Here is a 70,803-nt window from a genome sequence, read left to right as displayed (position 1 = left end):
ATCAGTAAAAAATCCACCAAGATCTTAGGCACTGTTTTGCATGTATGAGGTGCTATCTGTAAAAGAATTCAATCAGAAAATTCATTACAAAATGTGAGAAATGGCCCAGAACCTTCAGTCTAGTGTATGCTGAAATTTATGAAGTGGTGTTAAGGGAAAATTGTTTCCAGAAGGCATCAGATAAGATAGCAAAGATAAAGACTTCCAAGTAAGGAATTGGAAAACAGACACACAGAGTGATGCCCAAAATATGCCTTTTTAATTCCAGGTACCAATGCTCTAGTTAACAGGTAGATCTGTATTTGCTCATGTGAAGTAAGGCCAGGGATTAAAAATGTTCCTGTCCCTGAAAACAGATATTATGAAGTATGTTAATAGTAATGGAATATGCTCAACTGAGGAGGTGAAGCTTTTCAGTGGAAGAAAAATACTTAATTTGAGGTTTTTTTGCTGACACACTTAGGTGTCTGTGTGCACACATGTACATACAGAGGCCGTGTGAGCTCATGGAGAATTGTAAAAACACAGGCCCTGAGTTTCTCAGTCTTTTTTATATTGAAAGGTGAAACAACTAAAGTGGCACTATTTTCCTGCTGTGAAACACCCTCAAATGTTTCCTTTCACATGAAATGTCTTTTGAGCTGGACCACTTAAGTCCCTGGGGCTACAGTAAGCACCACTAGGCAGTAAATGGTATAATTTACTGCAAAATTTGTGTACAAAATATCTTCCTTCACAGCACCCCAGAAGCCAGAAGGACACATGCACAATGAATATTTCAGGACTTAGAACTCATAAAGGAAGGAAAATTCAGAAACTGTAGGTCCCAAACCCAACCACATTGGGACATTCACTGCACAGAAACCGAGCTTGAATGAACAGTTTCCAACTAATAAAAACCTAACAACCATAACAATGCTTCCAGCTCTGCATGCTTCACTAAACATTTAATTTTTTCCACTAACTTTCACTTCATATATTTTAGCAATATTTGTGTCTCTTGATGCATTGCTGATTCTCAGATTCAGTTCAGTTTTCCCAAGTCTTTATTCCACACTAATTTCCTCAGGTGCCTGAGTCAACCTTTCAGAGATGACGTTCTTCAAAATCCAAGCCTGGTCCAGCAGTTTTGGGATATTCAACCAGGGCAGCAGTGTCCTCTGGGCTGAGTGGGAGCAGGGTAATGCCAGACTCCTCCTGGTGACGCCTGTAACTAACCAGGCTCTGGAAACAGCCCTGACCCTGCTGCCTCTCTCAACAGCAGTTTTCTGCTGGGGAGGGCAGGCTGGAAGGAGCTGCTGGCCTCTCCCTCAGCCAGGAGAAGCCTGCAGGAACAGCAGGGCAGCTGTTCAGACCCCACACACTCTGCCCTTACACAAACCTCATGTAAGAACCACAACCAAACCTGACCCATGGCAAAAGGCTCCTCCTCGTTCTGCTTTCAGCCACCCAAAGGCTGGGCACAGTTGTTCAGGAACATCACAGTATTTGCTTGTTTCCCCAAAATCTGTTCTTCAAATGTCTCGCAAGTACAGGGAAGCTCATCTTTCATTTAAAACAAGGCTTCCATGGAAACCCAGACATGTGAATCCTACATGCACACCAGGAACCAGACAGGCCCAAGACCTCCAAGCCTCTTACTGCTACTGCTTTCCATCTTCCAGCCTCTCAGGATCTGGGTTTAGCAACACTGCACAAAAGCTCAAGGCATAGGACTCACCATTTCTTCCTTCCAGCCTTGGGGCTGTTACCTGGCTCACTGTGGGGAGTGAGGAAAGAGGGAACATTTTGGCTGGTGTGCTGGGGAGAATCACTGCTGCCCAGCAGAGCTCATGCTCTTCCATTGTGGAAGCACTGCTGCCACCAACAGCAGGCTGCACACCACAAATGTTCAGGCAAAAAGCAAAACCTTTACAGCTTCTGAAAAACAGACAGCCCCTGTAGCTCCAGAAAGACAGACTTATGTTTTCTTTGAGTGGGTGCAGAAGGATTTAGTACATTTACTGACCAGCCTATACATTCTGTCATCTGGAGCCTTCTGCCTGCTCTTTATTTGCAATTTTTCAAAGAAACCCTGTCGTGAACGGCGGAAGAAATGCCTCACACAATATGCGTGCATGACAAATCCCCAAGTTTATTGAAAACTCACACATATTTATATTGGTGTTAATGAAGCTTATACATATTGCAAAAGCTGAGCTCATTATTGGTTAAAGCACACTTAGATCAACCACACCTACTTCTATCTTCTAATGATTATTTTGTTTCTATGTTTGCATTCTTCTAGCTTCTCTACCTAGGGTATCTACATTTTCTGGCAAGCAATTTTCTCCCCCATCTTCCCATTTCAGAGGTCACTATGACCTTTGTCAGTGATTGGACACTGGTTACATAATTCCCAGCTTGTTTCCCCTATCCTTATCCATCGGTATCACATCGAAATGGCCTTTCTCAGCTAACCAATTATCCAAAAAGCTCTCTACAAAACCCCTCTGAGAGGCAGGACATTCTGGTGACAGTCTGTCCCTCCCTCCACAATAACAGCCCTGCAGCAGCTCTCCTGCCTTTATCAGGAGAGATGAGATGGGAACGGGAATGCACCAAAGCACAAAGTGGCTTCAGTGGGATTATAATGAAGCACTGACCCTTAACAAACAATTGGGTAAATATAAACAGTGGATGCTCTGTGACCTACTCAAGTACCTCCAGGCAGCAGGCACAGCAAGCAGGTGACTCTCAAGGTGTGCTGCTGCTGCCTGGGGACGAGCAGAGCACAGGGCTCATGGCCCAGCCAAGCCTTCCAGTAGCAATGCCAACTTGCCACAACAGTTTCTAGATGGCTTCTAGTGAGAAAACTGAACAAATGGGTAACAAAAATTAAATTAACAAAGAGATTATGTCAGGTATTTTCAATGAGGCATTTTTAAATGAATTATTTCTCGCTAAACACTAGGAGGCTCCAGTCTGTTGGTAATGTGGCTGCAGACTCACTAGGACAAAAAGCATCATGTCAGGCCTCTGAGAAATGCCAGCAAATGTTGCAAACGACCTTGAAGAGTGCTTTCCTACAGGATGATCAGGAGATACAGAATCTGACTTCTTTGGTCGGTTTTTTCTTTTAATGCTGCTTGTTTCATTTCCATTAAAAATACCATCTGGCAGAAAACTTATCTCAGAAATCAACACCCAGGTCCAAGAGAGGAACTCTGCTCCATGAACTATTCTGTGTTATCAGCTTTCTTAACTGGCAACTTCAGTTCACTCAATAGTTGCTCACAGCAACTATTTCAAAGCGTAGGCTTGAGGAATAATCCCTTGCAACAGCTATTTGTGCAGAAGGTCAACACATCATTTTATATATCTCAGCAACATTTACCACTTCAAAATCTTAGAAAGTTTTAAAGTCTTTTTTAAAATAGGGGGAATTATTCGGCAGCACCTCCCACACAATGAATGACAGAGATGACACAAATTTTGACAAGACAGCTGCAGTTGTAGAGTGGTTCAGATAAACCCATCCCTGTGTCCAGGGACAGGCTTTGGGTCATGCCTGGAGTGGCACAGGGAGCATTAACTGTGCTCATGCAGAAGCGTTATTTTATTTTCAGATTACACCCATTCCCCTTTTCATCACTTTAAATTCCATTCTGAGGAAAACAGTCAGAGTATACTGGTTCTCATTCTTGTCTTATGATTTAAGTGTGCAAGTTGCACACTGGCTTTATTTTAGGCTTCAAGAGCAGCAGAAAAAAGAAAATCAGCTTCACCCAACTGTAGCAAGTATCACTGTTTTCTAAACATTTTTGTCCATATTTTGATTCTGTAATGGTGAATATGATTGTAGGGTATAAACATATAAATGCTCTGCACACAGATAATATATGTCAAGTGTACTACCTGTAGTACCTATAACATCTTGAAATCCCTATGCTTGCACTTAAGAATTTGTAAATTTGCAAACTTCTCCAAACTTCTAAGAATGATGCCTTTCTTGAAAATAAGTAAACATGCAATAACAAATAAAACTCATATCTATGTACCACGGCCTTTTTTTCCTTTAAGCATGGGAAAACAACAGCACTACATTTCAAGTTTAGTTGTGATTGATCAAATATTTATTCTTGCACAGAGGCATGGCTTCCCAAGGCTACTTGGAAAGTTGGCAAATCAAAGCAGAGAAAGAGCTTTGACTCTAACAGGAGTTATTTTAGTATTAATGCAAAGTAATTTACAGTTTACTACACAGCTTATATGCTAAATTACACTATTGGATTTATCTGAAGGAGACTTAAGTCATATACCTATGGTCCAAGGAACACAAATATTGGGTCGATTTCACTTCCAATTACTAAGGCGTTTTTCTTCGTAAGGAAATCTTTAGGTCCTTGCATTAGACCAAGCAGACAAGCTGAAATAGTTGAACCTCTGAAATATTTGCAAAATTGAACTGGGATAGGTGAGGACGTTACCATAAAAAAGGTAAAGCCTTCATTTATTTACAGAATTCTAAATGGAGTAGAGAGATTTCTGAAAGAGCAGAGAAGAACCAGGGCCTGTGCACTCCACTTCAATTAAAGTAGAGATGATCATTTCCTGGACTGCTTCCTAATCTCCCAGAAACTGTGCATAGCTAGCAAAAAAGGAAGCAGAAACAAAAATCAAGTATTGATTTCAGTACTCCATAGTGAGCAGGTTAAAACTCATTTTCTCTTACACATCTTTACCTCTTACACCAGAACTTTTATGGGTTTTTTTTATTTTTTCTTCCTATTTAAGAGATTTCAGAAGCATCACCAGCATCTTCACTCTCAGAGTTTATTTGATAAACTTTTTACTGAAAAATTATATAAGCTTTTTACTGAAAAAAAATATAACTTTTACTTAAAAATTATGTAAGTTGTAAAAAGTTCACAGAAACTGGGGTTGTTTGTGAGGACTGAATATAGATTTCAATTTGCATTTCCTACACCTGTGGACCTTGTATCTTAGAGAAGAAAATACCAGATCCCTGATTTTAGGGAATTTCAGACTCTTGGAGAATAGATGACTTCAGTTCCTTCCATCGGTGTAACAAGCATTGTACTGCCATCTAGTGAGCAATGTAAAAGCAACCGAAACATCAGGGTGCATAAATATTTCTCATTGCATCTCGGGTCCGGCTGTCTGTCTCTGCCCCGACACGGGTAGTGTGGTTCTTGGGTGGCACGCGTTTCAAAGGACGAGTCTGGACTCTTCAGCTTTTCGGTCTTCAGATTGTTTATTGTTTCTTATCTACAAAATTTTCTGTCTGCCCAACAGAGGTCTGACCTGCAAGGCAGCCAAGGGCACTCTGACCACCCACGGGGCGGTCGTGTCTTTTTATACTAAAATCTACGTACATGATATTTACCTTTATTTTCCAATACTTTTCACCCATGTTAGCAAGTGCACCTTCACCATAAACCAATCCCCAAGTGCCAACATCACCACAGGAGATGGAGGACAAGAAGAAGAAAGAAGAAGGACGAGACACGCCCTGATCCCTCCATCTTGTCTCCATGACCCCCCTGTACCAAAAACCTTAAAGTTTATATTTTCACCCTCTAAATGTGTCCCTTTTACACCCTTCACTCTAAAGTGATTCTCATGTCCTCAAACTGCTGTCACTTCTGTGGATGGATCAAAATCAAGCCACCAAACACTCTTGGCAACATTCCAGGATTTCCAAGACCCCCAAGGGTTCTCCTGGCATCTCTGAACATCGGGAACGATGTGCTGAGTTCCCACAATTGCAAGCCATTTTTCTCTTTTATAAGTACGAGTAGAAGAGAATAGCAAATTTAGGTATGGAACACTGCAAGAAAATAGATAATAGAAAAAGCTTTGCAAGATAAAAGTGAAGAGGCATAGGCAGGCCAGCATAACAAGAGGAGTTGGGAGTCTTATGACCATGTTATCCCACCATGCTGGGAATGCAGCCCTCTCTCCTACACAGACCAAGGGATCACCCATGCTTCAGACAGTTGGGTCAATTTTTTGACAATAGCTAAATATTCACTTTTTCCTCAGTGCCCAAATGCAAGGCATGTAGCACACCCATAAGCTTGAGCCAATAAACATCAGCAACATCTGTCCCCATTCTGGTTTAAGAAAATAGGAAAGCAGGTTGCCACAGGGCTTCTCTCCATCCATGAGGCTGTGGTTCAGACACCTGTGAGGACAAGACACAGCTTTGCTTTGTCTGAGCAGAGAGGGGACAAATTTTCCACCTTTTCCCGAAGGCTGACTGAGCTCAAGGCTTGGCCAGAGTGCTCTAGGATCAGTTCAGATGTGAGAAGGCAGAACCAAGGCTGGGACCCCGAGGGCAGGAATGTCACTGGTGGAGATCACTGCCCTTGAGGTGAAGGTCTGTCTTGCTCAGCACCACCAGACAAAGCCAGCAAGGTGCTCCTGGCTAGCAAGCTCCTGGCTGTCATGGCCTCAGGGCACAGCAGCAGCTCCAGACATCCAGCACTGGCTTTCCAGAGCAATTCCTCAAGTGTCCTTCACAGCTCACTGACTTGCAGAGAACAGCAGATGTCTGACAGGTGCTGTCAGCACTGAATTTCTCTGTCCTCATCAGTACAGCTGGCCAAAAATTGTGCTAGTGCACAGAGATGTTTTGGGCATTTCTTTGAACACAGACTTAATAAAGGAAGAAGAAATGAGAGCATAAACACACTTGTAACCCACCCCCAGGTGACAGCCAAAGGAAAACTGACGAGGTCCTGCAAGGACTACATGATTTGTCAACTCAAGAAGGTGGTTTCACAATGTTTGTTTTTATTCACAAACTTGCAGATTCTGTCAGCACTTACAGAGGCAGAAGGAACCTTGGAACAGAGGTGCTTTAGGAACCATACTCCCCCCTCTCCCAGGGACTAGCAGCACCAACCACCCTTTGTTGCCAGGCTCAGACACATCAGGCACCTGCTCTGCCCTGCTCCTATCCCACAGCCCTGCAGGGTTTTGACACCAATGACACAGGAAGCAGAGCTGCTGGAGGAGAAAGAAATGAAGCAGAACTTTTCTATGGCAGGTGTGTTTGCAGAGGAAAAACAAATTCATCTCTAAACACTAATGCATTCCCCAAAGGTAGGCTGCAGGAATAAACACATCGTTGATGCTTCTATAGTATAAAGTGGCAGATTTTACTAAGTCTATGTTTATGTTTACTCAGTCATCCTGCTTCCAGTAGCTGACAACACAAGCAGCAGTCAGAACTCAGGATGCAGCTCCTGTTAAAGCAAATGGCATCACCCAACACTTCTCAGCTTGATACACTTTTTCTTCAAGGCCCCTTTGCAGCCAGCACACACAGCTGACCCCACCAGTCTGGCCTTAGCAAGAGCCAAAGAGAAGAAGTCTTCTCTAATTGTTCATTTTAATTATGGTCACTCTGTTCCAATCCTTCTCACAAAACAGATGTTTTCTACCCTCCTTTCTCCAGCAAAGTTTCCTATGCTATAGATTTTTTTTGTCATGCATGATGAGCAATGCAATATATTTGTTAAAATATCCCTGTAAACCATGAGGAGATAAAACCAACTGCTAGTTTCACCAGCACAATATTGAACATCTGCTCCATCTGTCCCAGGAAATGGTGATGGGTATCTTGCTACAATATATTACACTAATTTTTCCAAGATATTTTTATGTTTGGTCATTTAAACTGCAGTGAGGTATTTTATTACCACACAGAACCTCCATAACCACTTCTAAACTGTTTCAGTACCTGAAATCACTCCCTTACATAACTTCAGTGCCACTGTGGCAATGACATCCTGCCACTGTCGAGCCCTTGGCCAAAACTGAACCTTCCTCATGGGCCTGGCATAGGGCATGACAGGAGGAACAGTGCCTGAGTGCAGTGGGGGAAAGGAAGGATTGAGGAGATTTCCCTTTACACATGCTGAGCCTTCCCAGCTTCAGCAGAGCTGTGTGACAGGGTGAAGGTAGCAGTGTTTCTCTTATCACATTTTACCAGCATCACTTAATATCACCAATTCAAATATAACAATCAGCATTCAGTCAAGAATTTAATCACTGGGAAAAGAAAGAATGCTGCCCATCTTCTCCATTCAGACTCTGAAGAGTGATATATATTTGGATTTCATCATGGATTCCATTTATGATTTTTTTTCATTTTTTAATCACTTGCAGAAGTCTTGAGAGTACAGCATCAGCCAGAAAGTCTTTCTTACTGCTCTTTTGAACTCCATTCCATGCCTATATACACTTAATCACATATGAAACTCAAATTAGTGCTATTAAACTAACATTATATTCTGCAGATAAAACCCATTTTTGTCCTTCAGCATTTTCTCAACTCATCATAGGCCTGTTTTTTTTCTATTTTTACTGCATTGATTTTACTGCTTTTCTCTCTCATTTACAGATAAATGGGAATATCTTTCAACTGAAGGATGTTAACATTATGCAAAGTGCATACCTTGCAACTGCTCTTTTTTTTAACAACCTCACTGTATGTCTACCTTTCTAATCACTGCTATTTCCTACAGCTCAAAACACCAGCACAAAGAAAAGAGTAGGGCCAACCAAAATAACTTTCTCTGTGAACTCTTGATATTAAATTCAGTGCTACTAGAGTTAGACTATGTAAGACAGTAGTCCATCAACACATTTTAGCGAGCTTAAATGCAAAGCTCGTGTGATTCTGAGATCAGTGGGAATACACAGATTGTTTAAGTGCTTTTTTCCACCACAGCCAGAGTGCTTAACATGAGCAAACAGGTTTTCTTCATCCTCTTTTTAATGACATGACCTTGATAGGGGAGGGTGTCAAACTCAAACAGTAGCACTGAAAATAACAGGTTTTATCCCGCTTTCAACACTTGGGGAGGTATAAACAAAGAATGGCCACCACCAACTCCCTGTGAAAGAAACAGGACAAAGGGATCTCGTGTGCCATCAAGTCCATTTCCCCTTTAGGCAGACATTTAATACAATTTTTTTATAATTCCATACATGCTGATCAAGCCTGGAAAATATGCAGGTGTTTTGCTTCTGTATTCATGAGGGGGCTGTCCCAGAGCGTTACACTTCTGATCCTCAGTAATCTTCAATCCCTTCCTTCAGGTGGGCAAGGAAGATTATTACTGTGGCAATATGGATTAAGTAAGGATATGAGTGGCATGACTAGAATTTGTAGAACCTAGACTGGAACTTAAAGGCAAATACCAGAAAGATGGGAAAGAAAAGGAGACCTTTCTGGAGAGAGGTCCAAGCTTTGGGAGAAAGGAACGCTAACATCATAGGTTAAGAAGTCCAAGCATGCCCACAAGATCTTGTTTCTCCCACTCCTGTGAATTTAATTCTGTGAAGTATCTTTCTGAAGAGTGAAATCTGTTACTGGAAACCAGAAAAATATTAGGATATTTTCAAGACACAACATATAATCACAGGTGCCTTGCTAATTCTTTTCTTCTTTTACAGAGCCTGTATTCTTTGAAAATGGCTCTCAGCATTTTCTTTTGCCTCTGTTCTTTACATGTCTGTTCTGTATCCTTTGAGGGGAAAAAAAAAAGAGAAATTGTACTGTCCATTCTGGCACAGGTACCACAGCATCCTGAAGCATTTATCACAGATCCTCTGCAGAGACAGGCTGCAATGCAGACATTCCTGGCATTGTCAGTCTGGAGAGCTGTTACTGGACCACCTGAGTTGTCCCAGAGGATGGATGGCACCCACACTGCTCAAAGTACAAAAGGTCAACACTTTCAATAAGGGACAGCTCCAGCTCTTCCACACTCTTATTTTTAAGGACCCTGGGTACAATTTAATGGATACACTTGACAGATGACTTGACCTGTCCAATGGGTATGCCTAGCTCAACCAGAAATGGTGCTGCAAAGCCTTACCAACTGTTTGTCAAAGCTTACTTACTGTCTTCAAAATCTTGTTATTAAATGCACTGTGGAATTACATTCTAGCTATGCTTATCTGTGACATATGTAATTGTTTTGTGAGATGAACCACAATTCACTCAGCACTGGGAAAAATGACCTCTCACTAGGCAAACTTGAACCAAGGCATCTGGGTCACAGAGATGATCACAGTGCTGGAGAATCTCTTCTGCAAACATTGAGGTTGTTCAGCCTGGAGAAGGCTCCAGGGAGACCTTAGAGCAGCCTTCCAGTACCTGAAGGGGGCTTATAAGAAAGACAGAGATAGACTTTTTAGCAAGGCCTACTGTGATAGAACAAGGAGTAATGGTTTTGAGTACAAAACACTGGCACAGATTGACCAGAGGTGGACGCCCCAACCCTGGAAACATTCAAGATCAGGCTGGACAGGGCTGTGAGCAGCCTGATCTAGCTGAAAATGACCCTGCCATTGGAGGGGCATTAGAATAGATTATCTTTAAAGGTCCCTTCTGTGAATTAAAGCACTTATTATTTCATTTCTGCCTAGCCACACTCTTACACAGTCACCACGTGCACTACATGGTGCCCATTCACGAGTTGCTGCCGAGCTGGCAACAATTCAAGGTTTTGGGTCTGAGGCAGTACCCGTTTCTGCATTTCCTGTATTCATGAGGCCAGAATGCACAATCTGCATTTGGCACAGCTGGCTATGACCGCGAGTGGTGCCGTGCCCCCACAGAAGCCACGCTGCCACAGATAAGCGATGATAGCAGATGGGGAGCCTCTCACAATCATTTTCCTTCTGCAATCACTCGGATACGTGCGCGCTCTCTCTCTGCACACACACGCGTTCTTTTCCCGTTTCTCTACACACGAACATCGTTCCCCGTTTCCCCCGAGGCGGGAGGATGAGCCCGCAGCCCCGCCGGCCCTGCCCGCGCTCAGCGCCCGCCCCACGGCCGGGGCAGGGCCCGGGGCGGCTGTGCCGGGATGGGGTTCCCGTGCCGGGATGGGGTTCCCGTGGCGAGATGGGGTTCCCGTGCCGGGATGGGGTTCCCGTGGCGAGATGGGGTTCCCGTGCAGGGATGGGGTTCCCGTGGCGAGATGGGGGTCCTGTGCGGGATCCGGGGTGGCCGTGCTGTGCCCCGGGGTGGCCGTGCTGTGCCCCGGGGTGGCCTGTGCCGTGCCCCGGGTGGCTGTGCAGAGCTCCGGGCTGCCACAGCCCCAGCCCCTCGGGGCCCCTCCCTGAGCCCCGGCCCGGCCCGGCCATGCGGCGGGAGTGTGGCCATGTGCGGGCCAAGCTCCTCCCCGCCGCCGCCGCCCCTCGCCGCGCCGCGGGGACGTGCAGTGGCTCGGCGGGCCATGGAGGCGGGCGGCGGGGCTGGGGCCCGGTGCCCCGCGCTGCTGCTGCTCCTGCTGGCGGCGGCGCTGGGAGGCGAGGCGGAGGCGGAGGCGGAGGAGCCGCGGCCGGCGCGGCAGCGCGGGGACGAGCAGTGCCATTACTACGCGGGCGGGCAGGTGTACCCCGGGGAGGCGGCCCGGCTGCCCGTCTCCGACCACTCGCTGCACCTCAGCCAGGCCAAGAGTAGGTGCTGGGCGCGGCCGGAGCTGCGGGGAGCGCCGGGGCCGGGGCCGGGGCCGGGGCCAGGGCGGGGATGTGCCCGCAGTGCGCTCGGGGCTGCGGAGCGGGGCGGCGGCGGCAGCGCCACGTCAGGCGGAGCGCGGGGGCTCCCGGGCCCTTCCCGTCCCCAGCCCGCTGTGCCTGCGGCCTCCGGGCGGCCTCGGCCGGCAGGGGAGAGGGGAGGAGGGGGAGCTGCATCCCCATCGTGGTCAGCGTCGCCGTCTCACGGGCGTCCGGAGAGGTCCGCGGTTCCAGAAATGGCGAACGAGTTCAGGGGAAGCGCTTCGAGGGGTCCACAGGAATGTTCTGTGCTCACACTGCGATGTGAAACAATGAACGGGCGCCCCTCGTAACGCGCTGCCTTCGGCGCTGCCTTTGTGCCTGTGCTCTGATGCGGTTTCAGTGCTTTACGTGACAGACCTGGGGACAAACACCGTAAATGGCATCGCTGGGAGATGTTCAGGGACACTGCTCAAAGTCCCGTCCTGCCGGACATAGAGTACAGAGACATCACACAGATATTATCTTCAATTTGAAATCCTTTTCCATTACTGAACCAGGGCATATGTTCTGTTTTAAACGTTTGCAAGCAGATGCTACCAAAAAAAAAAAAAAGGAAAAGCAGCCAAGATATTTGTAACTGATACTGTTTGGGTTGTTCTCCCTTTGCAATGTAAGTTATTACAGACAGATGTTTATAACTGCAAAAACAGCTACCCTAGTTTAGAAAGGGTTCAAGATATACAGTATTTCATTTAATATCTTTTCCTTCTCCCTCCTAATCTGAAGGTCGTTGTTATACATCCTTGCTAACTATATTCTGCAGCTGTGGGTCAGCCTAAGAAAGGAGAGCCAAGCAATTCAGGCACCGTCCAGATAATATTTAAGATTCCATATATTTTTCTCAGAAGCTTTTGCCTAATTTGCTGGAGATGTATGTCAATGTCCTTGACATGGCAAGTGTATTCAGACCACCCTGTAATCCAGCATACCCTATCCTTTGTGTCAGAATTCACAGTGGTATGAAAATAGAACCTGGCAGATTAATTTTTAATATTTTAAATTCAAGGTTAATCCCTTCTGATAGGAATAGTAAATATATTTCATGATTTTCAACTGGATATTTTTTCCAAAACACAGCTATCTTCAAGTTAAAATTTGCTTAGGAGTTGTAATTTAATAAACATATGCTGCATTTTTAGGTATCTGTCTTTAACTATATTGTGGCATGTATTTTTTGTGGACCAGAATTCCAGACAGGTTTCCATTGTTAAAAAGTAGCAAAGTGAGTTTGAACTATTTTGTGCTTGTGGTTCCTAACAGCTATTTTTAACAGAACAATGAGAGTACCTGCAGTATTAAGAGCTTTCCCCTTCAGTCTAGCAGGTGCCCTGAGCTGGCAGTGCACACAGGGTTTGTTCAGTCAGCCCAGATAAGGTTTGTGTGGCCTTGATTATCAGTGATCAGCAGCGCTCATGTGTGAGCACAAGTTGGTCAGATTATTTACTTTGTGTGTGTACTAAAGCCTTCATTTCTTCATCATTCTGTGCCCCCCTGTTTAGAAAGCAGTTTCATCTTGGAACTGTGCTGCAGGTTGTTTTTCAAGCAAAAGGAAGAACAGCTGTCCTTGGGCAGCTTGGTTTGAACACAGGTGTTATATTCTGACTTCTAATTCAACATTCTTTGTGTTTCAGTCTCCAAGCCAGCACCTTACTGGGAGGGAACAGCAGTCATTAATGGAGAGTTTAAAGAGCTGAAGCTAACAGATTACGAAGGAAAATATCTTGTCTTCTTCTTCTATCCTCTTGACTTGTAAGTAAGAGCACTGTAGGCATACCACTGAGTGCAGCTACACTAGATTCATAATTTATTAATTCTTCTCTTTTTTTGAGGTCTTGTATTTTTTGTTTGGTAAGAATTTAGGAGAGAAGAAAGGAGTGACAGAAGAAGATATATTCTTTGCATTTGTTTTCTCATCTTGCATTGGTAAAATTGCAACACAGTCTTTGTCCTAGTAACTGTGTCCACTAATTTGTGTCTCCACACAAAACAAAAAACTTTGTAGTTACCCAGTTAGGCAGACTCTATGTTCTGTTTCATGCTGTAAACCAGTGCTGCAAATAGAAGAGAGCATCCTTTCTAGAGGATATAATATATAATATATTCAAGAGGGCATTTTCCCTTTAAGCTTATCTCATAACATCCTAAGAGCACTTGGCATTAACCTCCTTTATTTAGAATGCAGTAACTTCACTGACTGAGTGAAAACATCTCTGCTTTTTAAAGGACAATCCCATTCTTTTCCACAAAATGAAGATAAGAGGACAGAGATGCATAACTACTTTTAATATTATATCATCATTAGCTTTACTACTTTAGTTCTTCTGTAATAGAAAAAAGTTGAAGACAAATTAGTTAAAAGTTGCAGATTTGCACAGTAACAACAAATTATAGTATGATCCTCTGAAAAAATTGGCTTACAGGCTATCAGCCACATTTGTAAAGTCTAAAAGAAAGTAACAGTAACAGCTCTGTAAAAGTAAAAGTAAAGTAAAGTAACAGCTCTGAATCCAGATAGTAAAATAACCATAGATTTGTAGTCTTCAGAAATAATCCATTTGTAACAAAGCTGGAGTCTGAGGGTGGAGGATTTGTCAGGCAGCATTTTGGTTAAAGACTTGAAAGAGCAATAGAAATAAGCAAAAGCTGAAATAATTTATGATAAATACACCATTTTAAGTTAGGCAGAGAATTTACTGGCTTTCTCATGAAATTCTGACTTCATCTTGTCTTCAATCTTCTAGTACGTTTGTCTGTCCAACTGAGATAATTGCCTTCAGTGACCGAATTGAAGAATTCAGAGCAATAAATACTGAAGTGGTAGCATGTTCTGTGGACTCAAAGTTCACTCACTTAGCCTGGTATGTATCTTTCCCTTGTCTTTCACTATGTTGGAATTATTATTCATAGTTCCAACATAGCAAAAGAACAGCACTCCCCAGATTTTTAGCCTGTGGAGATAAATCATCATGTGTGAAAGTGCAATGCTATTGACACAAATGTTTAAAGTAAGTTTTTACCCTAGTGTGTGAAAGTACCTTTATTTTTTAAGTTTGTTTAATGTGTATTGCAATATGTTATGTCTCAGTCCAAAAAATACTACTAATACAAAAAGAAAGTATTAAGGAAACTGTCAGTAAATGCTTCACTTGTCCCAGGTCACGAGCACGTTGGCATAAAGCAAATGCAACTGATAAGAAAAAGGTCATCATTAACAGATATGGCCATAACTGCAAAAGATCTACTGAACATTTTGTTCAAGCCACAAATTCATTTCCTTTGTGTGCAGAACAGAAAAAATGTCACTTGCACTAAATCCTTCTGTCCATACTGATGTAGTTTGTGATTTCTGACTTGTGTAGGGAATATAAATCTGTATGAGAAATACATCTATATTTCCTTTCCTTCAAAGGATTAATACTCCTCGTAAACAAGGAGGACTTGGACCAATGAAGATTCCCCTTCTTTCTGATCTGACACACCAGATTTCAAAGGATTATGGAGTGTATCTGGAAGATCAAGGACATACACTTAGGTATTTCACTGGGTTGCAGTTTGGTTGGGTTTTTGCTGGGGTAATACTTCCTGCTTTATATTTAAAGAAGCATTTGAAATTTTTCTTTTAGAGCAGCTTTTACTTGGGGATTCACGGAGAGTAGCAAATATTGAAGAACACAAAAAATGTAGTCATAATGAGTCAGAAGAGGGATCAAGGTTAATATCCTGTGTAACAGCAGGCATCAGTAGATACCTAGGGCAGGGCAAATGTGCAGGATTCCCCAGAACTGCAGCTGCTCAGGGACCTCTCAAGTCCAGGTGGAGTCAAGACTAAGGTTACCTGAAGAGATACATCTGCCTAAAACTGAATAGTTTCTTTGGGGATCCCTGTAATGCCATAGCATCTGCAGCATGCCCTGGCAGGGCCTGTCAGAGCTTAGTTCTGTGTTAGTTCTGCAAAGAAGTATATGTTTTTTGTTTTAACTGGAGCTCAGCTCAAGTCCTCTGATACCCAGGTAAAGAATAGTAGGTTACTGGTGGTGAGTATTACATGGTGTTTGCAAAGATCAAATTCCTCCCATCCAGCAGACATAAAATAATGCATGAAAACACCACTATTATTAATTCTGTTTCCTAACACCCAATTTTTTTACCCACAGAGGCCTTTTCATTATTGACAATAAGAGAATCCTTCGACAGATCACAATGAATGACCTTCCTGTTGGGAGATCAGTGGATGAAACACTTCGTTTAGTGCAAGCATTCCAGTACACAGACAAACATGGAGAAGGTGCTCTTTTAACTCTTGCCATATTGAAAATTGGTTTACCTAGCCTGGAAGCTGTATTAGCTTTTTGGAGAAAAGATGCTCAGTAGCATTAAGGACTGGCCTCATACAGTGACTGAAGTGCTTTGATTGCCCTGCTTGATTCTGTGGTCCCAGGTCCTTAGGTTGTTTCTAGAATAGTCATTTACATTTTGATTGACATCATGAAATGTGAGCATAAAGCATTCCTCTAGTCTGAATTTTGGCATGATGTACCATATGTCACAAGCATAAATTTGTACAAAATATGAGGCTGTGAAGAATGAGGCCCAATATTTCAGTACATTTTTGCATACTAAAATAATGGAGATGCAGGCCATCCTTGTCCTGGGCCATTCACTGAGGACCTGTGACAATGAGTGTTTCATGTCAATATACATAGTGATACTGTGGAAATTATAGCACCATTACTTGTGTTTTCTGTATAAGTGCTGTGTGATCATCTTTCCCCAACAAAGAAATTTTACTGTCTTCATATCATTACTTTGTATCAAGAATTCTTATTCCTCCTGTTCAAGCATGGGGTGAACTTTTTGACATTTCATTAAATAACTTATTTGAAGATTTGAAGAATACACATTTAGCAACTTAACTTCCAGTTCAATTCAATGTCTCCAAGCATTTGAAAGTACCTTTATATGAAGGTACAAATCATTATTCTGCTGTGCTGTACAGACTTCAAAAGATAGATGTTGATACTTAGGCTATGCACATCTGACTAAGGAAATTTCCCCACATTTAGTGCAAAGCCAGCTTACAGAATGTTGATTTGATTACTTTTTTTCCAGCTTTTACATGAATGTTGAGGAAAGTTTCTGTAGACACCTCATTGGTTTCTTTGCACGGAACAAAAGTTCTCCACAATTCCTACTAGCATGTGGGGCATTTTGTCTGCCAGCCTGTCTTAAAGCAGTGTAATATGATATAACTGCTTGGGCTGTAGCCTCAGAGGGAGAGTTCTGAATAGATGAGAGCTTTACTCCAGAATGTGCAGCTGTTCAGGTGTTCCCAGGGCTCCCAGCCACACTGTGGTAAGCACATGCTGCCAATCCCTTTGTTCCTAAGCAAGGTTACAAATAAAATTAGTGTCTTGTGAAATCTTTGAACTGATCTCTTTGCTAAAAAATGCTCCTAGTTTTGGTTTTAAAGAAAGAAAGGTAGGTCTCTATGCAGTCACCTGAATTTTATTGCAAAACTTCTGTTTTACTAGAATAGGTGTTCATCTCAGATACTGCTTTGCCAGTACTTTGTGTAGAGGGACACAAGAATTAAACTAAAGCATAGGCATCCATGCAGAGATCTGCAGCTTTCAGGTGACTGAAGTGGTGGGTGGTGTCAGGTGTAAACTGCTAGGTCACCATCCTATGTGTAAAGAAAACTGCACATTTAATAGTTTGAGATACTGACATGTGACACTTGATGGTGTTTTACTTTAAGGTCAGAAAGAGAATATTAAGCACACAAAAGTCTGTGTATGTAAAAATACTTGAGCTAACTTTGTCCTTTTTTTTTTCAGTTTGCCCTGCTGGTTGGAAACCTGGCAGTGAAACAGTAAGTCACTGTTTATATTAACATGTATGTAGTACTAACAAGCACTCAGTTACCATTTCTACTAGAGCCAAATCCAAAATCTCAGCAACTTCCAGTGAGAAAGTATGAGTAATGTCACATTATTAAACTTAGACCATTTGGATTACTACTGATTTCATTAGGGGATTGTTTCCCTCACACTAGACATCTCCCAGTTGTTTCAAACTCCTGGTATGGAAACAAAATTCACTTGACCAGCAGTGAGTTTGGGATCAAGAACTTTTTCCTGTTAACACCTTGTGAGGGAAAGTTCAAAACTCTTGAGATTGTTGTATCTTCTTGGTTATTTGTCCATATAAATTCTTGGTGGTTCTTACTGCACATCCTGGGCACTACCTAAAAAAAGACAGAAGTTCCCAGGCTGCTGTGGTATGTGCCAGAGCCAGTGCCACTGTCAGCACTCTAGCAGGGAGCAGAGCTTTCCTGTGCAATTCCCCTCCCTTCTTTGCTACTCCTGGGCTCCATGTGACTGGAGGCAGAGAAGCCAGAGTTCACATAAACACTCACTGAACTTGTTTGTGTTCCCTGGCCCAGAGCAAGCCTCAGCAGAATAATGAAACTTTCATCAGAGGTCTGAGCTGCCTCACTCAGATGAGATCACTGTCACTTACTTGAGCATGTGGCTTCCTTCTGAACCATCTGGTGATGACAGAGCACTGTTGTTAAAGAGCTGGCTCAACAAAAACCAGGTCCCAGCAGCTGCTAAGCAGAGTTAATGAGCACTGTACTTGATAACTTGATGTTAAACCATGTTTCTTTGCTGGATGGGAAAGTTTCCTAGGATGACTTGAGGCTGGGAGTCAGTTTTTTCAAGCTAGCAGAGGAGTGTCGTAATGGGAGAAGCTGGATATTAAGACTGTAAAATGAAAGGGGGCGGGCTGGCCCAACATTTGTATTTTGGCACTGAAAAGTTCTGCCCTCCATAACTAGGATCACCTAGATAACATGACATGGATATCTTTTCTAACAAACAGTCTGACAATGCTGATGCTAACAGCTCCAACACTGCCAATTTAGTAATGTAAAGCAGTACTGAAGCATTCTCCACCTCCTCTGTGCAAAAGATGCAAACAATAGCAGAGTGGTTGAAAAAGCCTTTCTCAAAGATGTAGTCATGCCTTCTAAATGTGTTTGATTTAATTAGATCAAACCAGAGGAAGCCATGAGAGTGTGGTGGCCAAGGGAAGAACTGTAAGTAAATTCTGAGCCTCTAGATTACAGATATTAATTTACCAAAATATCTTGCTTTTGGGGCAAGCTGTCAAAATTCTTCCTTTGGTAGGCTGCACTCTCTCATGCCTCAATTGGTTGAATCTCTCTGCTACTGCTGTTAGGTACTTTTAGAGATTAATAGTAATCTAGTACCAAATCAACTGATAAATTACTCTTCAGTGTTGCAAGTGAGTTGGCAGTAGCATCTTACTGTGAAATACTGTGCTTTTCTGGCTTTATAGTTTGTATTGTTTTTGTGGCTTTGGTTTTTGACTAACATTTTCATTTTCTTTCTTGCACAGATAATTCCAGATCCAGCTGGAAAACTGAAGTATTTTGATAAACTAAACTGAGGCTCACTTCTGTTGAATTCAATAGGTTACATTCAACTTGATTTTTGCCAATAAAATTTCATTAATTTTGGTACTTTTGTGAGTTTGATTAATATGTAACAGTAAAACATTAAAGGGCTCATTGATTAAATAGAAGTCTAACCTATGTGAGGCACAGGTACCTCATTAGTTATCAGAGAATATTCTTATGAAATGCATGTTTTCTCTTTAAGTGGTATTTAAATGCTCAGTCTTCCCAAATCCATTTAGCATCTTGGGCATAGATTCATGACTTTTGCTATTAATAGATTTCTTAATTTCTGCAAAAATCTTGTGTGTTTGGTCACATTCTATAAACTACAGCTAGAAAAGAGCCACTTGGTTATGGTACATTTGTCTGTAGTCCAGTGGCAATAGCAGCTAACTTAAAAGCCAGGAATAAGTTACAGTTGCTGAATTAAATGTCCAGTCTGTGTAAAGCTTGAAAACATTCTTCAACTTCTAAGAACATACCCTACACTATATAAATCAGTACATCTGCACTGAAAAAACCACACCTCTACCAGTTCACGTGATTCAAGGGCTGAACCAGTAAATTTTTCTGTGCTTAAATTTTGTAGTGTATTTGCTGATAAGATCAATTCTGTTTCACATTTTCTGAGTTTTGGCCCTGTCCCTATACTGTTAACAGATGGATGTGGGGGATAGTGTCCTGTGCCAATCCACTCCCTAATTGTGGCTCCTAGTTTTAAGGACATAGTTGTTGTTACTGTGGTCACAAGGGTTTTGAGGATGAAGAAGAGACGAGAATGTTGACTCCATGATCAGAAGGCTTGATATTTTATGATATATGTTACATTAAGACTATACTAAAAAGAAATAGAAAGGAAAAGGTTTCTTCAGAAGCTAGCTAAGCTAAGAATAGAAAATAATTAATAACAAAGATCTGTGTCTCAGACAGAGAGCAAGAACCAACTCTGCCATGAGTCAGGAAATCCAAACATCCACATGAGACCAATCACGGGTCTACCTGTTGCATTCCACAGCAGCAGATAACCATTGTTTACTTTTGGTTGCTGAAACTGCAGCTTCTCACAAGGAAAAATCCTAAGAAAGGATTTTTCATGAAAGATGTCTGCGACAAGTTGTAGTCTTTCCTGAGAGAAGTACTGACATGTGATCATCAGCAACTCTTGTGGCTGATGGACAAGAATTTCTTCTTTGAAGTGAGAAGAACATCTCCATGTAAGACATACTTGTGTGCACTGGAGAACCCTTTACTGAGGATGTCATCTTGCTTCTTCTCACCTCTTCCTGTTTTTGACACAGTATTCTAAATTCTGTGAAACTGGAAAAACAGCAACTGAAATGTGTGACCCTTTTGCACCAGGGTCATCCTTGAAAAGTCAACAGGCACCTTCTGTCTCCAATCTGCACCACTACTTTATTACTCTTGATTGGATCCCAACTGCCTGAGAACTCACTTCCCTTCCCTCACCAGACCATACAATTCCCTGCCCTATACACAGACTCTTCGCTACAGTTCTGCAGAACCAGGCCAGGACTTGCATTTGCCCTGTGAAGTTACGTGATTTTGTGGACTTGGGTGAGTACTGAGCAGCTCTCCCTGTTGGTTGCTGCAGACACAGAGCAGGAACAGCTCCTTCCTTCACTTCAGCTCTGATACAAGTAACACCCATGCAATGGCACGGGCAGAGGGAACCACAGCCAGGGCAAGCAGAGCTTCACTGAGCCTCAGCCTCCCTGTTCCTGTGAGGTCTGGGGAAGGAAGTGCCTCATCCCATCCAGAGGGTAACAGGCAGAATGGGATCAATGCCAAACCCCAAAGGCTCCTGCTGTGCTGCTCCAGCCTGTGATAGCAAAGACCAGAGGGCAGCATGTAGAGAGATGTGCTTTCTCACATGACTAGGATGTAAATCACCTTGAATTTTGCTCTGGATTCTGTTTACATCAGCCCTGAAGCACCAAGAACATCACACAGAATGTTCAAATGACCCAAGCCGCTGCAGTGTGAGAAATGCAGGCCCAGCTATCACATGGACATTCAGCAGCAGCCCAAGGCACAAAATAAACAGGTGCTTGTGCCCCCTTTAGAACTGGTGCCCTGGTGCTGAGAGTCTTTGCCCCTCTCCAGCCAGCTGGCTCAGTCACACCTAATGCTCTCCCAGCTGCAGGAACCTCTGGCACTGAGCCAGCCAGTGACACTGATAAAGACAGAGATGAGTTATCTGCCGTGTGCTGAACATGCTCCACCTAGCTCATGGCTCCTGGCAGAGCCCAGTGAGCAGTGAGTTACAGCAACACAGCCACAGGGTGTATCTCTGTAGCAGTCAGCACCAGCACATGTCAAAAGCTTACACAGCCTGAGTGAAGAACAGAAAATTGTGCTGAGAACACTTAGTGACTGAAGAAAACTGGGGCCATCTGCCTGCTCTGACCATTGCAAGTTTAAGTCACAGCAGCGTAGCTGAGTAAACTTTCAAGGTTTTTATAATCGCACATTTACATTTTAAACATGTGGTAAGGGATGGCATAGGGTTGCTGGGGTTTTTTTAATGCAATTCAATGGGGATAAAAAGTATTAGGGAAATAGGGAAGTAGTCCTTAAGCAAAGACTTGAGTTGCCATGTGATTGTACATATTTGAAATGAACAAATGACAAAGCACTCTGTTCTTCCAGTACTCCAACTGAGGTTTGAAATAATGGGAAACTTAAATTTCATACATCTCTGCTTTCCCAAACCCCAGTATATATTCAGGGGCCTCTCTTGGAAGTGCATAAAATGCAGATGCCATTGTGAGCTTGTCTTCTACAGAAAAAGCAAAAAATGCTCCTGCAAGGCAAGTAATGACTAATAATGAGATGCAGTCTTCAACTTCCTCTGCTATTTTGGGCAAACATCCCACACCCCTCTAGTGCCCCCTCAGCTGTTAAGCTACATATGGATGTAACTTCCTGGATGTAACTTCCAGAAGTATCGAAGAAGCATCAATTCAGATAATAATAAAGGCACAGATTTTTGATGTTTTAGCTGATGTAGCCCTCTGCAGCTTTCCTGGGTTATGCTCGCTCCTTGCCCACAGAAACCTCTTCCTCTGCAAACTCAAGTATATCCAAAAAATAACCACCACGTTGCTGGGAGCCTGTACTGGTATTAGGTTTACAGTGGGACTTAATATTTATCTTACAGGTATTTTCCAACCTGCCAATGCCCAGCAGTGCCTCCTGCCTCATGGACAGGAGCCCTGCAGGGCTGAGGATCTCTGCTGGCAGAGAAGTGCTCCAGTGTATTTTCTGTGCAGCTCTGGTCATCCAACTACACCTTCCACAAAAGGAGTCCCCAGTTTCTCTTCATGAAAGCTGAGTATTTGCCCTTTTATTTTCCTGTTGGCTTGTGCCTAGCCCATGAAGAAATTATCTCTCCCATGCCTAGTTAGGAATGCATTCAGAGCAGGATCAGCAATCAAACCACTGTCACCAAAGGCTGGACTGGATGTGCAGTAAAACCAATTGAGCATGCAGTGAGTTTAGAGCAGGTTTCTGAACTTAAACTGTTGCTCAATATCCCACATTGCACCTGCAAACTTTTTCCAGAGTGCTGTACAATGTGACATGGCTACAAAATCTGACAGGAATGGGCCCTATTTGAAAAAGGGCTACCAGAAGCTGTTACATGAAGTTTGAGTAATTTTAGTACTTTTTTAACCACAGAATAAAAACATTTGAAACAAGGCATTCCTTTGGGCCCTGAGTTCAGCCAATCCTACAGAAATCTCTTTTTATATCACTATTAAGTGAAAGGGTAAGGAGAGGCAATCCTGCTCCTCCTCACTTATTCCAAGAAACAATGGGCACAGACATTTTCTTCCTGCTACAGAGCCATAGTCAATTAATTTTGTTTAAAAAAATTGTATGGTTAAGCTTACAATAAATAAAAATATTTTCTAGCAGTTCCTTTAGGCTTCTGTGGTAATGGTTAGTCACCTACAGCAGTGACAGGCTGGATAGAAGTTGCAACATAAACCCAACATGAATTACTATGCTGAAATATTTTAATTCCAAACGTGAGATCAGAGAATATTTTTCTCCCGTACACACAAAGGCACAAAGCAGCATGCATACCCTTGAACAAAGATACCAGAGAGGGGACAGCTTGGAGTCACCATCTCGAGGTAAAAAATACATGAATACATATACATAGCAATAAACAGAAAAGCATTTATCTTTTACATATGTGCATATACACACACACACATTTTCTGTATGGCTTCATATACATTCTGAAACTACTGTCATTGTGGTATATGATTAAGTTATCATGAACTTTGAGAACACATCAATTCTTCTACACATCTTCATTTGTGGCATACTGCATCCAGAGGTTCTGATGTCACACCTTCCTCCATACTCTATTACCTCTTCTTCTCTCCAACCCCTTCCCAAAGGCTGAATTTAAAAATTATGATAAATTTATCTTTAAATGCAGCTGAAAAGTCAGTGGAGGATGAATTTGGGATCCCCTTAACTTATGTGTGTTATAAAAAAGTGATCTGGGTAGGATCACTGGGTCAGTGATAAAAACCTGCAGGTACTCAGGAGTAGAACATAGTTCTGAAATAAATAGGAAGGCAGGAAATGAAAGGATCTATTTTTTAACAGTCAACATTGATCCCTGCAACAAGGGGGAAGAAGCTGAGATACAATTTCAGTTCTTTATTTATGTGGTCAGTCTAATAGAGTCAGTTTTAAAAAGGAAAAACCCAGAAAATACAATTTATCTCCACAGCATCATAACCATGAAAGATTTTAATGTCAAAGAGCTGAGTCAGCACTGGAGTGTGGCTGAAGAGAAACTATGGAAGGAACCAAGAGCTTACCATCAGAGCAATGCAATAATCTGTTCTGGATCAGGCCACACCCCTGTACCTACTCTGGAAAACAATCTAACTTACCCAATGCAGCAGCTGAATCTTAAGAAGGAAAGGCTGATATGTAACATGCTGATTATTACAGTGCTCTATTACAATTCCTTACAGGAATAGCAAAGAGCTGCTAGGGGTTATGAACTTCATGCCATCCTAGCACCAAAGGAAATGCTCCTAATTGTGACTGTCTCAGGTTTCTTACTCAGAAAGAAAAGCTCAACATGCTACTTAATTTTGTCAACATGGTCCATGCATCTGTGCTGATTGACATAATCACTATTTGCTGCATCCTCTTTTCAAAAGATTTTAAACCTCACAGGGAAGCCAGAATCCGTGTATTGTAAGACATCACATTTCTGTTTAACCCCTGAGCCCAACTCCTCTTTGGGTGTCCTGACCAATCTTGATGTGAAGGTACCAGAGAACCAGTTTCACGCTTGTGACATACTCACTGCTAAAAGTTGACACCTCCCATCCACTCAGCTTCCTGATTTCAAGAAATTGGGCTTTATGTGCCAGAAATTGGATATTATTTAACTTTCTCCGTTACATCAAAAGCACTTCAGTACCAAGTACTCTCTTCCTGTTATGTATTTGCCATAGTTATGACCACCATAGTGTCCCCTCTGTGTTGGGGAAGTTCTCTGTCCTTCACAGGTAAACTTGACAACTTTTAGAGCTGTGCAATATTCATACTGCACTTCAGTCCAAGGGAACAGATAAATAATCCAGCTGAGGAGAATACTGTCCCCTAGCTGTACAACCCCTCAGTGGGATAAAGATCCCATCATTCAGCAGCTGACCTGGCAGCTGCTCAACACAGATTCTCAAGACCCCTAACTGCAGCACCAAACATCACCATTACCATTTGGGCAGCATTTTACCTTTTCTGTTCCCAGTCCTTAACAAACAAAAATGTTCTGTTCTACAATGCCATTTCCCAGTCCCATCCAGTCCCACCAGTCAGATCTCTAGTCTCCAAGCCATGAGAACTAATTCACTAAGGAACTCACAGTTATATATTAAAACAAAAAAAAAAAAAATAGAAGAGGCTGGCAAGGACACAAACAGAATGCCAAAAAATAACCATCTAGCCACCTATTTTCATTGCAAAAATAAGTTTCCTCCCAAGGGAACATGAAAACCATCCAAACAGAAGCTGCAATAACCTAGTAAAATCCCCAGTGATGGGAAACACCTGCTTTCCATTGTGCACACACTACTAACTTCTGAGCCTCTGCTGCTGCTTAGATGCACGTGTCCTTGCTCAAAAAGGAATTATGACCCTTAACCTAATTTACACAAGAATGGAGGTCAATTTGCTTCACCTGTGAGTATCTACTTATTGCACACCTTTTTCTGACAGAACTTCTATCCCTTATCAGGGAAACACAAAAGAGAGCTACTAAGGGAAAGGCAGCAGATGGTGACAAGACAGCCAAGATTGCAATGAGATCTCTCAAAGTAGACAAAGAGAGTCTCTCCAAAGCCTAAGACTGCATTTTTCAGCCTCTTTTCCTAGCATTTGCATGTAAAAGATTTCAACGAATTCTAGTAGTAAAGAATAAAAAATCCAAATATATGCAAATACATGAAGAGTACTGAAAAGGCAGGTTTTGGTGTGGAGTTTGGGTTTGGTTGGTTTGGTTTTGGGTGGTTGTTGGGTTTTTCTTTGAGTATTACAAGCACCTGTCCATTAGGCACCTCTAGTGCCAGCTCTTGCCAAGACAGCATGCTGGTGCACTGCTGCTGCAGCACCCCGTGCCTGTCAGATTTCTTTCATGACTGCAGTAAAGTGTCGCTTCCCATCTAAATACAACATGGACTCTGAAATAAAGGGGAGAAAAGAGAGAACCACATTAGTAAATGTGTATCAATACTGGGCAACTACAACTAAACAGACTGGCAAAAGGAAGAAGTAATCCACACTGTCATCAAAGCATAAAATCTATAAAATCTATCTATTGCCATGCAATCCTGATGAGTTATTTAAATGCCAATAGTTCATCTATTAAAATGACCAGTGTTCTAAGAGAAACAAATTTTGTAAAAAATCTTTTTTTTACAGAATTATGATTACAACATATTAATGGGATACTTGCCTCCATATGTCTTAGGTACAACTTGTGGGACCTCATTTTCTGATATAAATGTAAAATGGAAAATATTGGTAGTATGGTGCTCCTTGGTATTTGCATTGTAAACTTCACTGTGTACTCGAATTTGGATGTAGTTTTTTTCTGTGTAACAGACCTATACAGTTAAAACAAGAGTTAGAGATTGTAATTTATCAGCAGTGCTGAAAACTGTAACAGATTTCATTATATCATTTAACAAGAAAAGTCACACACTCTCATAACATGTTGTTCATTATCAGTGAGTAACATTGGTGACAGCAAAGACAAGGTTTGCTCCTTTTCAAAAGGAAATCAACTCCTACCTGTCCAGAAAGCAGTAATAAGGATCCAACTTCTACTGGCTTCTGAAACATGATATCATCAACAGATACAATAAAGGGTCTGGAACCCCTGAGGAAACAAAAGACAAATTTCTTCTCATAAAAGAATAAAAGGGATGTTTGCAAAAATTTAAAATATCTTCTTGTCAGCATTTTAATGAAGGTCATTAGAGAATAAATCTCTTCTTAAACAAAGGCACCAGAATAGTAAGGAGTTATGTCATCATTGGAGGAAATCTCTCACATCAATGAAGTACACACTTTCTAAAGATACATTATTGCACCATTATTGTATCTTATAACTTACACTTGCTGGACAATCTTCATGCCATCATTCCATCATTGCTCAGGCATAAGTTTTTCAAGCACTGATACAAACCACTTAACTTTATATCAGGCTTTGCATACCCCATTCAACTTATACATAGACCTTTGCTGGGTGATGACTTCAGTCACACTTCCTAAGCTCAAGCAGTTACAGAAGAAGTTTAGAACCCACTCCTCTTGTGTACTAAATGCAAAGATGTAATATTTATTTAATAGAATAAATATGTTATATGGTTATAAAGTCTATCTCAATAGCTTGGTAAGATAAAAGAAAACAGAAAATTGATGTATTTTTTTTCTTGACAAGTAATGCTTAAAACCCAAGCTCCAAGGAGCAAGATGCCAATCTCTTTGTAAATATGATAGATGCTCCAAGTACAGCAGCACTGTGCACTAATAGTGCACGATTCCACCAGACACCTAAGTATTTTCAGCTCAGATTGTCATTAGGTTGGTTAGCTTGGGTTCCCCATCTCTGTGTATGAGCAAAATGCTCTGGATTATATAAATATTGAAGGTCCACAACTCACCCATAGCTGCAAGCAGTTGCCCATCCCAGTTCAAATGCCTTTCTCATGAGAAAACCCCCAAAGATCCTATTGAAGATGTTCCGTTCCTGCACAAAGAAACAAATACCAAATGCTTTTCAAAGCCTTGTGTTGAAGTCTGCAATTCAGTTCACTGTATTTAACAGAAGTCCCAACACCTGAATATATAAAAATCACTACTGAAATATGTATGCAAAATTCAAAATGCCCAAGGCAACTTTACTTAATAGGAGCTCATCTGACTAATTTGACAGCATAAGATAACAATTCAAAATTTTATCAGCAACCAAAGGCGAAACTTTTTGCAAACACTTTGCAAAGGAATTTCTTTACACAGAATGAACAGTCTGGTAAGAAAACAAGGTCATTAAAAATCATCCATTTTGCAGGGGTAATCCAACCAAATAACAAAAAACTGGCAAAAGAAACTAGGCTCTAAATTTCAAGGACTGCAGAAGCCAAACAAAATAGTGGTTTGATTAATCTTAGGCAAAAATTCAGAGTCATAGAATGGTCAAAATAGTGGTTTGATTAATCTTAGGCAAAAATTGAGAGTCATAGTCACAAAATAGTGGTTTGATTAATCTTAGGCAAAAATTCAGAGTCATAGAATGGTTTGGGTTGGAAGGGATCTTAAAGACATCTAGTTCCAACCTCCTTGCCATAAGCAGAGACACCTTGCACTGGACCAGGTTGCTCAGAGCCCCACCCAGTCTGGCTCTGAACGTTTCCAGGGATGGGGCATCCACAAATTCTCTGGGCAACCTGTTCCAGAGCCTTACCACAATCACAGTAAAAATTTCTTCCTAATACCTATTCTGAACCTCTCCTCTTTCAGTTTAAAGCCATTACTCCTTGTTCTTTCACTGTGTCCCTGTAAAATTCTCTCTCACAGTTACTTCTTAAGTAACTTTCTGTAATACATTAATATTTTTCAAAATACCTCAGGATGGCAAATCTCCAGGCCTTTTAGCTTTGCATCTTCAATCCACACTGAATTGGGTGGTAATTTACGACTCCGGAAACTCACTGTCCTTTGGAAGAGACAATAAACTTTACAGTCCACAGAATTAGCAGAATTCAGCATGCCAAAAAAGCAGAAACAGCAAATGCAGACACATACTAAAAAAAGCCAGAAAAATATAGAACACCAAAATAAACCCAAAACAGAAATGGTATCACTAAACAGTGTTCCAGCTGACCTTGAAGCCTTATCTAAAGCTGTCCTTCGATTTGTTACTGCAATAAACTTATGCTCCTGATCTTTCAAAAGCTTCTGCTAAAGTGCAAGTTTATGTGAATGAAGAGGCTTGAGAAAGGTACATGAAAGGAAAGATGAATCACAACCACAAAGTGCACTCTTTGTCAGAAAAGCCTTGCTCTGTTTTTTAAGTCATAATAGGAAATAAAAGCACACAGTGAGCTAATGGAATAATTCAACATCAAACACGCAGAGAGTTTTTGAAGTTTTCAAACCCAGACAGAAGTACAACCACTAATTTTAAGAGAAAGCAGGTCTGCCCTTGGTAAACAGCTTTAAAAATAACAATTGTATAGGCTAATAAGTCACAGAAATGATAAATTATTGTAAATACAACACTGCACTAATGTAATTAAACATTGTTCTATTGCTGTTGGCATCAGATGACTTCACACCAATCTCAAGTATAAGAAAAGCATGCTAACAACTCCCTCAAATAATGTTGTCAAGTACTGTATTTAAAACACATTACAAGGTTATTTGGTTAAAAGGTGACCAGTTCCTGCCCTCACCGTTTTTTTAATTAGATATCATGGCAGAAAACTGATTGTGCAAGTCATGAGTGCAAAACCATTCAATTCTCTTATCTGCTTAAACATTATTAACATTTTTCCTCAAAATTATTCCTAACAGCTTGTTTAGAACAACAGAAGACTGCTCTAAGAGCTGCAGATTTCATATTAAAGTTTGTACCTTGCATTTCAAATAAATTGCCACCGAATTTAAATGAGCACTTATTGCAGACTACTCTGTTATGAATGCCCACTCAAAAGGCAATTTTCTCTTCCACAAGATGTTAGTTCTCCTTCACCCCTCCCCTTCTTGCCTTGGGTCCAGTGTATTAAGGAATATGTCATGCACAATGTTTCTTTCTTCTGCAGTGGGAGCCATTTTCAGTAAGGAAGCAGTGCTGAATTCAATCCTCTTCAGCTTGTTCACTGAATATTAAAAAAAAAAAAAAAAAAAAAAAAACCATAGTGTTAAAGTTCAAAGAAAAAACAAATAATGGCTCTGAAGATTTTAACCTGAAATCAACCATCTTTCCATTTATTTTTCCTTTTCCCCCACAAGTTAAAAGCTGCAACTTCATGGTGCTATAGATCCAAAGAGAACTTTGGCTCCAAAGAGAACTTTGACTGCAGTGAAATAAAAATAAAGCAGAAGTTCACTAATGTGAACTTCCTCACCAATGTGATGAAGAACTTCTACACATATTTTATGACACCCATACACAAACTGATCCTACAGACAACTTGAGTACTGCCCTCAAAGAACATATTTAACAAGAAACCGTACAGAACAATCAGCTTCAGGTTTTGCCAATGGCACAAAATGAAAGTTTATGACAGAACTCATTACCATAGGCTGCAGTGATTGAAATTTTAGCTTAAAAGATCTTCTGTCCAGTTTATTCAGTCTTCAGTGTTTTTCTAATTCTCGACTTAAAAACCCCAGCTTGAAACAAATGAGGATGGAGCTACATGCTCCTTCTCCTGCTCTCCCCCTTTTTTTTCCCTGAGTTTCTTTCCAAAAAGAACATGGGGACCCAGACAGGTGAGGAGCTGTGATGTCCTGCAGGCCCACCATGGGGTAATCAGTTGGCCAGAGTATTAGGAGCCCCTGTGCTGCACTCAGATCCAAAGCAGGGGGAGCACCTTGCCAAGTGAGAGGTCCAGAGGGTGTGCAGAGCACGTCAGGAGTGTCTGTCAGTTTAGCCAAAGAGTTTCCAAGCATGTGGTAGCAGGCTTTTCAACTCTCTTACTCTACTGACACAAATGAGACAGAACAAAACTCTGATTTTAAACAAATTAGGAACATTTCTAAGTAGCAGAATTCCTGAACTTTTCTTCCTCCCAGCTATTAAGTTGAAACTGAGGCAGATGTGCATACTACCAGGAAATATGACATACATTCCCCTTGCTTGAAGATTTCTTCCTCCTCAGGGCTCTCAGGAATGAGTGGATTAACAAATGCTGGCCTATGGACAGGAAGGTATTTTTAAGTTACAAATTTTACAAGAATTTGTCCCATAAATACATTGTAACAGTCTTCCATTTCTGCTCACATACACAGTACAAGATGAAATTACATACTTCAGGTTATATGATAAAAATAAATATGGCTGCCAATACAATATGACATTAGCTTGAGGTCTGAAGAGGCAGTTAAATGATCCAACTACCACCTAGTGCAATCAGGAAAGAGAAAGTAACACATCTATGGTTCTTAAGAAGCTAAAATTGTACTCATAAATTATAATGAAAATTGTTCAAGAATAAAGCTGTTCAGAAACTCAGCAAATGAAACATGATGATCTAGGATAGTTTAAACCAAAACTTGACTGGTACCATTCCTCCTGGAATAGAAGAAGCACAGTGCTGGAGCCAGCAAGTGTTTTTATAATCTACATGCTCCCTTGACAGCCTTATCAACAGCCAAAAGCTGTTTACCACGTGTACCACTTATCAAAGGTTATGACATGCCTTGAGCACAACATTTCTATGTTTATTCTACTGCAAAAATCAGTTTACTTTAACCTAATTATATAACATTTAATTATTTGCACAAGTAAAGACAAACACTTATTTTCAAGAACTGTTCTTCCCCATAGTTTCTAATTTTATTATATTTTATTTATAATTATATTATATATATATATAATTATATTATATTTATAATTTTATTATATTTTAACTTTCAACATTTATATAAATGCTGAGAACAACATACATATACATACATGCACACACACAGAGACCTGCTGAACAATTCACCTCTACCCCTAGCCTTTACTTGGGCTGGCAACAAGAGGCAGAGAGGTGCTTTTTTCTTACAACAAACTGATCTTTCCTGGTTTGCTAAACCTCTGGATTTTGGACATCCACCAGCTCCTTGTCCATCACAGAGCTCATCTCCCCTCAGCTCAGCACACATCATCTCTCCTGGCCAAGCCCCAAGCTGCTGAAATACCAGCTTCCCAAAGCCACACAATGCTGCTTCTGTGGGGCTACAGCCAAACTAACATATCCTGTACCTCTCTGAAGGGTTTTGACCTCACATAAATACCCTCCATATATGGACAGAATGCTTCCACAACACAGCTGGCCTGTGGCCAGCTAGCTTGTACAGCAGCCAAGGAAGTTTGCATCTATCTGCACAAGTCCATGTAGTCTTGTCCTCAGTCAATCTGCTACTGTGTAATTACATTAGGTTTGATGTCATTATTTTGAAAAATTAGTCTTTAAAATGGGAACCATAATATAATTTGTTTTCTTAATGTATAGTATATTCACTGTTTCTAGGTTTTTTCCTTCAAATCTGAAGGAAAAAAATCTAGAAACTACTTCTAATGTTATCAGGACCACATAATTATATCAAGTAAAACCCCTTCATTAAACATATCTTTGTTAAATACAAGCAATTATTTCAGCTAATTAGAAACAGAGAAATGTTTATTACTTGGGCAGGCTATATAGGAAAGAGGTAAGAATTACAGCCAATTTTTCTGATGCTGAAGTCATAAACCTAGAGGGCAACTGAGAAGCCTTTTAATCCAATAGCTAAGGAATTATAGGGAAAGTAAAACCAGAAAAATAACAAAATAAATGTCTGGGGTTTTTTATGTTCTGTGGGAATACCTAACAGTTTCATTTTAGTTACACAAGCAAGTTTTAACCTGAATTATTCTGATTACACCTATTAAGTGTCTATTAGGGAATTAATGGTATTAATCACTCAAAGACTATTTAACCACTGAAACTCAATCATTAATTCTAACAACTACTAGAATGCAGGTGGGTTTCTAGCAGACTCATTCACTTCTGTGTTCATTCAGACCAGTCACTTAAACACACAGAAAAATCTGGTTTAAAAAAAAAAGGGTCAGATCCCAAGACTACCAGCAATTCCTGGTATCATGACTGCTAAAGTCTGAAGCTTGTCACAGGAAAGTTAACACTAGCAAGCAGAAAGTATCAACTATGTGGTTTATTTACCACCTACATTATATGGCTTCTACACATACAGAGCAAGCTGCCATGTTTGCCATTTTCAGCAGAGCAGAAGTCAGGAAAGTTTTCCCATCCTACAAATTACCGTTTGTTCTCTGGGTCCCGGGCCACCATGACAAAGGTTGCATCTAACACAGGGCTGTAATCACCATCATGTTGCTAAAAGAGACACAGAAAAATACATTCCTGAGCTCTAAAATTGGAAATGTGCTTAGCAAGCTATTTAGTTGACATAAACTATTCAATCATACTGTTAATTCTGCTTACTTTCACATTCTGTCATTCCTTCCAACACCTCTCAAAATCGGTCAAAGATAAGGAAATAATAAAAACTTTCATTTCAGGAATTCTGCAATGTAAACATTTACCAGGGAATGCTTATTAAAAACTTTGAGCAGGGAGGAGAGGAAATCAACACTGTCATTGTAAAAGGACCCACTTAACCTTTACTCTGAGAAATGCCATAGTTTTTTTTTATATACACCACTAATTGCCACTAGTGCCAGCACTGTAAGGAGTTCAGAACAAAAAGGTGTAACATTAGCTTCTACATCAGAGACTTTACTTAAGGAGAACAACTGAATTTAAAAAATGTACCTGTTTACCTGAATTATCATAGAATCACAGCATGATTTGGGTTTGAAGGAACCTTAAAGACATCCTGTTCCAATCCCCCTGCCATGGGCAGGGACACCTTCCAAGATCAGATGGCTCAAAGCCCCATCCAACCCAGCCTTGAACACTTCCAGGTATGGGGCATCTCTACTTCTCTGGGCAACCTGTTCCAGTACCTCACTGTCCTCACAGTAAATAATTTCTTCCCACTCTCTCATCTAAATCCATTCTCTCAGTCTGAAGCCATCCCCCCTTGTGCTGTCACTATATGCTCCTGCAAATTTCCCCTGAGGCACCTCATGCCCGTTGTAAGATGGAGAGAAGTCCCAGGAACCAACCTGCAGCATGTGCATCCTCACTTCCATGGAGGTCTTCCCAACCCAAGAAACATTGCCTGTGAATTTGATGTCACAGTCTGGATGTATAATCTTCTGGCACAAATCTACAAGACAAACATTAGGGGTTACTGGAGACAGATCACTCACAACTAATACTAGACAGGTCAGATTTCCTAAGACCTTTATGTGATCAGAAAGTGGCAACACACACAAAGACAACCCAGAAAAGACAGTTGTTGCAAGGGACCACACTGCTTGTCTGCAGTTTCTGCCTCTGCAGACTTTTGAAACCAACAGGAGTAGGAAGGAGACACAGAGGTGGACAGCAGATCCAAGGGAGTGTTCAGCAGACCAGGCAACATAAGCAAGGTCCAACTCACCAGAAGAAACTCTGTTCAAAAATGAAGCTAAGAATCTGCACACCAAAATTAAACTAAACACAAAAGCGCAAGGAACCATTAAGTTGCATTTTGAAGGGAAATGACATGAAATGCTGAAAAGCATCTACAGAAGCCTCTTCGCACCTCTTGTCAACAAAAGCCAGAAAACTTCAAAGCTAAAACAAGATGAAGTGAACTAAACAGGAGTGAAAAAGGTATCCTCAATAACAACCATGAGAAGGCAGTAGCTGATGAAAGAGCAAGACAAGCAGATGAAACTATTGTATTTACTAAATTGCCACTTACTGATTTTATCCACCAGAGCTGTAACTATGGACAAAGGAGACCTTTGCTGCATTTCCTGCTTGGTGTGAGTGTAGCAGATAAGAACTGTGAAGAGATCAAAAATGGAGCCAGCTCTTTAGCAAAAACTTAAGTGGAGCAGATCAAAGTCATCTTTGCAAAGCATAAGAAAACACAAACTAAAGTATCCTACTATAGGAGAGCAGAGCTTCCACATCTTCATGTATGTAACACATGGGATTGCTATAAAGAAAACAGCAGCAGCTACCTCAGTTCTCTGCATATTTACTTACTACAAAGATAAATTTAACTAAGCATTTTAAACCAGCTCATCACTTGACTTCCAATCCCACACAATCTCTTCGCTCTACCTCAGCAGCTCCCTGTCTCAGACTCTCCTAGCTTCTGTTTTGATTTCATGAAGGCTGTCCAAGGATATATGCTATCTGAGGACTTTTTAAATACTGATTCCTTTAAAGAGGTGGAGATTAAATAAACTGTGCCTTACAGGCACAAAACCATAGTCAGAGGTATTTATCACACTGCAATTACTACTAGGCAAACCACTACTTAAACTAATTAGCTTTGTTCATAAGAGGACACCCAAGTAAACAGACTCCTTGGAGTAATTCAAGGCTGCAAAGATATGTTTTTTTCCTAGTGTTCATGTAATTTTCACTCAATACAGATCTTCATTATCAAAAGTATCTGTCTTGTACTTACTGAGATAAGAGAGAAGGAATCCCCATATGGACCATACACTTCAGAGTTGGACTTAATGATCCTTGTGGGGCCCTTCCAACCAGAATATTCTGTGATCTGTGATCTGGAAGATCTCCATCGTTCCCAGTAATCTAAGATTTTTTTCCCTATGTTTACTGAAGTCACAATTCTAAAACCTGTTAAGCCTATCAACTTATTGTATCAATATGACCACCCTGAATATTGTTTAACTGGGACAGAATCTTGATGAACCCAAAACAATACATCCCCAGTGGGACTGACTGAAGCCCAGTATGACTGTAAACAAAGTAAAGGCATTCTGTGCTGTCACAGGAAAAAAATTAGATCTTCACAGATTTCTGAGGAAATTAAACAAGGCACAGAATGAAAAACAGGCTCATCTCATCTGACAATGTACATGCATTTGTTCACTCATTCATTTCTTTCTCTGCCTTCCTCAATTTTGTCCATCTGAACTCTCAGAAGGAACAGAAAAAAGATGTCCTATTCACAACTTCCCCTTATTAAGTACTTAATTCTTTGTCAAAAAACTCCATCAAAAAGTTCCCAACCAGTTATGGAACTAGGATGAAGGAGGAAGTCACGTGGTAATGTTTTAAGAAAAAATATCTCCCAGTTCTATTAACAACCTCACACTTATTACACAAAAGAAAAAGATGGTAAACCTTTCAAGACCACAAATAAGTACTCATTAAATAACTGAGTTGGTTTTACCCTTAACAACAATTTGCAGAACCCAAGAACTTACCTCAATTGTTTTTAATTTGTTCTCAATGGATACATGACATGCTTTCCAGATTATACTCTCTTATATATAATATAAAGATATTTGCATCTCATTAACTGTTGGTATTTGTGGCAATTTTGGTTGAGATTTTTTTTACAATTTAAAAAAATCATAAGTTTTCATTTTTAATATGCACTCTGCAAATTTTCTCTGAGTTCACACTGAAAATGCAAATTCATAATTTGGGATCCCCTTTCAGTAAATTATTTTTGTAGCTGGTCCTTTAAAAATCTGACAGAGGCAGGAAGCCAAACAATTTTGCATCCATCTATTCTTTATCATCCTTCCTTCTCTTTCAGTACCAGTGTCTTCTTTTTTTCCTTCCTTCTGAGATGGCAGAATTATGGGTTTCCTTCCAAGGCCCTACTGTGTCATACCAACCAGTGCTCAGCAGTAATCAAACTCACTTTGTGCAGCCTTTACAAAGACATAGGTACATACCTCCTAAACTGTCAAGATCTTCAAGTATCCTTCCAAACCTGCAATATAGGAGATTGACAATGAAATAATTACATATATGGCAAACAGAAGTTAACAGTTTCCTGTAGGTGTAACATGGTTTGTTACCTTACACTGTTGTATACATTCAGGTATTTTTCTCTTATTTCAGGCTGACTTCCTAGAGGCAGAATAACTTCCAAGTAGCTATCCTTCATTCTCCTAGGAGGGAGATCTTCCTGCCGTTTTGCCAGTAAAGTATGGAGAGCTTTTCTTTCTTGCATTGCTTGCACATGATCCCTGGTAAGAAAAAAACTTTTACTCCGAAGTACAGCAAGAGAACTGAAACCCTAACTAAAAGATGTCACATCAATGATGATCAAAGTTAAAACCAAATCGTAGATATAGCAAGGCACAGTGAGCGTGCCTTGAAAAGAAAGTGAAATGCACAAAATGAGAGATCTTAAGCAAGACTACTACAGAAATCTTTTAAATAGTTTGTGTACAAGTGGCAAGCACATACTCCACACTAATGAGATGAACAAATTCTGAATGCTACCAAAATCATTCCCCTTGAAAAGAACAGATCACACATAATTTAACCTATGAGATTCTGTGCATGTCTTCCAGAGCTACAGTACCACACATCTTCCACACTGCCAATTTTAAAGGACTGACCACCAATTTACAATCTCTCTCAAGAAGTAAAGTAGATGCACAGTGCTGGCTAGCACTAATGACAAGTGAACTAATCTGCTAGGACTTGCCATCATCCACAGGTGAATTCAGTTCTAAAAACTGATCCTTTGCAGCATCAGTTCTAAGAGTAAGCTAAAAGACAAAGAAAACTAACCTACTTTTGCTTCTCTCTTTCTACACAGACATCTTAAAATTATAGAAAATTACAGAAAGAAACAACACAGAAAAGGGAGAACAATTCCTCAGAGTTGCTTTTCCACTTCTTTCCAATCCACCACATTGGCTCCTTGCACAGGTATCTATCTACAAGATGTAACAGTCTTGCCCAACATGCTCTCTTAACTGTTCCAAAGTTTCCTCCCCTGAGAAGTGCAACCTGACTGAATAAAGCAAGTATTTCATAACATCCCTAGAATCTATACCATCTATTAAAAACCTAAGGGTTAAACGTGCAACAGTTCTGGTTGCATAAAGCCAAGCAGTAAGCAAAAATATGGATCCATTTCATAGAGCAAGAGAATGCATAAAACACGAAGCAACCAAACTTAATGTAAATTTCTGGATGCGTGCCATTCCTTCAAGTTGTGCTTGCTGCATTGCTGAGATTTCAGTGACATTGTGTTTAACAAAACCAATTAAAAAAAGAAGAAGAAGAAATAAAGAAAACAACAGAAAAACCTTTTCACCAAAAAGAAATTTTGTCTTATGTTTTGACTTTGGATGAATTCTGGGTATTAGCCACTTAATATGAAGGTTTGCTTGGCTGAGTATTACTTCAGAAAGTCAAGCTTCAACATATGTATATTACCTCTTTTCTGTTTAATAAGCTTTGGGAAAATGCAAATAATCCATGATCAAAGAGAGTGAAAGTGAAGCAGAAAACTTCAGTTAGTTTCATTTGTTTGTTTGTTTTAAACATTAGATGTGGTTTACCTCATCTGGGAAATAGGATTACCATGCAGTTTACAGGAAACAGAAAGATAACAGCCTCTGCAGAGGGTTAATGTTAAAAGTTATGCCACTAAACAGAAATGGAATATTACTGGATGACTAAAGAAAGATGCAAGGTTCAAGATGATGCATCTTAATGCTCTTTAAGAAAGTTTTTTCCAAGTTCTTTCAGTGAAAGGCTTAGAAGAAATTAATCAGAAAGTAAATCAGAAATTTGTCTACAAACATAAAGAAACCTAACAATAAAAATTTAACTATATTCTGTTTTCACCAGCTCCATCCTGGCTCCTCTGAGATCAGCAGCAGAATTCTTGACTTCCACTTCAGAATGTGTTCTTCAATATGCAGAAGTATCAGGCTCAAAGCAGTAACATTTTTCAACAGACAAATACTGTTACACACTGCAGTACTACTCATACAGTAACAATAATTCATCTAAATATTAACTAGCACCTCCCCTAAACATCCTGATAAATGTTTATGTATTTCCGAAATAGCCACAACCCCATCTAGATTATATTTAACAATGAAGAGATTAATAGTTTTAACTAGAAGTACAAAAACAGAATAAACACGTAAGCAAGATACTTCTTTTTCATAACAAATACAAAATGCCACTGGCCATTACAAGAGAAATCACAAACCAAAGTCTCCTTTTAGCAAAATCAATGGTTAAAGATGTTCCTCCAACACACATTCCTTCTCTCTCCCAGCATTCCAGACATGTACATCAGTCCTTCCCCAGCTCCCTTTTCAGGACCCCTATCAAGCTGTTCCTCACTTTTGTCCTCTTTAGTCATTCTGTGGCCTAACTCAGTTAAATCCCCAGCTGTTCAGTCTCCACATGTATCAACTCTTTGTCACTCTATTTTTAAAGTGGACTCTCTCAAGCTACACAATCCATGTCCACCAAACCTCTCTGTATTTAACCTGTCATTCTCAAGCATTCCCATCTGTGGTCTCCCTGGCTTTACTTCTTCGTTAGCGAAAGGATCCATTAATCTGCAAACCATTTCTGCTGTATTTTGTACAGCATGAGAGAAGTACCTGTCTAAGAAAAACACTGCTGTGATGATCTGGCCTGTCTGCTCTCCCTCCAGGATGGGAAAAGTGGGGGAAACAAAATAGATGGAAGATCAAACTTGACCAGAGCCCTCTAAAATCTCGATTTTCGAATGGCACATGGCATCGTTCCTCCTCAGCCATTCAGGGATGTGGGAAAGGCTTTTTCATAAACAATTTCTAGGGCCCTTTCTAGCTGACTTGATGAAAAGTTCAAGCCCCCTCATGCTTAGATACTACTCTTACTAATCAAAAATCAGGTTCCCAGATTCAGGCATTTTTGTTAGAATGACTGAAGCTGTGTTTAGATAAACTGAGTCAGAAGGCCTGGACACATCAGACACTTCATCCAGGCATACCTCTCTTCGTTTCTCTTTCACTGCACAAAGTGGGAAAAAAGAGCTCAGCAAACACAGTCAAAATTAACAAAACACATGGGACCAACCAAACTGCAATGTGTAATTCCTCCAGACTGCTAAATTGACTTTTCCAGACTGTAACAGCAGAGGGTTACAGTCAACTCTGGCTTATTCAATGTAATAGAGGAGGAGGAAAGTAACTTGAATAAAGCCAAACCAGCAATTATTTAAAGTATCTGTAAATTAATCAAAAATTAAATTAGAGCAGACAAAGGAAATGCTCAAGATGCTCCTGATTAAGGACACCCAGATCCCAAGCTGACAATTTTCCAAAGAGACACAGGTGCCATTTAGAACCAGCCTGGTACACAGTGAACAAGCTCAGCTACCTCTGAATCCAGTGCAGGAGAAATCCACCAGGCAGGCAACCCACCTAGAGATAACTCAGGAGGTAACAGCAACACAGCATTGACAGCCAGACTCTACAGCTCCTAACTCCCACCGGACTCAAAGCTAGTAGGACAATCTGGTAAGCACCAGTATCAGATATTTTGTTTCTACCAGAGAAATCTTAGAAATTTGTGATCCACAAAGTATCAATGCAGAAGCTTTGTTTCAATTACCTTTTAGTGGGATCTTTTATTTCCCCTGACAACAAGCTAACTATTGTTAACTTTCACTACCACAACCCTGAACTCCACCTTGGTTTCACAAATGAAGTAAAATAGATGTAATGCACACTGTACCTCCAGTTGGTAGATGCTCCCACTATATCCCTCAATTTGCTCCGCACTGGAAAAAAAAGAAATCAAAGCAAACAAGCTTAGCTCTGCAAGTGATAAACATGAGGTTGCCTGGTGTTAAAGGCAAAATCCTCATCCCAGAACAGGAAAATTAAGCAAATTCATGCAAATAGCAGCCCAGAAATGAAAGTGTGGCCAAATTGACTGCTGCTGTTAGTAGGCATATCACAGGAATGGGCTGAGTAACATGATGCCATAGCTTATTGCATATAGTCAACAAAGAGTGTTTGTTAGGGCAATCAGTCACCTCCAGTGCTAATTAACAGCTGAAAGACAGCATGCATCAAGATTAGATTGGGGAATTTTGATGTGAAAATATTAAGCCTAAACACAAACTGTGGAGATAACATAAATCAGAAAGTCATAGAAGAACATAAAAGGGAACAGTGCAGCTGGGAAATGGAATGAGGAGAATACCAATTAAATAATCCCACCCACGAAGGCAGGCAGTATCAGCAGACTGGTTCTTGCCAGCGAGGTTTCATAGCCCAAATGTTTAGCAGTCTGAAAGAACACAGTGTTAAGACACTGAAGACAGGCCTATACAATTTATTCTGGCCCTGTTTGCGCTCTCAGAGTTAACAGTAGTTCTGCACAAGTTTTTCCTAAACAATAATGTACATAAGCATCTTCTCTACTCTTTCTCAAATGAGATTATTAGGTGTGCTAAGGTCCCATCAAATTTACCAAACTACTTCATGGCTGGTGAATGTTGGCTATTTGGAAACATCTGAAAACAAGCAGCAACAATTCCCAAGCTCAGAAGAAAAGCTGAGAATTGTATAGAAGAGATCCCTTGCTTATATACAAAGATCTTTTATACCAGGAGGTTCAACTGTTGGGGACACATCAAGGAAGAGCAACCAAAAAATATCCAGAATTTCATTGATGAAATTTCATTGGTGAAATTGAAAGAGGCTGCTGGTGAGTCACAAGCTGATTCTTTATCAGGCTTGGCATTTTTCAAACTAAATGCCTGATCAGAGTATTCACAGTGATCAGCAAGCTGGCCTATAAACCCTGGAGGAGCCTAGCTGAATTCCTAGGATTTAAATCACATTCCACTCTCTCAGTCAGATCCACTCAGCTCTGCTGCCCTCCTCCTCAGTCACTTCAGCTTCTGCCCAAGTGCCCCCACACCACCACTAGTGCTGTACCCCAAAGCTCCCCTTCCCTGCTCCTTCCCTGCAGCACCCTCAGCCCCTGTCCCTGCACTCCCAGCCTGTTTCTGCTCTGCCTGCCTGCCAGAGAAGCACCAGCCTGAGCCAGAGGCAGGCAAGGGAATGACTGCAGCCAGCACATGGATCCAGTGACTCACCAACAGCCAGCAAACACCAGTGTCCACGCCTGACTCCAGCACCAGCTCTGGCACCCTAACAAATCTCTCATTTGGAAGCCAATTCTCACAAAATTTGTGGAAATATGTTTCTCTTTGAGACTGGTGGCTCATCTATTTTGGCTGACATCAACAAAAGGTTCTGGAAGATGAGGAAGACAAGAAGATAGGCAGACAAAGACAAAGAAACAGATTGCTTAGACCTCATTTCTTTAGAAAATTAGGCTAAAAACATGTTTTGAAATTAGAAGACTTCTACTACTAATTCTAAGAACAAAAAAAATTTCAAGGAGAGAACCTGACTGAAAATCTTGAGAGTTGACTTCTTTTGGAAACAGGGAAGGTCTGATTCCTTTTTCCTTAAGCAGCAGCAGGCTTACAGAATAGGTATTACTGTCTTGTTACTCATACTCCACCTGTGAAGCTGCCATAGCATGCATTTGATCAACACAGTGTTAGCAGAAACACTGTTACAGCTTCTAGAACACAAAACATCAACAGTTTTCAACAGTGTGCAGACTGTGCTGGGATGGACAGGGAATAAACAGCACTTTCTCTTTGTTTAAACTAAACTCATCTTCCTTTTCATCTCTAAAGAGGTAAAAAGCTCTGAAAAAAAAATCTCAGGTCCAAACCTGCAAGAATATCTACAAGCTGTTAGTCCCATTTAATACATCTGATTTCAGTTTTAGGCATAAAAATAAATATTTTCCAGGCTAAGAAAACATTAAAATGTTTATCTTGACAATAAAAGGGACAAAATGTAAAGTGTTTCTAAATGTTGTTTAGAAGATTACTAATACTAGATTTGGCTTAACAACAAAACTGTCCATTTTACAGTTCATAAGTACATGGCTTTTAACTTTTTCCTTTTTTTCCTTCTGGGAAGACTATCCTGCTCTTCTAGATATTAGAAATTTAAGTAAGTAACAACAGAAATTTAAGTAAGAAAATTAAGCACAAAAATCTATAAGCTATTTTTTTCTTATCTGGAAAATGTCTCAAGTGTGTAAAACAGTTATAGCAAATGGGACCTCTCCATAGTGCTCACATAGCATATTGCACAGTATCTCCTAAACTGGCATCAGTGGATCACCAGTGCCACAGCAGCAGGGTCTGAGTTTATTTGCACTGTGCTGTGGAAAAGGACACAAGGAGAGCAGCTGGACAAGACACTGCATTCACCTCTACCAGTGAGATCCATGCCCCTCGTGCTGATGCCTCCCCAGCTGCATCCAGGTTCAGGAAGAACACCAGCTTTGGTACAGAGCTTGCTCTGACTGAGGTGAAGGACACAGATTCAAATGTCTAAAATGAAGCCAAGTACTGCAGGAGCAGCTGCAGTGAGAGATTTTGTAACCCACAAGCCTCTTAGAAACGTTTTATCCAGCACCGTAGACAGAGTGTGCTGACAGAGATTTAGTGCAACACTGCCACAATTAAGACCAGGACCATTCACCAAAGGCAAAGAGGCTTTAAGCAAGGCAACAGAGAAGAATAACAGCACCTCATTTTTCATCAATGCTAAAGTAAGGAAAAACAGTAGCTGAGTAAGTTTAGTGTTATAGCAAATATTTTAATATGTACAAATTACCACAACACACCATTATTCACATGAATGGGTGACTGTCCTGTGGAGTACAAAACACAGGTTAGATTAACAGTGAAAAGAAACAATGCAATTTACACCTACTAAGGAGTTATCTGATTATTCTACCTGCTTCTGTTCTGCTTAGGCAGATGTTCCTTAATTTTAGTAACTGCAGGCAATCTATCCTTGCCTGATTTACAGTCAGTGTCCTTTTGTTTTCAACTCAGTTTGTGCTTCCTTTCAAGCCAGCTTTCCAGTTCTCTGTCTGAGTCTGTGTGGCATCTGCTTGCAGTGTAACCCCAAACAGTTCTTCAAACTCAGGGCTACCATGTACTGTTGACAAACAGTGTTAACTTTGGAAAGACCACCTGTAGCATTTTTCAGGAAGTGGGATGAGAGTTTTTTCAGAGGAAAATTCCAAAGTCCTGCTTTGTGTAGCCTTTGGGAGAGCCATGGAAGAAGTGAGGGCATTCACAATGGGAACCCAAAATTGTGAAAAGGAAGCATGTGAAAAACAAGTAAGAAAAAGTATTTGGTGTTTTGTGAAAGCATGGATATCAAATTGAAGGTATAGTTTACACAACACTAGAATAGTTTACATATCAGCAAAACTTTGAATTTGAACAATTTTGAAACAGAATCTCAAATATTTACAGTTATTGTAGTCCACAAAATATTAGTACCCCTTGGAGTACCAGGATGACCTCACTGTTTCACTGTTTTTACTGGCCTTCTAGATGTCATCATTTCCAAATCTTCAAATAAACACTCAGGGCAAGCTGCAAGTATGCAACATCATGTATCTTTGCTTCACTCCTTTAACCTCCTAAATTGCCATTTATTGACAACAATGAAAATAAGTTCTCTAACAACAAATAACCCTCATTTTCTCTTTTATTGGATAACCAGTAACTGTTGGTGTCTTCTGTTTAGAAAACAAAGGAAAAAAGAAGATCTCAGAAATAAGCAGAACTCCATGAAGGAATTACTTGTAAGTGGCTCCAGCCTTTTTCCTCCTGCCCTTTTCAAAGTACAAGGGATTGGAATGCAAGAATTTTTTTTTAAAAGCTTCTGAAACAGGAGCATTATGGTTTATTACTATTGGAGCACTGAAACAACCTTTCAATACAAAGCTCTATTGACAAGAGCAATTTCATGAGGCAATGCTGCTGATCTGATTTAAGGATTTCTACAAGTTTGTGAAATTGACAGGACTGACGGATTAAAAGTTCTGTACAGCATTATTTCCTCTCAGTTCCCTATTTCTTGGTCATTCTCTCCAGTCTCATTGTAACTATCTGCACTACATGGGCTTTCTATCAAGACCCAAGCTGAGCAGCAGTTATGCTGCCAGAAAAGAACCAAGCTCTGCCAAGGCTGAAGAACCAGAGGAGCCTCTAAATCTGCAGTTTCAATGATTATGGATATTTGTGCCATCCACCTCCAAACATCCAGTGATTGTCTGCTGCTTCCTGAACACTACTACTATGAGCTAACAGACAAGGGCACATTCATTATCCAAACCATACTAATACATGGAGGGACATCACCTGGAAAAATAAACTCCTCAGTAACATCATGACATCTTCCAGAGCACAGCCATCTACCTTACCTTCAGACATGTCAGGAAGCCCTGGGGAGGCACTGGTCCCAAAAGTGAGTGTCCTAGCCAGAACAGAAGGAAGCTTCCTCATGATGCACAACCTATAGGCAGAGCAGAAGAATTTTGTGTCATTAAAAATAATCCCACAAAAAGAATTTAGGATTTAATTTTGGAATTATTCTGGTGGTTTCAGAAACACCAGTCTTCAGCTTGATTTTTAGAACTAGATACTATCAGTGCAACAGTTCCAAGACAGTTGAAATTCCAACTGATACCTTTTGTTATCTATAAACGAGAAAGAAGAATGCTTCACTGTCAGTAATTGCTTTCTTCACTGACTACTCAGATGCCCCAAGACAACCAACTTAGACTCAACAGCAGCTTCTACCCTGTAGCATCTTAACACAGATGGGGTCCATGTGCCTCCAGGAAATCATCTATGACCCTAAACATACACTTCTCCTGCACTTGGCTGGTATGCATAGCAGTGGAAGGAGGAATATACCAAAAAAGATTTCACAAGGTATCACAAGCAGTTCCATTCAGCTAAGCCTGGTTTTCTCCTCCATGGCTTAGTGCTGCAGCAATTCAAAAAGCCTAAAGTGCAGGATATAAACCTCTTAGCCATTAAGCAAGAAGGAACAACCATGAAACCCTTCAGAGAATGTAATCCACCCACAATTCACTAAGTGTTCTTTCTACAAGGTAACTAGCCAGCACTACTCCTCTAGGCAAGCATAACTGTGCTAACACAAAAACACACAGAGGGTGTGTAAATCCCCTTGTGACAGTTCACAGCATCATCCTGACAAGGAATATGGATTGCTGGTCCTTACTTCTTCCTTTGGGACTGAGGTTCCACCTCAAAAAAGGAAAGGTGGCAGGTCCAACAGAAAAGCAAGGCCATTTACACATCTCTCTCTCTCCCCCCTTCATGCAAATCTACACTATCTACACATATGTATCATGTACACACAAGCCCTCACTGTCTGCAGATGTTAAGTCCTCATGGAGGACTTAAAAGAGTAAACGGGAACACAAACACACACACACACACAAAAAAAAAAAAAACCAAAAAACAAAACACCTCCGAAGGCAGCGGAGTCCCGTATGCACAGGAATGACGTGGATGGCGATGTGAAACGCCTCTGTGAGTGCTGCAGCCCTTGGGCTCGGCGTGTCACGGCAGGGCCAGCAAACGCCCTCCCGGCACAGCCGCAGCCCGCAGGGCCCCTTCACGCCCGCCCGCTGCCCCAGCCCGGCCCAGGCGCCGCGCCCGAGGCCGCGCTGCCCGCGGCGCTGCTCAAGTTTCGGGGTGCCCCGCCCTGGCCGCGCCCCGAGCCCCTCATGGCGGAGCGTGGCCCGGCCGCGGAGCAAGGGTCGGGGCACGGCCTCCTTGCCCAGGCCCAGGCCTGGGTCCGCCGGGAGCACCATCTCCCCCGGCCGCCATTCCCCACCCGCGCCGGAGGACGCGCCTTACCGGGTGGGCAGCATGGTGCTCGCCGGGGCTGTCACCGCGGGGCCGCGCCTGCCGCAGCCACACGGTCCTCCCGCACCGGCCACTCCCGGCTCGCCGCGCACAGAAAGGGCTCAGGGCCGGCCGCAGCTGGAAGCGCTCGCTCCGCCGGGATCCCCGGGTGGCACCGCCGGCCCCGGCCTGCCCCGTGTCCCCGTGGCAGAGCGGCCGCTCCCCGGGGCGGAGGTTGGGGCAGGACACCGTTAGTCGTCGGGCGGGCCCGGCAGAGCGGGCGGGCCCTGCCGGGACTCGCTCTTAATAAACATCGTTATTTTTTCTTTTTAATGCTCCGTTTTTTCACTGTGCCGTGAGGAAGGCGGGCTGGCGGCGCTCAGCTGGGCGCTGTGCCCGGAGCCTGAGGCGCGCCCCAAGCCGTCACACGGCCGTGGGGAACACGGCCTCCTGCCCCGGCCCGTCACTTGGTGGCACTGCTAGGGAAGGTAACTGAGAGGCTCGGAATTTCCTAAGGAGAGGAGGTTTAAAATCTTGAAGAGTGACGTTATTAACTCTGTGCAATTCCCTGAAAGGAGGGTGTAGCCAGGTGGGGGTCAGCCTCTTCTCCCAGGCAACCAGCGACAGGACGAGAGGACATAGTCTTATCCTGCACCAGGGGAGATTTAGGTTGGACATTAGGCAGAGCAAGTTCTTCACTGAAAGGGTGTTTAGACTTTGGAATGAACTGCCCAGGGAGGTTGCTGGAGTCACCGTCCCTAGAAGTGTTTAAGAAAAAGACTGGGTGTGGCACTCAGTGCCGTGATCTGGTTGACACGTTCGTGTGCGGTCACAGGTTGGACTCGATAATCTCAGGTCTTTTCCAACATAATTGATTTTGTGAAACTAGAGCTGTGTTAAATAAACTGTGTGCTTTGCACTGGCAAATAATCAACAAATTCAATTAATCAGATTTTTTTTTTTTTTTAATTCCTGGGAGCTGGAGAAACTCAGAGCAGCGATGACACAGGGCCTGCACTGGGGTGTGTGAGAGGGGCAGCCCTGGCTCTGGGCCATGACACCCCAGAGCCCATAAGGACCAGAGCAGTTCCATAATCCTGGCTGCACCTCCCCAGGACTGGGATCTATACACGTGTCCGTGCAGCCCGTGGCTTCCACACCAGCCACAATGTTTGTGGTTCTCACTGGCCATTTCAGCTTGCCAGCAGAACAGTGTATGCAGCAATGAAGGTGCTAAGCACACCTTGCTGAAGACTTAGCAAATGACCAGCGAGATTGGAGGAGGATATGAGAAAACATGTTCTGGCAAACACAAAGGACATTAACCAGAGTATTCATTACCTGTAAGGGTAACACCTGAAAACTAGATGGTCTTTAAAGTCCCTTCCGACTGAAACCATTCTGTGATTCCGTGAAAAAAGCTGAGGGCGCTGTTGCAAAGCTTCTCACTCATCTGGTCGTGGGGAAAAAAAATGTGGAAGCCTGGTATGCATGCATGCTGAAAGGTCAAAAATCAAGCTGCCATGAAAGAATCACCTCTAGGCAGTGCAGAAAACTGTGCCAAAGACAAAACTGTGACTGTGATACATAATAAAAACACCTTCTCATTGTGCAACCCCCCCCCCCCCTTAGTTATAAGGAAAAAAATAGATTTCATAGGTTTCTTTTTAAAGCCTAAGATATTTCCCCCTAATTTAAGTACACTGCAGAATCAGAGCCAAAGGGACTTCTACTGTATCCAGATACAATACTTCTACCCTCTCCAAAACTGAGGCCTGGCTGGATTCTTTCCCAACATTTATTTCTATAACTTTTATACCCCAAATCATTTGTACGTGGCATAGATGATTTTTGGATTCAGGCAGATAATTAGTTATGTCTAAATCCCAAATTCATTAAATTCCATAATTACAAATGGCAGATAAGATGTATTAACTTACAGGAATAGGGTTCTAATGATCTAAGATATGTTTTCAAAGATAGTGAAGAAAAATTATGGTACTTTTATTGCCAGCATATGAAAATTCATGTAGCTTTATCACATGAAACTGTTAATTTTGCATTTGCCCTGAATTCTGAGCATTGCTCATGCAGTATTTATTTAGTATTTGTACTATTCTGAAAGATTTTTTTCCATGTACAGCTTAGTGCTGATAAACTTTAATTTTAAATGGCTTGAATAAAACATCAGAAGTAATTGTGAACTGATAAATATCAACACAAGGTCTAAGGATTAGGAAAAAAACGACCAGTGGAAAATGATAAGAGAATCCCAAATGTCCAAACTCATGAAAAATTATAGGTCAATACTGAATATTAATTGCACTTTCTGTATGTTGCTCCAGAGATTTGACAGGACATACAACTTGGATTGAAATACTTGGAAAAAATTTATTAGCACAATCAAAAATCGTTAACTCACTACATTTTAATGTGGAACAAGGAGTTTTTCTCCTTCTCCTCTTATTTATTACAGAGAACCTCTGAGGCATGAGAGAGGCATCCATACAGGAATGCAGGGAATCTTCCTACCAAAGGAGGAAATCAAAAATTAGAACAGGGGAAGAGAGTTTGATTAGTTGAACAGTAAAGAAAGAAAGCTGGTGCCTACTTTGAGCTTTTCTGTCCCTCCTCCAAGGAAAGAGAACATTAGAAAATTTAGATGCAAATAAAAACATGCTTTTGATACAAGTGCAGATGGCGTCCCATAACTCTCTGAATAAATTGTTCAGTTGCATTGCTGTGAAAGGATCTGGGGGGACTGGCTTGGCTGTTTCCTGTATCTTCAGACTAGAAAAGCCCTCCATCTCCAGGCAGGATGTGGGGAGAACTTGCCTCAGTCACCACATAACACTCCCCGTACTTTTATTAACAGCTGTTTATAAAAGTTCCTGTTGCATGCTAAAAAAGAAAGTGCCGCTTGCTATTTTGCGCACATTTTTCTGTTTCTCTTATGAGTAATATTTAGGGAAAAGACACAGTAAGAATAATAGGAATTATGCACATTTCAGATAGTTCTATTTTATCATCTCAAACACCAAAGTCCAACCCTCTTGGAAATGCAGATGGATTCACAGTCAGCAGGTTCTGCATGGAAGCAGCTGCTGGCTGGTACAGAAGAGCTAACCCAGACTTCAATGCATATTTCATTATAACAGATTATTTCAACATTGGTTTACCTTAAACACATTTGCTAGCCACCTGCCAGTACACATATTTGAACAATTTAAAAAAAATGTTGATCCTTTTCAGGAGACTTGCCACTACTCATTCCTTGGAGAGAAGGGCAGATAGCAGGCTGTGATCACTGAAGGATAAAATCCAAGCCCTGTGCAGGTCATTAAAGATTTCATCATTGGCCTCAGCTATGTCAAGATGACATGAAACCTGCTCAAAGATAAACAGACCAGAGACAAAAGGAAGAAGCTGTAAAACACATGCCCAATCAGTCTGATTAATTCACAAACTGAGTTCTTTGGGAACCTTTTTGTAAAATATTCTTACCATTCTTATTAAACTTACTTATTCTGGGAAAATTCCCCTAATAATAAATAACTAAGTAATTGTACTATAGTCTCTGAGATCTAGATACCTTAATTAGCTATTTTTATTTTTTTTTCACTAAATTCTATGCATTTCCTATTGTTTAATGAAACTTTTTGACACATCATGAATTTTTTTTAATATTTTTTCCTTCTGCCTTGTGAATTTGAAAGCTAAATCAAATTAACTGTATTATCTTGAGCAACACAATATCAGCATATTTCCGAGCACATTAAAGCAGGACTTTCAAAAACAGTCAAGGGAGAAAATGTTTGGGTCTTTTTTTGCTGAGACTTCAACTTCTAAATCATGTGACTTTTCTGACTTGAGAAGAAAGAAACCAGGCACTTTGTGTTCTTACACAGCAGTAGGTTTCCTGATAGTGTGACTTCCTCATTGTGAAATGCAAAACAAAGAGAGTTGAGACAACACAAAGGCTGTTGTCTCTCACAGAAACAGTATTTCCGATTTCTGATTCCAGTCTAATCATTTCTAGGGAATGAAAATATCTGTATTCGTTAAAGGTATGTTGTTAAGCTGAGTCTGTTCTTTGGTAGTTTATTCAGATTGAGTCTCCCTACTAAACACCCTGTCCTGAGGGATTTCCAGACTCACTCATGAAATAAATTTTAACTAGCCACTGGTGATTGCTTAGTGATATGGAAACACTTCTGTTCTTTGGGCATCTCTGTTCTTGCTCCAGTAGAGGGTAAAGCAAGCCAGTTAGGGTGTTTGCATAAATGCTAAATTACTCTCCCAGGCCTTCAGGCACTTTCCACTGTGTGCTAACACCAGCCCCACGAATACACACTTTATACACACTTCTTTATACAATCCTCTTGCAGTATCGTGTTCCATGCTGGTCCCTCTGTCTAAGTGAGGGCCAACCTTGTAGCTTGTTGGATACATGAAAAAATGGGGGTGTGTTGTGAGAGTCACAGCATGATTTAACTTAATGTCTTCCCATATCCCAAACCACTCTTAAAACAAGTCAAATTAAGCTAAATTAAAGATAAAGAGCTCCTTTACAATATCTAAGAATAGCTAATAGTGGCACAGCTAATAGAAGAGGGTGAAAAGAAAACCACACATATTGCAAAGAGTTGCACTTCTCTGCGTGGCCCAGCTGGAGGTCCGCGGACCCCACGGTCATTGATATCATGATCCAGCTCATTCCTCAGCATCCAGCAGTATCTCTAGGTAATATCCAGAGGTAGCACAGGGCTCAGGATAATTCCTCCATCCTCTCATACTCCAAAGTCATGTTGTTGAGTCTACTCAGATGGAATTTTCCTCATCACGCCCACCTTTCTCCTCAGTGACATCCATACCTCCATTGGGATGGCGTCGGAGCCTCCCTTACGGCAGACTCCTGGCAGATCCCCCTGCTTTGCGCTTCTCCTAGCCCAGCCCCTTCCCCTCCAGTCAGGCGGGTTACGGTGGGACGCTTTCCAGCCTGGGAAACATCCCAGTCCCAAGGTTAAACTTCAGTGGTTGGAACCTTTCTCCGTAAGGCCGCTCCTGCCCGGGGGCGTACCTGGGTGCTAGACACGCTCCCCCGCGCCCCGGCTTGGATGCGGATCGCTGCTCCGCGTCTCCCGCAAACACCGAGGCTCTTTTCCCTCTCTGCCCATAGCGGTGCACGAACTGCCCCAAACCCGCCCCGCGCTCTGCGGCCAGGGCGGCGCCACGGCCCTTAGACGGCGCCCGCGCAGGGAGAGCCCTGAGCTGAGGGCACTGTCGGGCTCGGTTCTCGGGGTCCCGCGGCAGCCGGTGCCGGGAGAAGCAGGGCCGGCGGTGCCGGGGGGCCCGAGGACCGGTCCCGCCGCCCACGGAGAGCCGCCGGGGTCTCGCCTGCGGCGCCGCCCAGCTTCGCCAGGGGGCGCCGCGCACGGAGCAGGGAGGGGGGGAGGGCGAGTCACGAGACGGCCGCAGCTGTTGCTGGCAGGCCCGGGCAGCATTCCGGGGAGGGGCGCGGCCATTGGCTGAGGGCGAGCACCGCGGGCGCTCCTATTGGCTGGTGGCGGGGAAGGCGGGGCGAGGACGTCTTTAAATGCGGCGGCCGAAAGTCGAGCTTGCACTCTCCGAGCCGGGGAAGCAGCGGTAGCGAGCCGGGACCGCCAGCAGCCGAACGCCGCCGGGACATGCTCGCAGCCTGACTGACCGCAGGTGGCCGCCGCGCCCGGGACACGAATGAAGAAACAGCTGCTCCTCCTGTTCACACACCGGGGACTCGTCAGCCGAGGGGGCCGCAGGGGGAAGCGTCGCCGAAAATGGCCTCGTTCAGCATCCGCGCCGCGCGTCCCGAGGACTGTCCCGAGCTGCTGCGACTGATCAAGGTGCGGGCGGAATGCGCGGCGGGGCGGGGGGGGCAGCGCTGCCCGGTGCCGGAACAAAACAAAACGAGCTGTTGCAGAAGGGACGGGGGGTGGGGAGAGGCCGCTCACATCCTCCTTCTCTTCCAGGAACTGGCGAAATACGAGGACATGGAGGACCAGGTGGTGCTAACTGAGAAAGGTAGGGAGGGTGCAGGAGTGAGGCCACCCGGCTGGCGGCCGAATGATAGCGCCTGTGGCTCAGGTGCCTGTGTATTCTGCTTTTCTAGAGCTGCTTGAGGATGGTTTTGGCGAGCACCCTTTCTACCACTGTCTGGTTGCAGAAGTGCCTAAAGACCAGTGGTCGTCTGAAGGTGAGGCTTCCTGATACTTACTTTTGGACGCTAAATACACAAGCATCATTTGCTTAATATTAATGATTGTAGATGATGTTCCACCAATGGACTGGGGTAGGAGGACTAGGTTAACTGCTAAAATTCAATAATGTATAGTGATACTCTGCTGAAGTGGTTGCTAATCCTGGAAGCATGGGAGATCAGGTATAACATAATGTGCTTGACTCCAATTATTAAATGGCTTTTCTTGTTTGACCCTGACTTACCTTTATGTAATTCTGTTGAATCACATTTTTTTCTTTAATTTGTCCCCAATCTTCAGGTTACAGTCTCTAGCTTCGCCATGTACATGGCCCTTCTGTGTACATGGATGGGCGGGGAGGTAACTAAAAGATCCGTTACACAATAAAGTAGATGATCATAATATGAGGTAAGGCCTACAGGGACAAGTGCTATTCCCAAACCTTTACCAAAGACACAGTAGATGGCAGAAACCTGTTTGCACGCTTCTCTTAGAGTATGTGCAGAGTGTTATGGCAGATGTAGTTAAAATACTCAGGGTTTATGTCCAAGTGGGCGCTTGTTGGAAGAGTTGGTTTCTCTTCTCTCTTGAGCCACAGAGTTAAAATTGAAGCTGCAACTTTACTTATCTTGACTTCCTGGTGCTGAAGGTAAAGAAAACAGTGTGATGCTCAGTGGAAGCGCTTGAAATGCTGCTGTAAAGGTGGCCTGTAAATAGGCCTTCTAGAACAGTAGTTACTGAGGAATATACATGGAAGGATCAGGGTTTGACAAATGATTCCTAAGGGAGAAGAGCTGGGGCAATTATCTAGATTGTGAGGTGCTGTGTAAAATATTTACTTGTCTTCCAGACTGGAAATGAATCAGTAGGGTGTGCATTATTTTGTAGAAAAAGGCCATGTTTGCACTTACTATGACAGTGCTTTTGAGGATTCTTGAGGATTTTGAGTAATCTTTTTTTTTATTAGGCTGATCCAAATTTGTCAGAACTTGTGTTTTCAATTGTGTGCTTATTTGCAAACTTTATTTTTAATTGTAACCTAGTATCAAATGTCTGCATGTCTCAGAGAATCTGTATGTTTAAACATGCATGTAAAACTTAGTATTTTTACCTTGTAAATTCTCTCTGGCTGAAGTTACACCCTTTGTTTCAGAAACATGTGTTGTGGGCTTTGCCATGTATTACTTCACTTATGATCCATGGATTGGAAAACTGCTGTACCTAGAAGATTTTTATGTGATGGCTGAGTACAGAGGTACCTATTGCAGAATTAGATGAGTTACTACCCATAGGGCTTCTGTAGATTTAAAACTTAAGCTTCTTGTTTTTTGGTTTTTTTTAGGACTTGGTATTGGGTCAGAAATTCTGAAGAACTTGAGTCAGGTATGTCTAAGTGCTAAGTCTAAACAAGAACTAAAGGAGGTGGCAGGACTCTAGACAGCTTAACACATTGCCTAGAGTCTGGTAAACTGTGAGAAATGCTGCAGTGGCTGCTGGCATGAACTCAGTGACTTGTGGTGGTGTGCAGTTGTGAGTAATGTGGCTGGTTGTCACTGGGGCTGTCCCTGGGCACTGTGACCGTGTGGCATTGGTTTGCAGGTGGCTGTGAAGTGCCGCTGCAGCAGCATGCACTTCCTCGTGGCCGAGTGGAATGAACCCTCCATCAGGTTCTACAAGAGAAGGGGCGCCTCGGATCTGTCCACCGAGGAGGGCTGGAGGCTCTTCAAGATTGACAAGAAGTATCTCTTGAAGATGGCAGCAGAAGAGTGAGAGATTATTCCAGCAAATAAATGTTTTCTGCGAATATATGTGCTCTCTGAATAAACTTCTTGCTTTCTGTCTATGTACAGTTTGTAGTGGAATAAAGTAGTGTGGATGCTAATAATGACAGTGCAGGTGTGATTATAGAGTAATGGTACTGTGTTCTGGAGCTGAGGCATCTGTGAAGTTCAGTATGTGCTTGTGTTGCATCCTTTACCAGTGTGGGCTTGTAATCCCTGTATATGGAGACTTCATTCTTGTAAGTGTCATTCAAATGTGTACAATGTACACACTGGTAGGGTTTGTTTTAATTATTGCCTTTTATAAAAATAAAATAGTGTTTTCACTTCATGGCAGTAGTTTTGACTTCAATTCTCATATAAAGTTTTCCATCAAAAAACACACAGATTAACAAAAGACTGGCTTGGTGTCAGCCTTCTCACAAGTTAAATGATTTACCATGGTCCCAGTGGGATAATAAAAGGGCACTTGTGTGCCTGTGGCAGCTGGTGGTGCAGGGCATCCTGCCTTGTGACCTATATTTTTAGGTACAATTGATTGGAGTCCCTAAATGAGGTTGCTGCTGTCTGGACAGCTGACCCAGAAAGTCCAGAGCTTGGGACTTCCACTTACCTGCAGAGCACCTCAGCTGGAAGAGCACAGCCTTGAAGGGAAAGATCCATCCTGGTGTGGTTTCAAGGCCTGAGTAACAAAAAAATGGTTCTGACTGGTCATGTGAAATGAAAGTATATCTACAGCTCAATTATATGATTCAGGTGCAATGTGTTTCTGATCATGATTTCAGATCAGGTTCAGCATTTCCTTTGAGCCTCAGTGCTGTGCTGAGCTCTAAGTGCTGTGTTAAGCAGTAGGAAACCAGCCCTCTTTTTTCAGCCTTTATACAGTAGAAAGTGAAAACAATGCTGCTCATCAATTTTTTAGTTGTCTTTGAAACAAATTAACAACTTTGCAGTACTGTGTTTGCACATCTCATAAGCTGATGACAAAAGTGGATGCTTGCAAACTTTGTGCTGCCCTCCTTTTGCTCTCTGGTAACCCTGCAATAAAAGGCTTTTTTTGGCCAGCATTGCTTTCACTTCAAAGAAGGGAAGAGACTTAGCTGCCTTGTAACATAAACTCTTTTAAATAAAACAGGTTTTAAACCTGTTGCTCACTGCATAAATCATGTGTCACATGGAAGATGTTTCCTCATGCTAGAGAGTAGTGGGCAGTGGCTGCTTCAGCCGTGGGAAATGCTGAACTAATTTTAAGAATAAGGTATTGCTCTGCCCAGGGCCAACAGAGAGCTGTGCATGAAACTGTTCTTATTTTCTGTTTTGTTTTTGGTTTTAGCTGATGTGTAGCCAGCAGTGTGCCAGCTCTGCCTAGGTGTGAGGTTTGGCTGTCAGCTGTTGCTTCAAGAGTGAGAACACTAATAAAAAATAGAGGAGCTCTTGGAGGAGAGCAGAAGGTAGCTCTTCCTTGGGGGCATTGGTGGACAAGAAGCTCAACATTGTCTTGGCAATGTGCACTTGCAGCCCAGAAAACAATCCATGTCCTGGGCTTCATCCAAAGCCCTGTGGGCAGCTGGTCAGGGGAGGGGGCTCTGCTCCTCTGCTCCCCTCTGGTGAGACCCACCCAGAGTGCAGCATCCAGCCCTGGGGTCCCCAACATCAGAAGGATGTGGACCTGCTGGAGTGAATCCAGAGGAGGCCATGAAGATGATCAGAGAGCTGGAGCACCTCTCCCATGAACACAGACTGAAAGAGCTGGAGCTGCTCAGCCTGGAAAAGAGAAGGCTCCAGGGAGACCCAGCAGCTTTCCAGTACCTAAAGGGGAAAGCTCGAGAGGGACCTTTCACAGGGGCAAGAGGGCTTTAAGCTGTAGGAGGGCAGGTTTAGGCTAGCTAGTAAGAAGAAATGTTTACTGTGAGGGTGGTGAGGCACTGGAATGGGTTGCTCAGAGTTATGGATGTCTCACTCCTGGAAGCATTCAAGGCCAAGCTGGATTTGAGCAATGTGGTCTAGTGGGTGACATCCCTGACCATGGAGAAGCTTGGAAGGACATGCCCTGTGAGGTCCCTTCTAACCCAAACCATTCTATGGTTCTGTGATATGGTTCCAGGGCTTATCTGGACTAACTCCAGCTGGACTGAGAATGGAATCTGTCACAAAAATTACCTTGATTGAGCAGGTCAGGTTCTGCATAAGAAACATCCCTTTCCAGGACTACCCCAGTGTGCAGCACCTCAGCTGCTGTGGCAGCCTTCACACCACAGACAGCAGCCCTGAGGCTCAATCCCTCTCCTACCCAAAGGGAGTGGAAATCTGTTTCTCGCTTGGCCGAAGATTAAATGCCAGGTTACAAACCTCCCTACCCTTGCTGCTACTCTGTTCTCTACTGGAATTCAGTAGGTCAAAAGAAGGGAGAACAAGCATAGCCAAGGAACCAGCCCAAGAGCTGGTGATGGAGGCAGAATGGGAAAGAGGAGATGGTCTCAAGCAGTTCTCACTGAGCATCAGGATGTTGTGTCTTCTCCTTGGTGAAGATGTAGTAACTTCACTGGTTACTCTGTGAGCTACATTAACCTCATCTCATCTCCTGCATCTCAGTCCTAGTGGAATCTGTTTTGAAGTTATTTTAAGCTTGTGCTTCTGGCTCCATTTATCAGACCAGAAGGTGATTGCTAGTAGAGTAGTTTAAGAGTGGTTTTATTTTGAAATTAACAGTTCATTAGATATCTAGGACAGGCCAGCTTAAATCTCAGGCCCCAGACTTCTGGAGCACAATAAAGCTATCAAAGCTGCATGACTGAATGGAACAAGCTAACTAATTAGGCATCATAATTAGAAAAGTAAGCAGCTTAGTCAAATTTTCAATCAATTTAAAATTGTTTATCATATCTTGTTCGTCTTCTGCCAATGTGGCTTACTATTGCATTTTCTAAATGAATTCTGATGGAATGGAGTCTCAGGCAGTCACAGAAAACAAGTGCTAAATGAGAAGACCTTTTCTAGCCAGTGGGGATAATTTTAAACATTCACACCTGAAAGGAAATGCAAGGACCAACCTTTCAGATACGACTTTTGCTGAGATCCTACTCAGAGGCAGGGTTTTTAAAACCAGCAGAAGAATTCTCAGTTTTGGTAAGAGTCTCCAACAGTGATGTGGTAATGCCGTGGGTCAAGAACAGACCAATTTTAAATTCCCTCAGTAACTTTTCCTCAAGCTACGGGAGGACCAAATTGCCTCTGGAACTACAACTGAGACATACAGCAGAGTGTTTTCTGTGGCTTTAGGTGCTGGAGAAACCTCACCTGCTGTGACATTCTCTGTTCCAGGACCACAAAGCCACACGGCGAAGCTGAGAGCCAGCCTGTGGTGGGGGCTGAGCCACACCAGCTGGTGTCCCACCTGTGGGAGCCATGGCAGCAGAGGCCCAGGGCTGGAGCGTGCTCTGCCAGCGCTGCGCCGTGCCCGGCTGCAGCGAGCCTGCCTCCGGGCAAGAGTCAGGCAGCGAGTGTTACAGCGCTGATAACATCTCCAGGCAGGCCGAGGCACAAAGCTCCTCCTCGCTCTCCCTCTCAAACCCGTGCCCCGGGAAGATCTCCTCAGGCTGAGCCAGCCAGCGGGACGTTTCGCAATGGCAGAGTTTCCTCATTCCCATGGGGTGGGGACAGAAGGGTGGCCTTGGACAGACTGGCGGCCGGAGGATGCGTCAGGACCGTGCAGAGGAGCGCCGGGCTCGCCGCCCCCTCTCCGCTTGGCCTTTTCCTGTTCACAGGCTCCTGCACAATGATCCGAGCCGTAGCCATAGCGACGACATAGTGGAAGGAGGCTTTTTTTGACTACATAAGTTAAAACAAATTATATGTGAGAAAAACAACCCCTCCCCCTCCCCTCTTCTTGTCCAGAGCCTTCGATGTCGATGTAATTCAAAAAGCCAATGCAAACTTTTCTTGTGAAAAAGCACATGGGGGCTTTACTGCATTCCTGCTCGGTGTTTTGCCTTGGGAGAGTCGCCGTCCTGGAGCCCGGCCCGGGGAGCCGAGGTGTCAGCTCAGGGCAGACACCAGCTCCGTACGGAGCGGGACTCGGGAAAGCTCGGCCTGAATCCCCGCCAGGCAGCGCTGCCTCGGGCTGGAGGGCAGCCCAAGGGTGTGTGTCGTGCCTCCTTTCTTTGAGCTGACCAGGAGCTTTATTTCCTTCGGCTTGCTCAAGCTTCCTCTCCACAGCGCTCGCTCCCTGGGCTCTCCCTCCGCGGCCCTCACATGGGGAGCGGAAGCTGAGTTGAGCTCCGGGCCCTCACACGGACGGACGGGCCGAGGGACCAAACCTGCGCGTTTAAATAATACACCTCACGCAACACACTCGGCTGTGCCCGGTTGTTTTGCTTGCCTGGGCAGGATTGCTTAATTTTATTTTATTTTTTTAACCTCAGGTGTCAGAGAAGTGGGTGCAATTTAAAGGAAGGTCTCAGCTGTTGTCTGAAACCAAGCAGCAAAGCAGCACCGAGCCTGCTGCTAATGTTTAATCTTGCTGGAAACTCAAAGCAGGCTCTAACTTCACCATCTTTCTCTCACCAAGACCTGGCTAACTTTTTTTGCTGTCCAGACGTTTTTGGGGAAATACAGCCTTGATGGAGGGCTTCAGTACCCATCAGGAGCTCAGGCTTGTCCCCACAGGGAGCTTGTGAGGAGAGGGTGTGAGGCTGAGGATGGTGGATGTGGCTCTGGGGCAGGAGCACAGCCCAACACAGTGCAGCCGTGGGAATGCACCTCTCTCCACCCTCAGGCCTTGCCCTGCCGAGCTCTGACTTTTTCTGTGATCAGAAACTCTGTGTATGATAACAGAATAAAGCACAGGTACACACCTCAATTGAAAATAGTGACTGAGGGGGAAGAAATTCCATCTTCAAACCAGTTTCGGTTTCATTTCAGAGATTTGCTTCAGGCCAAAGCAAGAAACAAAACGCCCCAGGGGATAATTTGCTTGTGAGGATGGAAAACAAACACCCTGTTCAGAAACTGCTCTCAGGTAAATAGTTCTCTTTATTTTGTTCCAAACTTTGCGTATTTCAATTGTTGATATAGCAGGTGTCAGATGGCCACACCTACTCAAAGGAAAAAGGAACCTCCGTTTTCTTGAACTATTTCCTTTCACCACTAAAACAGACTAAAAATAACATGCTTTGGTAAGACAAAACCAGGCACCATCCTCTCCTGAAAGTTTGCTGTACAGTATGATGAGGTGGGTTTACATCTTCACAATCACCTCCCAGGAACCCACTGTGCAGGGATAAGACATGAATCCCTGGAATTCCTACTAGAAACTTTCCTCCACACAGGGAAAAACGTGAGAGACACGGTAGCTTTCCACATGAAAGCCCATCAGTGTTTCCAAGTAACTGGATATTTGCAGTGTTATTTTCAAAACACACTGATAAAACTTCAGGGTGAGACTTTGGAAAGCTGGCTACTGTAATTGGACACCCAGATACCACTGTGGAGGTACCTTTGAACAGAGTTTCTTTATTGCTCTCATGATGAGCAAACTCCAGTCTGGGCTCTCTGTGATCTCCCTGAACTTCCAGATTTGGCCCACTTGAGTCACCAACACAAAAACAGTACCACACACCTTGTGCAGGAGGAAACAAGACTCGTAGTTTTGGTCTGTAGTCTCGTGCCTTTTGCAATCAGTTCACATGACAGCATTTGGGTTTCTCCCCCAGCCAGCTTCCTGCCACGGCCTAGCACAATGTACCAGAACATTTCCAACCCCTGCCTCAGTGTGTTTCAGCTACAGTTGCAGGTACACGGACGGGCCTTTTTGAAAGTTAACAGAGAGAGATGGGTCTAACTCTGCCCTCACCACTCCTAGAGGTCATAACCTCCATACAGAGGTGTAGCTTTGCCACTGCGGCAGAAAATGTAAATTAAAAAGGAGGCAAGAGAAGAGATCTGCAACACTGAAGGAGGCCAGGTGCAGGGGCTGACCACAGCCTGCCACAGAAGTCACACACCCAGCAGAGGAAGCAGCATCAAGGGAGACAGTTTCAGCTTTTTTCTTTACAGATAATGTAATCAGAACAAACTGTAAGACTTATTTCACAAAATCAGAAGCCTGAGAGGCATATTCTTGGGATACATTGATAATTTCTGGATTATTTTTACCTCCCATTGATGTCATTAGCCATGACTAATGGATTAGCAAGTACTAATTTTGGATTTGGTGGTGTAGGAACAGGAATTATTTGTTGCTGAAGAGCAGCAGCAGAACTGGCAGATGAAGGCAGAAACAAGTGCTGGGATCAAAGAAATAGCACCTTATTAATCCAGTTTTAAACAGAACCAAAACTAGCTGAAATTTTGAGGGACAGTGGCTATGCTTTAGCTAGGCAAGAAAGCACAGCCATTTTATGTAACTACATTTCTCTGAAAGCTGTAAAACTGCCAGACTGTAAAACATGGTGATAAACCAAAGTTCACTGCATTACAAAGTACAGCTGGTCCAAATGACAGTGAAGTCAGGACAAGGCTAAAGAATCCCAAAGGAAAACAAAAATAAATTACGTAAGCAAATACTCAGGATTTATAGGCATGAGTTGATGACCTTCTCAGCACAAAGTAATAAAATTATTCTGTATTTGCATGCTGGGTTTGCCATCACCACAATTTGAAATTTGATTACAGGAGTTCTGCAGGGACTCAGAACCCCAGAGCTCCTTTACTTGCCATTTGGGCTTGGTGTCAACAAGCTATTTTCTGCTGTTAAAAGCCAAAGCACTTTTCACCTCCACAGCTCAACATACTCAGACATCCCTCCTTCACTCCCAGGCAGGGCCAGGTTTGCTTCTAGGCACCCATAGCCATGTGCCTCTTCAGCAGTTTGGGCAGCTGGGGCTTCCCTTACACAGGCCTACATCTGGTTTCTCAGTTGGGGTATTTTCTGCAATAAGCACAGGATTGCAAAAATGAAAGGTCCTTTTACACAGGTCTAAAAGCAAGTAGAGGTGTAGAGAAGGATGTGACATTATCTCCTGTTTGTTCTTAAGGAAACTGTTGAGCCTTTTGGATCCAAGCAGTGGCAGTCCTTTCCTTTAAGTTATAAAGCATCAGGTGCCCCTGTTTACAGAAGTAAAGAATGTAAATCAAATATAAATGCACCTCAGGCTCTTGCAGCTTGCAATAAAAGGTTTAGAAGCACCAGCATGCTGTGGGCTGTGCTGGGTCAGGCTTCACCCCTTGCCAGAGTGCAGACACAGCCCCTCATCTGGCTGGGCTGCCCTGCATGTGCAAAGCCCCAACACTATGGGGACAGGGGCACTTGCAGCTGGTCCTTCTCTTTCATTATCTTTTCCAGGCTCAACCATGGTGCCTTACACAGCTCTAAATAGCACTCATCACAGGTGCTGCAGGATGTTTCAGAGGAGTTTCTGTGGGAGCTGGCACAGAACAGAGGGGCACAGAGGTGTCCCTGAGCTGTTCCCAAACCCTTGGTACCCAAGCATTTGCTCTACACTGAGGTCACACTGAGTGCTCCACAGGAGATGCCTGGGAAAACAACCACAGACAGCTCCAAGTGTCAAATCCTCCTAGTGCTGTTTCTGGTGAGACTGCAGCCAGCAAAACCTGCCTGGCTGCAGCATGGGGGACACCTGCAGGCTCAGCACCTGCCAACACACACACACACATGGGCACACACCACGCCAGCCAATGCCAAGACTGCGCCCTTTTCCAGGAAGGCTGAGCCCCAGCAGTCTCGTGACACGGCAAACAGTGTTTGAGGAGAGCCTGGCTTTGTCTGAGCCTGCTTCTCTGCAGCGAGGCTGAGCTGGGCAGTCAGGATTCAGTGCCTGCTGGGACACCACAGCCAGAGTCACAGCTGTGGCCTCACTGGCCACATAGTGGGAGCATGATGGAGCAGAAACCCGCTGAGGCAAACACTGGCAGCCGTGGGGGCAAGCGTGGGTTCATCCTTCCCCAGGCCTTTGGGCATGCCAAGGGCAGAGCAGGGCTGGCAATGGCTCTGCTCTCTGCTGGCCCCCTCAGCAGCTACTCTGCATCACAGGGAAAGGAAGTTCAAACTTCTTCTTCAGACAGGGAAGTGCCTTGTCTGAAGAGACTTTCAGACTGGAGCATGAGGGCCAAGGGTGTGCTACAGCGCCGTGGACAGCAGCACACTTGGCTCCCTGTCTCACATGGGTAAAACATACACTGGGTTTTGTAAGTGAAGAAATACAGCACCCTGCAGTGAAGCAGCAAGTCTTCCCAAAACCAGCTTTCTGCAATGCAGCTGGCATGAAACATCAGTATTTTTTCCAGAGAGTTTCTTTTACCAAAACACTGCAAACTCAGCCACCACCCCAGGCCAGACATGTACAGCCAGGATGTCCAGGGCTGACTTCAAATCAGCCTTCCCTGTGATACCTGAGAACAACTTCCACGGGCATCCAGCAGAGCTGACACCATTGACTAAATCCCCTTTTTTTCATAGTTTATTTAATCACATAGTCTCAGAGTTATGTGTGACTCACATCCGTGTGAGTGAGCGCATGTATGTGAGTTCCTCTTGTTCTGCCCCGTTAATGCCATAGTTAAAAGACTTTTCCCACAGACATTGAGTGGAGCTTGACTTCATTCACAGCAATTACAGTTAGTACCTGAGTGATAATGTGCATGAACAGTACATGAGTTGCACCTGATCATGATAAGTTTTTTGAGTAGTATCCATTAAAGGTGTAGCAGTGAATTTATAATGCTCATGTCCAGCTGTGGGATGAGTGGGATTACAGTGGGCTGGGTGAAATCTGGCTGAAGGGCAGGGCTCAGAGGGTTGTAGTGAATGGGTCTACATGTGTTTGGTCACCAGTGGTGCTCTTCAGGGCTCAGTTCTAGGGCCAGTTCTGTTCAATATTTGGATAAAAGGAGGCTGAAGGGCAATCTCGTTGCTCTCTACAGCTTCCTGGAGAGGGGGGTGATGATCCCTTCTCCCTGGGATCCAGTGATGGGATGTGTGGGAATGGTTCAAAGCTGCATCATCAGGGGAGGTTTAGACTGGACATTAGGAGCCTCTTTGGCAGGAGTGTGATCAAACCCTGGAACTGGCTTCCTAGAGAGGTGGCCAATGGCCCAAGACTGTCAGTGTTTAAGAGGCATTTGGACAATGCCCTTAGCAATCTGCTTTGGCTTTTGATCACCCTGAAGTGGTCAGGCTGTTGGACTAGATCACAAGGATGTGTTGTTGTATCACAAAGCACAGAGCAGAATAGAACAGTTTCACAGTTTCAGCAGAAAGTGTGTTGAAGACACTAAAAACTGCATTCTTATATAAAATAATTTATTGTAAGTGTCTTATTCTTGAGACAACTGTATGACTAGAGAATTAAATAGGAGACTGTTACAACCACCAATAAGAAGTATGTATTACACCCTCTGTTTTGGAAATTGCTGCCCATTGCAGTCAAGTGCCATGTTTCGTGTCCTTTGGCCAGCCAAAAAGGACATATTCCACCAGGAACCCCAGTGTGTCCCTGGGTGTGTCCCAGCAGGGTGAGGACCTGGTCCCCACAGCAAGGACTGGCTGGTACCTGCCTCACTGGAGGTGTTACAGGGGTTTGGCATGGCAGGAGAGCCCACATCCCACAGAGTCCTGTGGTGGGGCTGACTAATGGCTGAGCCACAGCTCCAGTGCAATGAGCCCATCTCCTCTCTTTTCCTGGAGGGCAGTGCCTGGGTGCCATTTGGGCTTTTTCCTGTGCCTTTTATTTTGTGAAAAAGGCAGGAGGTCCTGTGGTGCTCTAGGCTGCCCATGTCACCTGATGTGTGGGTGGGGGGCTCAGCATCATCTTGAGACCCTTCCTTGGGCCATCTCCTTCCAAGACAGCTCAGCCCAGCCTGACCCTGTGAGCTCACACCAGCACTGCTGCCAACGCCTCCTGCAAACGAGCCCTGAAAATTCTGGTCAGGCACCCAGCACCTGCCAGTTTCTTTTTAGTCACAGGCTCTGCAACACTCGATTTTGTCTGTCCTTCCCTGCCCTGTGACAACCCCTCATCCCATGTCTCATCTGAAGGTAAATAGTGCCCAGGGAACTTGGCACTTGGCAGGAAACCCTCATCTCTGCTGAGCCTGATCAAAAGGAACCTTCAAGAATGCCCCAGGAGAAACATTTGGTGCACTTCTCCAGCAAAGTGTTTAATGACATTTATCAATCCAAAAGCATCACTGCACTGGGATTATCATATGACATATTTGTTGTGTCTAGTTATGTTTTCAGTAAGATAACAATGGCTCAGGCCTGCTAATCTTAAAGAGAATTAGGACACTGTAATGGCACAGGCATGCTTGAAAAGGCCCAGATAACTTCTTTCTTAAAAACACAATTTTGCTTGTCTCTTTCCTTCCTTTTTTTAGGACAAATGAAGTAGATCAAGTGAATAAATCAGTGCCTAAATCTCCATCCCAGAAGCAAGGACCCCTTTTGATTTCCTTGCTACAAGTAAGTTGGTCTCTATGAAATTTATTTAAAATCTCAAATTATTTTCCTTTTCCTGAAGTTTAAATGTTTAAACAATAAAATGTTTAAAGAATATATCACCTATAGCAGTCAAAATACAACTCATTATGAAATACAATAACAAGACTTTGGTGTTACTGTAGCAGCTTGAGTGAAATCGGCGTTTGGAGGGCTGTGCTACTGGGTGCCTTCCCATCTCCAGCTTTGTGCATCCTGGAGGAACAGGTTTTCCTCTCACACAGCTGCAAATCCCCCACAGAAATGTCCCTTGAGCTTTAACCTGGGGAGAAGTGAGTCGCCCCCTCCAACTGTACTGCTGAGCTGGGAGTAAGAAAGGGGAAAAAGGAGGAAGGGATTGGTAAGAAACCAATCCTTACTAGTGTGGGGAGAAAATCAACAATGGAGAGCAAGCATAAAAAAATCCACTGCAGGTTTTCACTGTGCCCTTTTGAAACCATAGTGCACATGTTTGCTCGCTCTTGTTTTGATGTTTCTTTTCCTTTTTTTTCTTGTCCCCATCCTGCACTCACTGTGGAGGGAAGGTCAGGTTTGAGGAGCTCACCTGGCCAAGGGCACCACAGTGTTCCCCCTGTCAGCACAGCTGTCTCCTGTAGCTGCCTTCACGTGAGCGGGAAACTGAATGTTAGAAAAACAAACACCATGCCAACCTCTTCATAAATAAACACTCATAACCTTGATTAAGTCCCTGTTATGCAAGGCACAACAACACCCTTTCAGGGTGCAGGGCACCAGAAGTGCTGCCAAGTTGCTGTTTCCAGGATTTTAGGGACAGCCACCCAGATCTGCTGCTGTTCCAGAGTGGGGAGGCAACCTGCAGGCACCTGTGCCAGCAGTGGCTGATGTGGGACATCACCCATGGCCCCACACACCATATGTGCAGGAATAAGGGCTCCAGGAGTGCTCCAGACATGCTGCTGCAGAGCTGTGGTCCCCTGCACTGGGTCAGATGAGGCCATGGGGTCAGCACAGCCATCATCACTAAGAATTGACCTGGCTCACAACCTTGATGTTTAAAATAAATTACATTTTTTAAAAGACTGAGCCTATTGTTTTCCAGCTCTCAAAATATTAATTGGCCAGGTTTTAAGGAAACATTGTTCCAAAATTCCAAAGTGATAAAAGCTGAAAGTGATAATCATATATGAGGAGCTTGAGCATCTGTATATGACAAACCTTGAAAGCAGGGATGATGAGGTGCCAGAATTCCTCAAGAAAATGACTGAGGTGAGAGAGGAAATGTAAAGAAGACCTCAGCAGGACCCCCAGGCCAGGGAGGTGCTTTGGGCAAAGCCAGGAAAGTCTACCGGAGAGAGGGATCACAAACACAGCAAGACAAAAAAGCTGAGACAAAACAAGTTGTTGCAGGGAATTAAGGCAACAATCAAGTACAAAAACATTACAGAATCTTCTGCCCAGGAATCCTGCCACTGAGACCCTGCATGGATCAGAAAGAGTCCCACTTTTCCAGTCAGGAAGGATGTTGCAGAACTCTCCTTTTTTTCCAGGAGCATCCCTCTGGAGCTGTCAGGTGAACCAGATGGGTCTCACAATGCTCCTCAGCCTTCCTGCAGGCAGAGCAGTCTTTCAGCTGCAGGCAGAGAGTGGAGAATTCTTGTGCAAATAAAACTGCTCCTCTTGTGCATTTCACTCCCCAAGGAAAATAAAAACGTACAGGAAGTCCCACAGGACTACCAATTAAAATTAGCGCCTCACACCTCCTTTGTGGTTGTGATTTTATTTATTGCAGTTTACTTACAAGTGGTGGCTATGGATTTGCTCATGGTAGTAGCCTTCCAGGACAAAAATCAGGCTTTGATCACAGCACATCACAATCTTAGTTCAGAGCCTTGTGGCCTGAGGTATGTAGAGTTCTACCTGCACATCCATGTTGCACTTTACCTCACCCACTGGGAGCCTAAAATCATTTGGGTTTTTTGCTCCCATAGTTCTGTTACTTTTGGGTGTGAGTCACCCCGGGCTGACTAGCCCAGGGCAGAGTGCTTTTACACCACTGCTCCTCTAACATTCCTCAAACAAGAGACTTTCCATAGCAGGCTAACCTCATCTGGAAATAGGACAGTAGTGCAAAAGCAGTAATGGTTAAAAGCAACTGGTGAATATCTGGCCTTTTTAAGAGTTCAAGAAGGGTTGTGGTAGTAAAAGAGGATGGACTCGCATTTATGTTACCTCTTTTTTACCACAAGCTAAGCCTCCTTCCCCTTTACTGTTTTCTTCTTGGTCAAAACACAGTTGCTGATTTTAGCATCTGTGTATTTTGCTCTCTCGAACAGGGAGAGATCATACTGATCTTACTTCATCAAGGCAGAAGTACAGCCAAAGTTTGTTTGACCCCAGGGACGTGTCCTTGTACAGTTGGATGCTGTGCAAAAGCTGCTAAATGGCAGAAGACTCCAATGTTATGTATGAATTGGCTGGCGCTCCCTCTTGGCAGGGATAGAGAGAGGCGAGTAGCGCACATTTCTTTCTTCTTTCAGCCAGAAACAGCTCATCCCTTTCATTGTCAGATGAACCCGGAGGCGAGTACAGGAGAGATAAACACAACAGACCGTGCCTCGCTGACCTGCCAGTGAACCTCAGGCAGGAGAGTGAGTCCTTCGCTCGTGGCAGAGCTGAGTTTTCCCCAGCCCCATCACCGAGCTCGGTGAGAGGCGCCGTGCTGAGCCCAGCCGGGGCCCGGCCTGACTCAGCGGCAGCTCCTGATGCCATTCCTCGTCTCTGGCAGGATATGAAAAATGTGTCAAGCCTGGCACACGACAGTAAACATAATCCTTTGGGCTGGCTTTGGTGCTTTCACCAGCCCGTTTTAGTGCAGCCAGTTTGTAAACGATGCCTTTTAGACAGAAGAGCAAAACCCCCCTGGCGCCGCTCCTCAGTAAATGCAAAGATGACTTCAACGCGCGCTGCGCTGAATTACAAAACTCTTTTTTCTCTCTCTCTCTCTCTCTTTTTTTTTTTCTTTTGGTCCCACGCCGAAGTATCAGCGCAGTGCTTTGAACTGAGGTTACCTTTATGATTCACGGCATGAATGAGCACTTAGTGTGCGCATACAAGAGCCCTGTACGAATCAGGAAATGGCTCTTTCAGGTCTCCTGACAAAAGGAAGTGAGTCTGAAGCTTGCTAAATTTACAAAGAGGACGTTGGTGAACTTAATCTGGGGCAGGGGGTGGGGGGAAGGGATGAATCTCTTTTCACTGAGGATTGATACACAAACTCCCCGTGTTTGTGTGTACCGTTTTTAACAATAACAAAAATAAATTAAATGGGCCAAAACTGTGGTGGTGAGAGCCGTCTCCAGCTGGCTGCCTGTGATCGCTAGCTGGTACGTGCATACAGCCACGGAGACATTTCTGGCTCCGTGCTTCAGCATTCCCCCCTTCCCTGGGGCAGTGAGAGCTCTCCTCCATCTCTGGGGTGAAGATGTGAGCTGGCAGGGAGAGAGCATCGCCCTGCTCGGGGCTCCTTCCCTCCTCTGCCCGCGGAGCGGGGGCACGGCAGGCTCCGGGGCTCCTCCAGGGCTCCTCAGCGCTCCCAGCCAAGCGTGTGGCTCACTTTCAGTTCAAAGAAACCGACTGAACTTCCCCAAAGGCACGGGTGCTGCGCCCTGGAGTTGAACGAAGGTACGCCAGATAAAGACATGGAAGGTTCAGATGCAGTGGGACACAGAACAGCGGATTTTGGAAGATTTTGGTACGGGACGTGGTGGGTCCTGTGGTTTCACTCTGTAGCGGCCGAAGCAGAGAGAATTAAGTTCTCCTTGTGAGGTTATTCTTTTATCCGGGCATGCAGGGGCTGAACTCACTACTCCCTTACAATGCACGTTGCACAAGCCCCTGGAAAAAGATGAGGTGCTCTCTGACAGCCCTCCAGTACTTGTCTACACAGCCCCCGTGGGTAAAGGACTGCACCAACAGCCTTCCTGCCACTGCCTCTGTCCCCCCAGCCAAAAAGGGTGGAGCAAATGACCCATGCTGCCACTTCTTGCTGAGAAAGAGCTGGACACTCACTAAAGTGCACCCTTTAGCTTTAGTCTCGATCAAATTTTTGAGTCTTGTGAATGTTTACAATCACACTATAAACAAAAAGAGAAGTTCCCTGACCAGGCTGTCCAATTGTCCCCACTGCTCCTTTCACAGTTGGGCACAAAGGCTCTGGGATCACGAGCACAGCTCAGGCTGTGCCATGACTATCTGCCAGGCACACTGCAAGCAAGTCAGCTGGGATCCTCCTCCCTGCAGAAGATCCAGCAAAGCTCATCCACTACAGGATCATGCCCCAGAAACTGAGGCTGGTGATGGAGCACTGCATCCAGCTCACCTGCCACAGCAGGACACAGCACACGTGACTGACTGGCGCTGTGGGCTGCTTGGTAGATTTAGACCTTTAAATGCACACACACACACACACACACACACAAAGGGTAAGGAGGAGTCAAGGAGCTTAGTCTACTGCAGGCATTGTGGGTCCATTTCCAATGGAACAATGGGAGGGAGGAATCCTTTAGAGGGAGCAGACTTGTAACCAGCTGTGAGACATCCTCAGCCCACCTTTGATTTTGCCAGCTTTCAACATCAGTGCAATGGCTACCAGAACACCAGCTTGAAAACGTGGCTGTGAGAGCGGCACTGGGGGAATCCATGAACTTCAAGTCCACCTTAGAGTTTCATCTTTAGGCAGAGATAGCCAGTGATGTATTCACTGTCCTGAAATAGGAGAAAATACTCCAATTGCATCAATACACCAACATTTTCTCCAGAGGGACACTAAGGAAGCTGCCAGCTCCAGTCAACTTAAGAACCATATCCAGTCAAAAAATACCAGAATCAGCTAATGGTACCGACTTACGAGGACAGAGGGTTGTTGCACAATTAGAAACATACTTTTTTCTACTGAAACAACTTCTGCTTTGTAGTTTAGATATTGTTATCAAATGTCTTCCTTGTAAACAAGAAGCTTTTGTACCTGTCAAAACCTCTCTGGAAGGGGGTTAACCTAGGCAGCTGCCAGGCCACCCAGGTGCAACAGCCAACACTGCTGTGAGAGGCTGCATCCAGGAAGGTCCAGTGGGAAGCCAAAATGCTCTTTGTCAATAGCAGTTTGTTGTGATAAAACTTGGCTTTAGAAGTAGCTCAGAATTCATAGGAAGGTACAGAAATAATAATAACAAAACAAAACAAAAAAGGGGAAAAGAACCAAATGCAGCAGTTTCTATTTGTCCGGAAGCAAATGTGCTCACCCTGAGGTTTTTCTGCCAATAAACAGCAGTAACAAGTCCCTTCAACTCCCAGGGCACTGTTTTCTCACAGGGTAAAATGCAATTCCCTCCACATCAATCTTGGTCTTTACTGCTCTCCTTGAAGGTGACAGATGCAATGACAAAAGCTCCAAAACATTTTCATTATGGCTGCTGTGAAGCCTGTGTCAGGGGCCTCCTGCAATCAGAGGACTGAGTCTAAACCAGAGTTTTGCAATAAACATTTGTGGCAAAATCCTGTGTGTTTACTGAAGGCTGCAAGATTGTGCACATTTACCTGGGCTAACTGGATTATTCCAGGCTGGTGATGCTCCTTCTAGCAGAGATGCTTCACTGTCACTTTTGACACGAGACATGCTGCCTACAAGAATCCTCATCCCAATGTAGGGCCATCCTGATGACCTCCAGTTCTACAACCTTCACATGCTGCAGTTCAAATACGGTGTTTTTAAGAGACAGCACTGCCCCACCTCTGCTGCAGCCAGTGTAGCCAAGGATGCTGAGATCAGAACACTGTTTCAGCTGCATGCAGTCCAGTTACCAAGCCAAAATGCTTCAAGTGGAAGGATGACCCAACATGACACTTGGGTGGGGAATATACCATTTTTAGCCTACACTGTAATACCCACAGGCACAGTCTGGCAGAAGATAACACATGCATGCACCATTTAGTTCCATGTGTGCACACACACACATATATAGATATCTATAGACACCAGCAGTGGTCAGCTCCTCTCCTGCTCCTCATTAGGAACGTCTGGGCCAAGAGAGTTGAATGTTTACAAACTCTTGGGCTCTTACCAGCATGACACTTTTTTTATTTCCTGCAGTTATAAAAACCAGAAGACATAAGGAAAGGATTCCAGCTAAGGCTGTCTCTTGCTCACATTTTGGAACCATCTCCTTGTCATGTGTGTATGCA

General features: G+C 43.3%; 3 protein-coding genes across 10 annotated transcripts; 2 read left to right on the top strand and 1 right to left on the bottom strand.

The window, feature by feature from the left end:
- The first annotated feature begins 11,178 nt into the window (after positions 1-11,178).
- On the top strand, positions 11,179-19,138 carry PRDX4 (peroxiredoxin 4). 2 transcript variants are annotated; one of them, XM_036391333.2, is made up of 8 exons: positions 11,179-11,490; positions 13,221-13,338; positions 14,331-14,447; positions 14,999-15,121; positions 15,744-15,874; positions 17,427-17,461; positions 18,645-18,691; positions 19,015-19,138. In XM_036391333.2, the coding sequence occupies exons 1-8, from the start codon at positions 11,193-11,195 to the stop codon at positions 19,016-19,018; spliced, it is 873 nt and encodes a 290-aa protein (XP_036247226.1). In that variant the 5' UTR covers positions 11,179-11,192; the 3' UTR covers positions 19,019-19,138. The 2 variants fall into 2 exon arrangements, with proteins under 2 accessions (XP_036247226.1, XP_036247220.1); XM_036391327.1 differs by lacking the exon at positions 18,645-18,691.
- Positions 19,139-23,100: 3,962 nt separating this feature from the next.
- ACOT9 (acyl-CoA thioesterase 9) lies at positions 23,101-46,505 on the bottom strand. 7 transcript variants are annotated; one of them, XM_036381344.2, is made up of 16 exons: positions 46,085-46,505; positions 44,614-44,705; positions 43,015-43,041; positions 40,018-40,063; positions 36,330-36,500; positions 36,204-36,241; positions 34,235-34,318; positions 33,549-33,652; positions 32,681-32,754; positions 30,496-30,563; positions 29,412-29,523; positions 28,268-28,358; positions 27,307-27,392; positions 26,432-26,519; positions 26,094-26,244; positions 23,101-25,818 (listed from the first exon to the last, which is right to left on the bottom strand). In XM_036381344.2, exons 1-16 carry the CDS (start codon positions 46,096-46,098, stop codon positions 25,760-25,762), a joined length of 1,305 nt encoding a protein of 434 aa, XP_036237237.1. In that variant the 5' UTR covers positions 46,099-46,505; the 3' UTR covers positions 23,101-25,759. The 7 variants fall into 7 exon arrangements, with proteins under 7 accessions (XP_036237237.1, XP_036237223.1, XP_036237252.1 ...); XM_036381330.2 differs by lacking the exon at positions 46,085-46,505 and adding an exon at positions 45,692-46,003; XM_036381359.2 differs by lacking the exon at positions 43,015-43,041.
- Positions 46,506-51,710: 5,205 nt separating this feature from the next.
- On the top strand, positions 51,711-54,420 carry SAT1 (spermidine/spermine N1-acetyltransferase 1). The gene is made up of 6 exons (XM_036387417.2): positions 51,711-51,954; positions 52,081-52,132; positions 52,221-52,304; positions 53,462-53,563; positions 53,651-53,691; positions 53,908-54,420. The coding sequence occupies exons 1-6, from the start codon at positions 51,889-51,891 to the stop codon at positions 54,076-54,078; spliced, it is 516 nt and encodes a 171-aa protein (XP_036243310.1). The 5' UTR covers positions 51,711-51,888; the 3' UTR covers positions 54,079-54,420.
- Positions 54,421-70,803: the final 16,383 nt, after the last annotated feature.

This window comes from Molothrus ater, chromosome 2 (genome assembly GCF_012460135.2).
Source record: "Molothrus ater isolate BHLD 08-10-18 breed brown headed cowbird chromosome 2, BPBGC_Mater_1.1, whole genome shotgun sequence".
Taxonomy (NCBI): Eukaryota; Metazoa; Chordata; class Aves; order Passeriformes; family Icteridae; genus Molothrus; species Molothrus ater.
The sequence above is the reverse complement of the archived record's forward strand: the minus strand, read 5'-3'. Positions and strand labels throughout refer to the sequence as shown.

Coding starts and splice junctions, on each gene's coding strand:
- PRDX4 (XM_036391327.1), top strand. CDS start 11,193: ATGTGCGGGCCAAGCTCCTCCCCGCCGCCGCCGCCCCTCGCCGCGCCG. Junction 13,339..14,330: donor TTCTTCTATCCTCTTGACTT/GTAAGTAAGAGC, acceptor TCAATCTTCTAG/TACGTTTGTCTGTCCAACTG. Junction 17,462..19,014: donor GGAAACCTGGCAGTGAAACA/GTAAGTCACTGT, acceptor TTTCTTGCACAG/ATAATTCCAGATCCAGCTGG.
- ACOT9 (XM_036381344.2), bottom strand. Junction 27,393..28,267: donor TGGAGATTTGCCATCCTGAG/GTATTTTGAAAA, acceptor TTCTTTGTGCAG/GAACGGAACATCTTCAATAG. Junction 25,819..26,093: donor TGTACCTAAGACATATGGAG/GCAAGTATCCCA, acceptor CCTTTATTTCAG/AGTCCATGTTGTATTTAGAT.
- SAT1 (XM_036387417.2), top strand. CDS start 51,889: ATGGCCTCGTTCAGCATCCGCGCCGCGCGTCCCGAGGACTGTCCCGAG. Junction 53,564..53,650: donor TGTGATGGCTGAGTACAGAG/GTACCTATTGCA, acceptor GGTTTTTTTTAG/GACTTGGTATTGGGTCAGAA. Junction 53,692..53,907: donor TTCTGAAGAACTTGAGTCAG/GTATGTCTAAGT, acceptor ATTGGTTTGCAG/GTGGCTGTGAAGTGCCGCTG.